The 69,245-nt window shown below is 51.7% G+C and overlaps 2 protein-coding genes and 2 non-coding genes across 5 annotated transcripts; all 4 read left to right on the top strand.

The window, feature by feature from the left end:
* The first annotated feature begins 18,177 nt into the window (after positions 1–18,177).
* On the top strand, positions 18,178–38,048 carry MYH7 (myosin heavy chain 7). The gene is made up of 38 exons (NM_001113711.1): positions 18,178–18,378; positions 18,675–18,818; positions 19,110–19,266; positions 19,447–19,474; positions 20,082–20,190; positions 20,274–20,366; positions 20,470–20,533; positions 20,870–20,968; positions 21,203–21,306; positions 21,958–22,096; positions 22,189–22,307; positions 22,412–22,561; positions 22,813–22,983; positions 23,590–23,899; positions 24,172–24,239; positions 24,605–24,692; positions 25,397–25,514; positions 25,662–25,785; positions 26,047–26,183; positions 26,424–26,679; positions 27,289–27,531; positions 27,681–27,857; positions 28,641–28,786; positions 29,885–29,975; positions 30,840–31,229; positions 31,455–31,581; positions 31,757–31,875; positions 32,620–32,816; positions 33,366–33,549; positions 33,739–33,904; positions 34,050–34,174; positions 34,752–35,060; positions 35,309–35,512; positions 35,632–35,757; positions 35,954–36,229; positions 37,105–37,200; positions 37,307–37,441; positions 38,031–38,048. Exons 1-38 carry the CDS (start codon positions 18,178–18,180, stop codon positions 38,046–38,048), a joined length of 5,808 nt encoding a protein of 1,935 aa, NP_001107183.1.
* MIR208B (microRNA mir-208b) lies at positions 32,967–33,040 on the top strand. Its single transcript, NR_049458.1, has one exon. It is a non-coding gene; the product is annotated as a microRNA mir-208b (primary transcript).
* Positions 38,049–42,217: 4,169 nt separating the features above from the next.
* On the top strand, positions 42,218–68,737 carry MYH6 (myosin heavy chain 6). Of its 2 annotated transcripts, XM_038544220.1 has the most exons (39): positions 42,218–42,299; positions 42,933–42,997; positions 43,322–43,540; positions 44,847–44,990; positions 45,224–45,380; positions 45,464–45,491; positions 45,767–45,878; positions 46,200–46,292; positions 47,014–47,077; positions 47,296–47,394; positions 47,857–47,960; positions 48,048–48,186; positions 49,601–49,869; positions 50,121–50,291; positions 51,467–51,776; positions 52,652–52,722; positions 53,005–53,092; positions 53,179–53,296; positions 53,444–53,567; positions 53,810–53,946; positions 55,734–55,989; positions 56,123–56,365; positions 56,515–56,691; positions 56,962–57,107; positions 57,353–57,443; positions 59,394–59,783; positions 60,100–60,226; positions 60,306–60,424; positions 60,815–61,011; positions 61,547–61,730; positions 61,920–62,085; positions 62,230–62,354; positions 63,272–63,580; positions 63,829–64,032; positions 65,174–65,299; positions 65,506–65,781; positions 67,393–67,488; positions 68,180–68,314; positions 68,661–68,684. In XM_038544220.1, the coding sequence occupies exons 3-39, from the start codon at positions 43,340–43,342 to the stop codon at positions 68,682–68,684; spliced, it is 5,820 nt and encodes a 1,939-aa protein (XP_038400148.1). In that variant the 5' UTR covers positions 42,218–42,299; positions 42,933–42,997; positions 43,322–43,339. The 2 variants fall into 2 exon arrangements, with proteins under 2 accessions (XP_038400148.1, XP_038400149.1); XM_038544221.1 differs by lacking the exons at positions 42,218–42,299; positions 42,933–42,997 and having other exon boundaries at positions 43,340–43,540; positions 68,661–68,737.
* MIR208A (microRNA mir-208a) lies at positions 61,209–61,277 on the top strand. Its single transcript, NR_049457.1, has one exon. It is a non-coding gene; the product is annotated as a microRNA mir-208a (primary transcript).
* Positions 68,738–69,245: the final 508 nt, after the last annotated feature.

The following is a 69,245-nucleotide window of genomic DNA, read 5'->3' as shown; positions in this document are numbered from 1 at the left end:
ACAACTCCAAGTACACTAAAAACTAGTGAATTGTACACTGTAAAAGGGTGCATTTTGTAGTATATGAATTATATCTCAATAAAGATGTTATAGGGCAGCCCCGGTGGTGCAGCGGTTTAGCACCGCCTGCAGCCCAGGGCGTGATCCTGGAGGCCCTGGATCGAGTCCCACGTCGGGCTCTCTGTATGATGACTGCTTCTCCCTCTGCCTGTGTCTCTGCCTCTCTCTCTCTCTGTCTCTATGAATAAATAAAAATAAAATCTTAAAAAAAAATAAAAATAAAGACGTTATAAAAAATATAAACAATCACGGAACGCCTGGGTGGCTCAGTGTTTTAGTGCCTGCCTTCGGCCTAGGGCATGATCCCGGAGTTCCGGGATTGAGTCCCACATTGGGCTCCCTGCATGGAGCCTGCTTCTCCCTCTGCCTGTGTCTCTGCCTCTCTCTCTCTCTGTGTCTCTCATGAATAAATAAATAAAATATTTTTAAAAATATATAAACAATCTAAATATTCAATAAGTAAATTTTCATATTCTCAGAAATTTAAAAAATAGCCCCATAGCTCCATTTATTGATATGTAGCTTCCTTTATATGCCAAGTACTATTCTGAACACTTACATGTATTAATTCAGTGGTTTTCAAAGTGTTATCCTCAAACCAGTAGCATCAGATATGCAAATTTGGGTACCCCACCTAACCTATGGAATTGGAATCTTTGAGGATCTCTGAGGCTGGGACCTAAGAAACTGTGTTTCAACAAGCCTTCCATGTGATTCTGCAGCATGGCCAAGTTTGAGGTATCACTGAACTTACTTAATCCTCACAGCAAACCCATAAGATTGGCAATAATGTTTTTGTCCTCATTTTACAGATATTAGTGGAATATCTACAGTCATAAATATGATAAAATCTAAGATTGTAGAAACACAGAATGCTCACTGATAGAACATAAGTTTGTATATAGTATGTACACACAGAGAAAAATATCTCTCACACACACACGTTCTCTACTTGGAAAGAAGTAGAGAAATAAAAATAGTTAACGTGATTGGATAGGAAACCTTGGGTGTCATTTTTTTTTTAAGATTTTATTTACTTATTCATGAGACAGAGAGAGAGGCAGAGACACAGGAAGAGGGAGAAGCAAGCTCCCTGCAAAGAGCCCAATGCGGGACTCAAGCCCAGGACCCCAGGATCACACCCTGAGCCGAAGGCAGACACTCAACCACTGAGCCACCCAGGCATCCTGAAGAGACCTTTATTTAATACAGAAGGCTTGTTTAATTCACTTCACAAAAGCATGAACAGATGATGCATCTCTTCTGTAACTTTTTAAAAAATATTTTTATTTTATTTATTTGATGCAGAGAGAGAACCAGAGAGCACAAGTGGGGGAAACAGCAGAGGGAGAGGGAGAAGCAGGCTCCCCATGGAGCAGGGAGCCCCATGCAGGGCTTGATCCTGGGACTCTGGAATCAAGGTCTGAGCCAAAGGCAGCTGTTTTACCAACCAAGCCACTCAGGCACCACTCTCCTGTAACTACTTAGAGACAAACTGAATTAACACTAACACCAACTACGATAGAGGAATACTTAACTGCAAGAGCTAAAAAAAAACCTCTGCTCAACAAAGTTGTGATGACAACCAACAAACCATTAAAGACATGGATTCCCAAACATGGCTAAGGATGGGTTACAGGGGTGACCGACTACATCTCACAGCACAGCATCATAGACAGGGTAGGGCCAAGGGGGCCTGGAAGGGTCGGTTGACATGTTAACTGTGATGCATAAAACTGAATCTTACAGCAGGGCAGAAGATATAGATCTTTACCTCTCAGAGAGCTTTATCTGTACTGGTAGTTCATGCTGTGGTCTATGCTATGTGATGACTAGGAGGAGTGAGGAGGGCCTGCGTTGTGCCTAGAGGGGCAGACAGAAAGAGTCCTGACCAAGTCAGGAAGATAGGAAAACCCAGCCTGGGATAAGGGAGCTATACATAGTCCAGTCCAACCTGTGAAGGGATAAGCTGTGACCAGGTTATGAAGTGTCTTTAAATGTCAGCCAGAGGACCCTAGGCTTTGTCTCAGAGACAACATGGAGCCCTAGAAGTTTCTACAAATGACAGATAAGTAAGAAATGGTACTTTAGAAAATGGAGTCTGCCAGCCATTTGGTGCAATGAACAGTTGGAAGACTAATCAAGGTGCTGTTGCAATTATGCAGGTATGAAAAGGGGCACAACTGAACAGGTAGACTGCAAGGAACTAAGAATTACTAGATGGGACCTACTGAAATGGGGTAGATCTTGGAGAATGTTGTCACTGTGGATGCTAGAAGGAAGTCCAGACTGGCTCGGCAGCTGATAAAACGAGTATGTCTGTTAAATAGTCAGGAAGATGTTCTAACAAGGGGGCACTAGAACAGGTTTGGAAAGCTAAGCAGACTAGTGGTAAGGATAGATATCACTCAGGGCACCTGAGTGACTCAGTCAATTAAGCATCTGCCTGTGGCTCAGGTCATAATCCCGGGATCCTGGGGTCCAGCCCCACATCAGCAGCTTGCTGCTGCTCCATAGGGAACCTACTTCTCCATCCTCTCTGTTGCTCCCCCTGCTTGTGCCCTTTCCCTCTCAAATAAATAAATAAAATCTAAAAAAAAAAAAAGAAAAAAGAAAAAAATAGATAACACTCACTGAACATTTGCTGTTTGTTGGCAGCTGTGCTTATAACTTGTTTTCTTTTCCCTTAGCTTTCTTGAGGTGTAGTTGACAAATAAAAATTGTGTGTATTTAAGATGTACTATACGATGTTTTGATACATATATACATTGTGAAATGATTACCACAATCAAGCTAATTAACAAATCTATCACCTAATATAATTACCTTTTTCTTTTGGAGGTGGTGTTAAGAACAATTAAGATGTACTCTCAGCAAATTTCAAGTACACAATACAGTATTGTTAACTATAGACACTGCGATATACATCAGATCACCCGAATATATACATTTTGCATGTCTGAAATTTTGTACCCTTTGAACACTTCCCTCAGAGGTTGGTAAGCACCATTCTACTCTGTTTCTGAGACTTCAACCTTTTAGATTCCACATACGAGTGAAATCATGCACTTATTTCCACATGTACTTATTCCACATATGAGTGAAATCCTGTGACTTATTTCACTTATCATAATGTCCTCCAGTTCCATCCATGTTGTCACAATAATAAGATTTCCTTCCTCTTAAAGACCGAATAATATTCCTTGTGTGTGGAGTCAGATTTTCTATATCCATTCATCCATTGACAGACACTTAGGCTGTTTCCATGATTGACAATTGTAAATAATGCTCCAATGAGCATGGGAGAGGAGGCAGATATCTCTTTGAGATGGTGATTTCATCCCCTTTGGATATATACTCAAAAGTAGGATAACTGGGTCATGTCATAGTTTTATTTTTAATTTTTTGAGAAACCTCAATTTTTTAAGTAACTCCACATACATGATTCTTAAGCCAAGCGTATGGAATAGATATTACCATCCACCTGTTACAGTAAAACTGAGGTTTAATGCTGAGGTTCCAAGCAAGATCTTCCTGGTTCCAAAGGCTGTGCCCTTTCCTCTGGATTAGTGGTTTCAAATATCAATGTGCATTAAATCACTTGGGGGGGAGTATCTTGTTAAAATACAGATTATGTTTCAATAGACCTGTGTTGGGCCTGAGATCTACAGTTCCAGCAAGCTCCCACTGATGCAGATGCATGAGTTCATGGATCACATTTTGAGTCACAAGACTTTGCAGGACACTCATTTTTTTTTCCTCAGAGCGGTTAAGTAATTCACCCAAGTCACACAGCTGGTCCATAGTAGAACCAGGGTTTTTGAACACAAGTCTATTTGATTACAAAACCTATGTTCTTAGATATTAAGATATGTTGTCTCCTTTTATTAGCAGGAGACAGGGCCCCCAGCTTCCCGTGTGGGGCTTAAGGGAAAAATCTAATCTCTAATCTCTGGGTAGATGGGAGCCAGAAAAACTAAGAGGGTTACCAAGACAGGGCCTCTGGCAGAGGGAACACAACCAGGGCTCAGTTACCAGACTGGGGCACAGGGTGGGGCCCAAGTCTTAGGAACAAGATAGAGGCTAAGTTTCTGGAACTATGCACAGGGGCAAGGATAACTAGATGCTGAAACTCCAAGTCCAGCTGGAGCTCACTTTATGCCTCCTGTGTGGGGCCTGATCAGGGACAGGACTGACCTGCAGGTGAGACAAAGTAGAGCAGAGGAGAAAATAGACACAGAGTTGTGAGCCAGGGCACCTTCCTACCTTCCTCCCCAGGATCCTTGGCACTCCCCAGAGAGGCTAGGCTTTCTTACAGCTCACCTGTATCCTGGGGGGGCTATCAACCCCATTCCCTGCACTCTCATTTCCCACCCTCCATTCTCTTGATTTCAAGCCTTCCTCTCATCTCAGTCCTCCATTGTGCACACTCCCTGTTTGTACAACAGGATAGTTCCATGTTTCAACACCTTAACCTATCAACCTTGCTCTATTAGGACTCATAAAAAAAAGTCTGCTTTTCTCCCCGCCCCCCCCATCCCTCACTCATTTTTCTTCCCTTTGATTGGCCAGGGCATAGGGTAGGTCTCTGGGAAGTCAGAAAGCAGTATTAGTATTACTATTAGCAGTACTAGTACTAGTACTAGTATTAGACTCAGTGCATCTGCAGTGGGGTATGAGAGGCCCATGGGAGCAGCATAGAGCAATGTGAGAGTTGAGAGTAGGGTATTTCAGATGCTTCTGGGCTTATACTTTTGCATCAGGAAAGCAGCCATCCATGCTACACCAGCTGTCGACTCAAGGGCTGCATCAGATCATCAACTATATTAGGATCTTGGACAGAACTTTTGATTGACTTTTGGCTAAAGGCCACCTCAGAACTTCCACAACAAAGGACAGATACAAATGTGAGTTAAAGAATAAGTTATAGAGCCTAAAACAGAAAAATGACCAGATAAATTTTTGAGCATGAAACATGAGACATTTCAGAATTGCCTTTGCCAAAGAAATGATCAGAGATTATCAAGTCTTGTATACAGATACAGATAATAGCTTCTGCTACATACTAGGATGATTTCCCATGACCTGAGAATCCACCATGTGCGTGCTATCACTTCTGCCCCCAAGAAGAGTCTCTGTCCAAGTTAGTCTCTCCTAAAAGGAGAATGTCCAAGGGGCAAAAAGAGCCAGGGCAGAAAGAGGATGTTTGTCGACATCTTCTTAGAAATCCTTTATCAGCCTCCTTGAGTCACCTTAAAATTCATTTTGGAAAAAAAAAAATTAATTTTGATTCATTTTTGAGAGCTGATTACTGGTTAGCCTCTGGAGACTCTGGTAACCATGCAAATGCAAAAAAAGAAAAAAATCATGCAAATGCAAGATGAGAAGAGACCTCTGGAATCAGAAGCCTCCAAAAACTACAAACATTTAATTTTTGTATATCCCAGTTAAATAAAAATCTCAATGTATATTTTATCCATACACATAAAAGGGCCTGTATGGATACCCTCTAACTACTAACCGTGGTCACCTTTGTGGAATGGGACTGTGAATAGGAAAGAGGTTTCGCTCCTTTTGCCCTATAGAAGATGCACTGTTTGAACATTCAAAGTCATGAGCATTTCTTTTATATTAAGGACAAAGGAGAGGAGGAAGGGAGGGAGGAAAGAAAAAGAGATTTGAAAGAGAAAAGAATATACAGAAAGGCAAAAAATACAAAGAGAGGGAGTGAGAGAAAGAAAGGGAATAAGAGAGAAAAGGAAGAAGAGGAGCTCCCTCTACCCTCGCCCTGAATAAGATCCAGGGAATCTCATCTATGTCCCTTATCCTGCAGGAGCAGTTGGAGCCCTCAGAGGAACACAGAACAGCAGCTGTCCACCTTCTTTGGTGTATTATTCATCACGTATTTATTTTATTTCAATTTGCCAGAGTTGAAAGAGCTCAAGATAAAAATACACATAGTTTTAGACATTTAAAATATTTTTTTAAAAAGATTTTATTTATTTATTCATGAAAGACACAGAAAGAGGCAGAGACACAGACAGAAGGAGGAGCAGGCTCTCTGCAGGGAGCCCGATGCAGGACTCCTCAGACCCCGGGTTCACGCCCAGGGCTGAAGGCAGAAGCTCAACAGCTGAGCCACTCAGGTGTCCCTGGCCATTTAAAATATTAAACAATGAACAACATTTAGGGAGACTTAGGAACAAGAGGCAGGGGAAGGGAACACATAAAAAGAACATGTTGAGCAAGAAAGAAATAGCAGGTTCAAGTAAACAGCAACACATACCAGTCTGTTTAAAAACCCCAGGAGGCCTCTACTCCTTGTCTAAGCTCTGAAACCTTGTTCCCTAGAGGCTGGGCCAGAAAGGTAAACCTAGAAGACTTAGTCTCCCTTTTTCCTTCAGAATGCCTGCAGCATTGGCCAGTTACCATGGATGTGGTTGCTCAAGACCCAACCCTCTGTTCAGGATCCATCTGGCACTTACCTTCCACAGAGGCCTCCCCTCATTGCCCTCTGCCCTGCTGCTCTGCCTTCAGGGACAGCACTTCTCCATTCCTGTACTTATGTCCTAAAGTTTTCTGTTATTTTGCATATGCTAACTATTGTCACTCTGGACCTGTGATCATGTTGGCCACGTGTTCATGGATCTGAAAACTTTGAGGACAAGGAGGCCTCTGACCTGGCCCTTCACCCCTTTCAGTGTCTAGGGGCTGCCTGGTCCACAGAAAATGTGCAGTGACCTTCCCTCCCCTTCTCATCATCTCTCCATGCTCTCCCCCAGTGACATTGCCAGAAGCCAAGAAGGGACCATGGTTAACAGATGACCACACAGGCACGGCTGTCTAATTCTAGCCAAGGGCATGAGGGAAAGGACAGAACCCAGGGACCTGTGGCCTCTTCTATGAGAGGACACAGGGCTAATAATAGGAGGGGAGATTAGGGAGGGATTTGAACTGCATTGTTATCTCACAGGAATGGCCTTTCAGAGTCTTTTTTTTTCCAAGCTCTTCCAAGACCGGCACCACCCCCTCCTTTGCCCTGTGTCCCTCTGAAGGAGTGCTCAGTGTCTTTCACCACTTCTTTCTCTCCTCTTTCCATCTGCTCTTCTCTGTTATCCCCTGTCCATTCTCTCCCCATCCTGTCCTCCCAGCCCCAGTCTTCTTCTGCCCCTCCCCAGTCCTCATCCCTTTTCTATCTCCTGCACCTATTTTCCCTACTTCTCTGCCTTGATCTGCTTCCTTCCACCACTCCCACAAATCTTTCATACATATCCTCCTTGCCCACTTCTGGGCACCACTCCCAGCCCCTCTCCTCCCAGGCACCTCACTGTCTTCAGCTTCAAACACCAGACCTGTTTTCTAAGCTGGTGGACTTTGTCTCCCCTTTCCTAACACATTTGAACCAGCTTCTCCTTCTGCCTCTGTCCCCTTGCTAAGCCCTCCCTCAAAGCTGAGCTGCACAGGTGCAAGTAAAAGAGAGATTGGGGTGGGCTGACAGACTCCACTCCCCTAACAACTAAAAATCACCACCACCAGATACCAGGCATTGGGATACCTCTGAGAACAAGACTCAGGGCACACAGGCCATAGGAGACACCTCCCTGAGCCGAGCCACAGCTATTCTTAGGAACCCAGTACCACAAAAGGGCCTTTTGCTGTATTTCACACCACGCCCACGGAGCTGCTCTTGGGAGCCAAACTGTAATCTCAGAAACAAGGGGCCCAAGTTCGGGGAGGTCAGGCTGGAAACTGTGCCCCCAGCCCAAACTTCTCAAACCTATGAGACTCTGCCCTTGGGGCAAGGTCACCTCCCCGCCATGACACACAGCCACAGCCACACAGCCACACAACTCTGCCACTCTCTCTGCATTCTTGGCCTATTCACTCTACAGCTGAACCTCAGCTCTGCTGGCCCCTACCCCTACCCCCCCACAGTACCTCCTGGTCTGCCCCTCTCACTCAGGCTCCCAAAGGACCCTTTTCTGGCTCTCCCCTACTCCCAACAAACCAACTGCCTCACCATCTTGCTTCCTCCCCATTCTTCCTGCTCAGAATGGTTCAGGCTGTTTTGATCTAGTAAATCCTCAGCCTGTTTGATAAAGGCCTTTCCTTCCTTGCTGTTGGTAGGGAAGCTAAGATCCCAGCTCTGGTGCTTTCAGGGTGGAAGAGACTGACCAGCTCTCAATCTTCAGTCTGGTCTGTGGTTCTGAGGTGTTCTGGCAGTCAGGCTGTCTGCTGCCCCTGAAAAACTCCCTTAGGAGAAAACAGCAGCCAGCTTCCCGGGCTCCTCCTTTGTTCCCAATCAGGTCCGGGGAAGTTGCTTGCGACCCGCCCTCAGGGCTGAAAGGACCCACTTAATGTGGTAATGTGGGTATCTCTTCGTGTTCTTAATCAGTTGCTAATAGTTGTATGGATTTTGCCACAAGTGCAGCAAAGGGCAGGAATTAAATAGAAGGGTCAGCCTTCCACCCTACCTCCCGCTGCAAGGAACCAGCAGCAATCCCCTGGCAGGGTTATGGGCTGGGGCAGGTGGAGGCACCTGCACAGTCAAAGCGGCAACATCATCATTCCAGGTAAAATAAAAATAGTGAGGCATTAGCAAGCAGAAGAAGCTGAATGACAGGCGCTACTTGTGCTTCTGGTTCACTCTCTAGGGTGAGATCCCTGCCCTCCAGCCCTACTTTGTCCTCATATAGTGGGCCACAGGAGGCCAGGACCTTTCTCAGGCAAGTGGGTAAGGATCACAGGATGACAGCATGGCTGCTCCAAGCTTTGCTCTGAGCTCCTGAGAAGTGTGTTTGGAGGTGAGGGGGAGTTGGCTGAGCCTTTCGCTTGCAAGCCTGCTTTATGGTGGTGCGTACCACAACTCTCCAGGTATCCCAAACCACCACTCAGGCTTCCAGAGAGAGAAAGGCAGGTAGGAAAACAACTGGAAAATGCAAAAGGGAATGGGAAACAAAATAAGGGTATTTCTTATCACCTCTCTTCATGAGTTCAGGATTGCCCGATCTTTTTTTTTTTAACGTTTTTAAGATTTTATTTATTTATTCATAAGAGACACACAGAGAGAGGCAGAGACACAGGCAAAGGGAGAAGCAGGCTCCATGCAGGGAGCCCGACGTGGGACTCAATCCCAGGATCTGGGATCATGACCTGAGCCGAAGGCAGATGCTCAACCGCTGAGCCACCCAGGCGTCCCAGGATTGCCCGATCTTAAAAGCACAACTAACTGTGTTACTTGACCCTCTTCCCTTTTAGTTTCTGTCTAATCTCTTTTATTTCACTGCCAAGCTCCTCAAATACACGGTGGCCACTCACTGCCTCCACTGCCTGGCCGCTCATCCTTTTCCTAATACCTTCCTGCAGCCTGGCTCTGCCCTGTGACTCTATGGAAGGTCCTTGCTCCAATGTCACCCAAGTTCCTTATCTCTGTCTCCCTGCCACTCAGCCTTTCTTTGGCATCTGACACTGTGGCCACCTGCTCCTCTTGAAACTTCTGGCTTCTAGGAAACTGCCCTTCTCCTGTACTCCTTGGTTCTTGAATGTCCTTCTCCCTTCTCTGTGAACTTCTCTTTCTTCTCCCATCTTTGCACCATGAGTATCTCCTGGAGATTTTCCTCTTGTCTCCATCCCATGGCTCCTTCTGTGTGCCCTCCCCACCAATGCAGTAGGTCTCAGGCACCAGCCCTGACCCCTAGTCCCATTATTCAAGCTTCCTACAGGAGAGCAAAACGTCCTCCATTAGCTGCCCCTCCAAACCCCTACACCAAACATTTTGTCCTTCCTCCTGTCTGTGGAAAAGCTTGTCCCCGTTGCTACTACCCCCATCCTTGCCAACATCTTGTGGTCATGAGTCTTCCTTCCTCCTTTCCTGTGTCCAGTCTCTCAGCAAGGCATTTCTTTCTTCCTTAGAAACCCTTTCATCGGGCAGCCCCGGTAGCGCAGCGGTTTGGCGCCGCCTGCAGCCCGGGGCGTGATCCTGGAGACCCAGGATCGAGTCCCATGTCTGGCTCCCTGCATGGAGCCTGCTTCTCCCTCTGCCTGTGTCTCTGCCTCTCTCTCTGTGTTGCTCATGAATATATAAATAAAATCTTAAAAAAAAAAAAAAGAAACCCTTCCATCCTTGCCCCTTTCTCTTCACATTTGCTGGCCCTGCCCTCCTCCCAACCTTGATTGCTACTCTCCCCTCCTCTGTGTCTCCCTGCCTCCAGCCTCTTCTCCCTCAAAGCACACAATAATACCCCTGCTTGGCCCCTCCGATTCTACTGTCATGATGTCATAGTGACTATCCCCGATTCAGAGCTCTGGTCATTTTTCATTATATATTGTCCACTTTACTGGTCCGGGAAACAGGGCAGCATTGGTAGAAAGCACCCTGTAGCAAGACAGACCTAGATTTGAATCCTAGTGCCACACTTGCTGCTTGACCTTCAGCAAACATCTTGGCCTCTCTCAACCCTGTTGCTCAACCATAAAATGCAATTTAATTGGCAAGCAAGTGTAAGATAATATGTATAAAACACCAGGTTGTGCCTGGCACATGTTGACTTTCCACACACAAACAACCATTTCCCCTCTTCTAGAGTATGATCCCACCTCAATCTCCAGATTCCCCATAGTCCAACCAGGCATACATCATCTGAGTCTTCTTGACTTCACCATGCCTTTTGCCTGCCATGCTTTTTGGTCATGCTATGATTCTTAATCACCTACACCACATCCCCATTCCTAGTGTATCTCAAAGCCCTCCCCTCCCTTGGAGCCTGTTTCAGGTCCCCTCCTAGAAACCTTTGACTGTTCCAACCCACACTGAACAAGAGCTTCTCTGCTCTTAGGTTGTTCTGGATCTGGGCCACATCGTGTAGCCCTGAACCATTCTCCCTTGGTTTCTAGTATGTTGCCTGGCTTCCCAAGCTGATGGCAATGCCTGTGGGTCAGATGTCATGTATCCTTCTGTAGTCTCCACAGAACTGGGCATGCAGCAGAGTCAACAAGGCATCTGATTAAGTGACTGACTGGGACCCAGCTGGGGGGAAGAAGGATAAGACAGGCTGGAGGCTGGAAGGGAGGCACTCCTGGCAAGTTCACAAACACCAGTGCTCTGTCTTCAGACTGGCTATAGAAGGTAGCTCAGACTCTGTATCATAGGTGCGTACAGAGATGTATGCATACACAGATATATATGTATATATGTACGTAGGCATGTGTGCTTGTGTGCACTCACCTGCGTTTATAATTGAGGGTAGAGGTGGAGAGATAGGTGATGGGCCAGGGAGGCCTGCTTAAGAAAGTGGTGCCTCTAGCAGAAATAATGAAGTAGAGAATCCCTTCTCCCCTTGGGAAGGAGGGCAGATGGTTACTCAGCTTCCCCACTGAGCAATTACTATCGGCTCCTTGTAAATTGCATGGTCTTTCCGTATCTTGGGCTGATCTAGGCATGGCAGCTACAGGATACTGCCCCAGGGGTGCCTGTGACCAGAGCAGAGGTCCTTGGGTGAAGGAGCAGGGCTTGTGCTGGGGCTCTAGGAGAGGCCCAGCATAGAGAGTGCAGTGTAAGGCTCCAGCTCTAGACACCAAAATGTCTGGCAGGCAACTCTGGGATTCTGTTTCTCAGTTTGCCCAATTGTTTCACATCACAATACCCTGGCCATTCTCCTTCCAGAAGTGTCTAGCCCCCTCAGTATCCTAAGTCTGGCTCTAATTCAGTGATGAGTAGGACTGCTGAAGGAACCCAGGTCAGCTCCATCTCTGAAGGCTTCAATTTAATCTGCCTCCCCTCTACAACCCAGCTCCTGAATCCTAGAGCCAGCCCACCTCCACCAGGCAGTTCCACCCAGGATCCCTAAGATCCTCAGCCAGGACACATACAAAACAATGTAGCTGACAGTTGGTTTGAATGGCCAAGCAGCCTCCAGCTTGGGACCTCTGTTCCCATCAGGTATCCTTGTCCGATACCATCACTGAGCCTGGGTGACTCCTGGTGGACTGCAGTTCAACATATTGACCTCCCTTGAGGGCAAGCCCTTGGGCAGTAGTCAGGCACTGCTGCCTCTCCTGGCTTCAAGGCTTGACTGTAGGCCTGGACTGAGCCCAGGACAGCTTGAACACGTGGCCTCTTGGTCATGATGTTCCCAAGGGCAGCCCTGATCTGGGTGGAAGAGGCCACAGGATTCCTAGATCTCTGATCCACCCTGGCCTTGCACCAAGTTGACTTAACGAGGCTGAGAGAGATGTAAAGATGTAGAGGACCTATGGCAAGGTAACCAGTCCTACCACTTGTAGTCAGGTCTGTATTCCTAATGGTAAAAGCTGCCACTTCATGAGGGGCCACCATGTGTCTGGGACTGTGCTGGGTCCTTTACCTGTGCAAACCCTAAGGGACTTAATAGTCCTGAAGGGAAATGTGACCATCCCCGGGTTACAGATGACAAAACTGACTCAGTGAGTTGTGACTGATGTTGAACACACAGCTGGAAATGGCAGGTACAGGTGGGTTTTTTTTTATTTTTTAAGATTTTATTTATTTATTCATGAGAGACAGAAAGAGAGGTAGAGACATAGGCAGAGGGAGAAGCAGGCTCCTTGCTGGAAGCCCAATACGGGACTCAATCCCTGGACCCCAGGATCACAACCTGAGCCCACGGCAGATGCTCAACCACTGAGCCACCCAGGTGCCCACAAGAACGGATTTCAAAGTGGATCTTTGTTACTGACCCCAAAGCTCCCCAGGCTGTTCCTTGCCTCCCTTCTGAGGCTTCCAGCCTTGGCCATGCCCCACAAAGCCTTCCTTTTCAGGAGTTGTACCCCTGGAAACACTCCCTGGAGGCCAGACCCAGCTTCCCAAAGACCCCAAACTAAACTGAGCCAGCCCCAGCCCTGGCCCATGTCCTCTTCCCAGCTGTCCACTGCCTATCAGAAACCAGAGACTCTGGAGTAGAATGGGGCAGGGTACAGAGGGGTACAAAAGATTTTGAAGCTAGCAGGAAGACAAAAGAATGACAAGAAGGAACAGCTGTTTGTAAAGGGAAACCTGACACAGGCACAAAGCTCAGGCCCTAATCCCAGGCTCGTGTGGAGCCAGGGTAGGGGTCCCCCCAAGGTCAGGATTTTAGGGGTAGGCATATAGGAGCACTGGACCCCACCGCAGGGTGGGCTCCTTCTCCCATGTGTTCAAATAACTGATGCCTCATTCCTCTCCCTGGGCCAAACCCCCTGTCTCTCCCTACTCCTCTTTTGCTCCTGTTTCTGGGGTTGGGGGTTTCTTTCTGGATTCCCTCTTTCCATACTGAGGTCCATTCTAACTTACCCTAGTGTACCCCCTCATTCTCCATTCCTGGTGGTAATTTTAGCAACTTTTTCTCTGAACTCCTGCTGGCATGTCACAGCAAATGGCCCCTGTTTGGGCCTGACATTTGATCAGGGTGGTGACAGAGCTCAGACAAAGCGGGCACCATGCCGGGGGAGGGGAGGGCAGAGCAGGGCAGGAGAGACAGATCACCTTCCTTTCTCTCCAGGCCTTATATGGTCTACCTTGGTGAAGCTGCCCTCCCTCCAGCCCCTCTTTATTTATAGCATTTTGCTCTGCCCTCCTTTGTCTTGTCGGCTCTCACTCTACAGTACACTCTGCACGATCCCCACCCGCCCCCACATGGTGGGGCCCCCTGGCCCCTTACTCTCCCCACTCAGGAATGTGCATGCAAGCAAAAGCACTGGCTAGAAGCTGAGGTCCATATTGCACTTCTACAGACAGTTGAATAGACCTGTCAGGAGGAAGGGTCTTTATTTTGGTCCCTGTTAGATCCTTATTGACTAGAACAATGCCATATCAGTAGGCGTCCAATAAATACTTGTTGAATGAAGGGATCAGCAAAGCTGCAGCTAGTTGAAGGAAGAGAATCCTGACAGAGTCAAGGGAAGGTGCCTCAGGGCTGGGGAATGAGTGGGGTCTTTAAGGATATCAGACCCTCCAACCTGTCTCCAGATCCTGGGGAAATGAGGCAGAGAGCTTAGCAGCAGAGGGGGTAAGTTCCAGTCTGTAGTGGAGCGGTTGGAGCACTGTAATGCTGGAACACCAATAAGTCAGTGCCCTCCAAGCCCAAAAGAAGGAAACAAAGTTCAACTGATCTCCTAAACGTAGAAAAGACTTCCCAACTCCACGGTCAAGGAGGCTGGCCCATGGTGAAGACACTGACTTGGAAAGGGCTCGGCATCCTCTGGGTATCTCAGTTGCCCGCACCTATACTTGAGCCCTGGGAAATCTCACAGGGGCAGTGGCTTTGGGCTTGGGAAGCTGGATGGAGAGAATAAAAAGAGATTTTGCCCTTTGTCACCAAACCCTGAGGTCTCTACCAGTGGGCCTAATTCCTCAGCCCCTGGGAGGGCTTAGTCCAGATCCAAAGTTTGTTCTGCCTGGTGTGTTAGCAGCAGAGTCCACATTGGCCCCCCTCAGCAGACCTACCATTCACTTGCCTGTGCCTTCTGCTGTTCAAGGCCCACAGATGGTGCCTGGGTTACCAAGCAGTACCCCCTGGGGCCCCACCTGGATTTGCCCTTCCCTGCCCTGCCTACCCCACCTTCAAAATGTACCTGTTCTGCACACCCCATCCCCCAGGCCTGGCGCCCTCCTTCCAAACTGACAGCTAATCGGCTGGATTAAACCGCATGCGCTGAAGAGCTGTGCTAGGGAAGGAGGGGGATTTCAAAGCAAACCACGCAGTGGTTGCCTGGACACGGAGCCAGTGAAGCTTGCACGCACCGCACTGTAGCTAGAAGAGGGTGGCGTTAGCTGTGTTCTGTGCTTGTATGTTGAGGTCCTTTTCTTTATCTCCTTTGTGCTGCTTTTAAGGCCTGCAGGAAAGGAGGATATTTTTCCTGTCCTTCTGTCCCATTTGCCAGAACACCAGTCTCACCAGGTCTGGAGAGAGACCGCGCCACAGAACACAAGAGGATAGGTGGGCCAGGCAGCAGCTGTCTTTGTGAGGGGTCTCCTAGCTCAGAGCATCTATGTTATCTATGCCTCCAAGAATGTCTGGCTCTGAGCTAGAGCGTTCAGTACCTGAAGGCTGAGCCAGGAAAATGAGTCAGGCAAGGGGCTCCTCTAGGACCACCAGGCAGCAGCTGGGTCGGCCCTCTGAGTACAGTGGGTCCTGACCTCTGCCCTATCTGCTTAGCTCCCCGCACTGCCTGGAATCTCGCCCTGCCTAGCTGCATGACCTTAAAGAGGGCACTTCCCTTGTCCATAAAATGAAGGACTAACGAATGGCCTGCCTGGCTCTGAGGTTCGGTGACCTCAACACATTGCCTGGCTGGTCCAAGGAAATCAGTGCCCAAGCCAGAGTCCTCATCTCTAAGCTCCCTGGTCTTGTTCTTGCCACTTGGCTGGGAAAGCTCTTTCCAGCTGCCCTAGTCTAGCCCCCACTGGGGGGCCGTGGCCCCAACTCTGCCCTACCCCTCTGCTGTTGACACTCACCCCCTCCCATCTCACTGGTGGACATAGGACCCAGGCCAGGAAGCAGAGAGACACTGTTAGTGGGGCTGGGCCACCAGCTCAGGGGGCCAGGGGCCAGAGGGGCAGCAGTGTCAGAGGCCAGGAGAGCCCTGTGGGGGAGGGGGATGGAACAGAGCCCTGCCTGCCTGAGGTCATTGGTGGTCTGACCAGTCCCCTCTCCTGCCAGCTATGGAATGTTGAAGCCTGGCCTGGGAGATATTTTGGCTGCACTTTGAGCCATCCCCGCCCCCTGGAACTCAGACCCTGCACACTCCATGCCATAACAATGACGACCACTTCCAATTGTTTCCTAGCTGGATGGGGGGTGGGGAGCACTTTGGGAAAAGGGGGGGAGCCTGGGGGAAATGCTTCTAGTGACAACAGCCCTTTCTAAATCCGGCTAGGGACTGGGTGCAGGTGGGGGTGGGGGCGCCTGCTGCCTGATATATACAGCCCCTGACCAGGCCAAGCTCCACAGCTCTCTCTCGTGCTCTGTCTTTCCTTGCTGCTCTCAGGTAGGAGCGCCGAGCAGGAGGCCTTCCTCTGGGATAAGGGGGCCCCAGCTTTAGGAAGGGCTCCTCTAGAAACAGCAAGCTGCATGCAGGGCTTCATGCAGAATACCAGGTCTGATCATTGAGCACACCTAGTGCAGGTGTAAACATGAGTCTAGGTGCCCTGGGAGTGGGGAGGTTCATGTATTGGGGGTGTGTGTATGAATATCTATATCTGAGCATATGGGACCAGAATGTGTTATGCATTAGAGGTGTATGTGTGTGTGTTTTGTGTACAAGTGTGCATGGTCTCAATGTATGGTGAGGGGAGGGTGTGTACCTCATTGCCTAATTAAGATACAGAAATATCAAGTGGGAGATGTGTTTACGATCATGCCTTAAGACAGCTGATCCATTTGAGTGGAGGGAGAAGAAGATGGGAGAGAGCAATTAGGAAATATATATGCTTAGAAGCTAGTTCTGTGGGGTCTGTAATGAGTAACTACCCATATCCATGCACATGGAGGTACTTGTATGCACAACCAGGAGTCAAGACTGCTACAGTGTGTGTACACTCTGCAGAAGGAGTTCAGAGGCACATGGTGTAATATTCCAGGGTTTTGTGGGGTTTTTTTTTTGAGATTTGTTTATATATTTTAGAGAGAGAGAGCACATAAGTGGGAGGGGCATACAGAGAAGGAGAGGGAATCTCAAGCAGACTCCACACTGACTACAGAGCCCAACTCAGGACTCGATCTCATGATCTCACCGAGATCATGACCTGAGCTGATACCAAGAGTCAGACGCTCAATCTACTGGGCCACCCAGGCGGCTCTGCTCCAGGTCTTTGTATACTTGAAAATACATAGTGATCTGGGTTTATTTATACCATATACATACTTAACAAGCATCTCTGTGGCCAAGGCATAACGGCACACTGGGAGGGATGTGTGTGCTGAGGTATAGGAAGGAAGCGTGTCTGTATGAGGCATGTGCATGAGCAGCAGAAATGCATGTTCATCAGAGGACATGTGGAGAGTGTTTGGCTGTGTGATGGGTATGTCTATGAGAGGATGCCCACAAGGGTATCCTCTCTGAGAATATCCACCAAGATTGACAAACGAGGACAGAATGAAAGAGAACTGGCTTTGGAGTCATGGGATATGGGTTCAAGGCCTGGCTTTGCCAGTTATTATTATAGGTTCTTGGACAAGTAAACCCCTTAAACTTAATTTCTTCATCTGTAGAATGGGGTGAGGCTTGGGTAAGAGAGGATGTGTAAAAGTGCTTTGGAGACTGTAAAGCACTGAACAAATGCAACCATTAGTTGTTTCTCAGGTGGCTCAGAGTATAGGCAATACTAGATGAGTATAGGCAAGGGTAGGACCATCTCCCAGATGGGAGAAGGAGGAATAGGCATCAGGAAATCATTAGAATTAGAGCTCAGGATAAAGAACAACAGTGTTCAGAAAGCCAGATAGAAGACAAGACCAGGGAAGCTGGCCACCACTCCCCACCTGTTCTCAGGCCTGGGGGAGGGGTGGATGCTGAAGGGCAGAGCCAGGGAGCAGCAGGGAGGTGGCCCTGACACAACCTTCCCTCTTTCCAGGTCCCCTGCAGGCTTGAGCCCCTTTCATCTAGTACGCACATTCGAGAAGCCAAGGTAAGAAAGGTGAAGATGAAGTGTGGGGGAATCCAGGAAGATTGGCCATGACAGCCCCAAAGCCAGGCTATGGGATTCTAGTTTCTGCCTTGCCTTGGGGAGTATGTCTTGGCAACCAAGAGCCCCTTGCCTGTGACTAGGGAGGAGCCAGGGAAGGACAAGGATTTGAGATGGACACAGTTAGCTTTCTGCTCCAGAGAAGCCCAGGATGCTCCTCACTCTTCCAGGAGACCCCCAGGCTGAACAAAAGTTAGCCTCCCCTTCTGCCCTGACAGGTTTGCTAGGCTATTTTCTTGAGTTGAGGGATCAGCTTGAGAAACTAGGGATGCAAGATGACCTGCCCCTGATTCATGAGTATGGTGCTAGATTCTGGGGCTCCCACTGAAAGAGAGAGAGCCTAGGGAAGGGGGTGGAGGGTGAGTGGGTGGAAGGACAGCCAGCATCCTCTCTCACTCCCACCCACTGCAGGTGCAGCCATGGTGGATGCAGAGATGGCCGCGTTTGGGGCCGCTGCCCCCTTCCTGCGCAAGTCAGAGAAGGAGCGGCTGGAAGCCCAGACCCGACCTTTTGACCTCAAGAAAGATGTTTTCGTGCCCGATGACAAGGAGGAGTTTGTCAAGGCCAAAATTGTGTCTCGAGAGGGTGGCAAAGTCACCGCTGAGACTGAGAATGGCAAGGTGGGTGACAGAGCTGGCATGCGAGGCCCTCTTGGACCACCCCCTACCCCCTCTGGGGTACGCAGAGGGGTTACCACCAGGCCCCATTACACACAGACCTGAGGACAGTCTGATTTCACTTTCTTTGGGGCAGCGATCCATACCTTCCCAACAGCCCTTCTCATTCCCACTATCGCATCCATCTTCTTTCTGATCCTGGGCCCTTCTCTCTTGAACACCACTGTCCTAGAACTGGTCTGACTCCTTTCTGGGCAGAGGGAGAGTTGACAATAGGCCCTGCGTGGGGGCTGTTGCAGACGGTGACCGTGAAGGAGGACCAGGTGATGCAGCAGAACCCACCCAAGTTCGACAAGATTGAGGACATGGCCATGCTGACCTTCCTGCACGAGCCCGCTGTACTCTACAACCTCAAGGAGCGCTACGCCTCTTGGATGATCTACGTGAGTGCGCCACCCAGGACATCCTCTGAGTCTAGTAGCTTCCTGATCCACATAGGCCCACCTCCTAGAGCCACAGGTTTCTGTTCTTTGTGTCCAGACATTACTGCACTCTATACTGGCCCCTGCAACAGGTTCAGTTCTAATAACCCCCGAGGCTGGGATAACTCAGATTTAGTGCTTTCATAGATTTTTCCTTTCCCTTCTTCCCTTCCTGGGATTGTTCTCTAACTCTGAAACCTGCCATTACTCCCCCTTCATCACTAGTAACTCAACCCTCCTTCTCTACACTAGACCTACTCGGGCCTCTTTTGTGTCACCGTCAATCCCTACAAGTGGCTGCCGGTGTACAATGCCGAGGTGGTGGCCGCCTACCGGGGCAAGAAGAGGAGTGAGGCACCGCCCCACATCTTCTCCATCTCTGACAATGCCTATCAGTACATGCTGACAGGTGACAGGCCTTGACTGCAGGGTTTTCTCAGGAGCCACATGGGAGGGAATGCACATGTTGATTTGGACAACTGAGAGATGCCTGGAGGGAAGCAGGGAGGTGGGGCAAGGGGGTAGGTGGATGCCAGGCAAGAGCATCCTCTGTGGCTCCTGACTTTTCTTCCCTGCTTGCTCCCAACAGACAGAGAAAACCAGTCCATCCTGATCACGTGAGTGTAGCTCCTAACTCATTCCCTCCAGACTTCCCTGATCCCAGTTGCCATTAGGGACCCCAGCCCTCATGCATGGACCCGGAGTTCTCATTTCCCTCCACCTTCATGCCAGCTCCTCCTTCTTCTGTGACTTTTACCCCTCCCTTTACTTCCTATTTCCTTTCTGCTTCCCACCCTTCTTAGAGTTTCCTTCTCCCATTCCCTGCACTCACTCTCCTCTAAATCATTGCTTACTTATCCATAAGCCCAGTATCACCATGTCTTCTTCCCCTCACTTTCTTTCATCTTTCCCTTCAGAAACCTTCCCCATTCTGCCACCACCACCCATTCTTTTCCAAAATGGCCCAGGCCCACTTCTTCACATTGACCTTGCCTAGCTAAGACCAGGTTCCTTCTGTTCAAACCCAGCAGCTCCTTGTGGTATCCTTCCCAGTGCTCCCCTTGATCCCATGTGTGTTCGGGATGCACATTACCCAGCAGCTTCCTGCTTCGGGGGTCCCACTCAAGTGGGACCAGACACTCTCTCCTGACTTGAGGCTTGTTTGTATCAAGCAGTGTCTGTTCACTGCTTGAGCCCCTGACGAGCCCCTGACTGTCCCAACAGTGGAGAATCTGGGGCTGGGAAGACAGTCAACACCAAGAGGGTCATCCAGTACTTTGCTGTTATTGCCGCCATTGGGGATCGCAGCAAGAAGGATCAGACCCCCGGAAAGGTAGGCCTGTTGTTCTACATGGGCCTGCACTGCAGGAAGAGAGAGGGAGGCCTCTCACCTGCCATCCTTCCTGACCTCTGCAGGGCACTCTGGAGGACCAGATCATCCAGGCCAACCCCGCCCTGGAGGCCTTCGGCAATGCCAAGACGGTCCGGAATGACAACTCCTCCCGCTTTGTAAGTGGTCTCTGACATTGGGTTGGGGATTCAGGGTGGTGGAGGGATGGCGTCAAATATGAGCCTTGCCTTAACCCATCACTGCTCTCCTCCTTCTCGCCAGGGGAAATTCATTCGAATCCATTTTGGGGCAACCGGAAAGTTGGCATCTGCAGACATAGAGACCTGTGAGTGCCATGAATCTGCTAGGACTCAGTTTGAGCTCACCCTCATTCTCTGTGATCTCCATCCCAACCTGTCTCTCTCTTCTCTCTATCTATGTTTCTCTTAAGGTCTCTGCCCTTCAGTCTCTCTCCCTCTCTTTCTGTCACTGACTCTGTATCTCTGTTTGTATATTCATCTCCCTCTGAGACTCTCTTTAGTTGTTCTCTGCTTCTGTCTCTTCGTGTCTGTACGTGAGTCTCTCTGTCTCTCCCTTTTACTTGCTACATTGACCATTCCTTTTCCTCTATTTCTTTGTACCTAAATCTCCACATTTCTCTCTCTTTCTTCTTCTCTTACAGACCTTCTGGAAAAATCCAGAGTTATTTTCCAGTTGAAAGCAGAGAGAGATTATCACATTTTCTACCAAATCCTGTCTAACAAAAAGCCTGAGCTGCTGGGTGAGTCAGAGCTACCCACCGAGACCAACTATCTCCATGGCAACCTGGTCCCCTCTGCTTGTGTCTGCTTGCTGGCATGCCCTGGGTTTATGGCACTGTTGGATTCAGTTCTGTGGGATGTGGGACCACATTAAGCCTTGTCACGTGCTTTCCTGCAAGCCCTGTGCTGTGGCAGGCAGCCCAAGTGAGAGCCAGAGGTTTGTGCCCCATCCTAATCACATCTTCTCCTCCCAGACATGCTGCTGATCACCAACAACCCCTATGATTATGCATTCATCTCCCAAGGAGAGACCACAGTGGCATCCATTGATGACTCTGAGGAGCTCATGGCCACTGATGTAAGTGTGTGAGAACCTGGTCAAGAGGTGAGGGGACTGTCAATGAGGAGTAAATGAGGCCAGTTCGCTGGCTCAAGAGGAGAGCTGAGATATTGTTTATCTATTATGCAAAGTGGTATGACCCTCCCAAGGGCCAGAACATGTCCTATGACCAGGATGTGTTAGGGAATGGGGATGTTGAGATAGGGTGGCTAATATTTGGTATTCGAGCAAACAGAGAATGTTGAACATCATGAGACAGAAAAGCAGACAAGCCAAGAAGCAAGGCATCATCAAGGGAAGGGGGTGGGTCATCTAGTCGCCATGGGGCTGGAGCAGACTATTAGGTGAAGACCAGATATAGACAGGTATGGAAGGTTCAAGTAGGGAAGCAAGTGTAGGGTCTAGAAGAGGGACAAAAGTAGAAAACATGAGTGGGTAACCAGAGCAGCTTCAGAGGACAGCTATGACCATTGATGCCAGATCTGGGGCAGTATGCACACCATCCTGCTCTTATACCTCCAGTCTTGGTTTTGGAATTCGTTGCTGGGTATGGGAGTCTTAGAAGCTACAGAGATTCAGGAGAGAAATTCTCTCTTCAACTGAAGAGGGATCTCATTTGCCTGCCATACTTCCTATTTTGGGGTCCACCAATATGGGATCTGCCTACAGAATGCCTTTGATGTGCTGGGCTTCACTTCAGAGGAGAAGAACTCCATGTACAAGCTGACAGGTGCCATCATGCACTTTGGAAACATGAAGTTCAAACAGAAGCAGCGAGAGGAGCAGGCTGAGCCAGATGGCACTGAAGGTGGGAGTCTGGAATGCTGGGGGACAGCTTTGGGCCACATCTGTAGAGGAGTCATCCCTTTACCAATTTGGCTGCCGGCTCTCTCTTTCCAGAGGCTGACAAGTCTGCCTACCTCATGGGGCTGAACTCAGCTGACCTGCTTAAGGGGCTGTGCCACCCTCGGGTGAAAGTGGGCAACGAGTACGTCACCAAGGGGCAGAATGTCCAACAGGTGGGTCATGTTCAGAACATAAGTGGGGAGGGAGCTGGCATGCTGCGGTGGAATTCACTCTCTGTACTAACTCTCCTCATCTGGGTCTCTCCCTTACCTTCCAGGTGGCATATGCCACCGGGGCACTGGCCAAGGCAGTGTATGAGAAGATGTTCAACTGGATGGTGACACGGATCAATGCCACCCTGGAGACCAAGCAGCCACGCCAGTACTTCATAGGAGTCTTGGACATCGCAGGCTTTGAGATCTTTGACGTGAGTGGGGGGAGCCTATGCATAACGGGCAGCGGGGGGACCGCGCGGGGAGAGTGACTCACTCATTCCCATCTATTACCATCATGGCCAGTCTCAGGAAAGGCAGTGGGGCTCAGGAGTGGCAGACGCCTCACCCTGTCTTCCACAGGAGCTCTCCTTCCCTGGGAGGAGCATGGGCACGGGCCTGGGCTGATCCCACTGGCCACTCAGACCCCTGCCTGCCTGACCCACTCCACCCCCACCCCCTGCAGTTCAACAGCTTTGAGCAGCTGTGCATCAACTTCACCAATGAGAAGCTGCAGCAGTTCTTCAACCACCACATGTTCGTGCTGGAGCAGGAGGAGTACAAGAAGGAAGGCATCGAGTGGGAGTTCATCGACTTTGGCATGGACCTGCAGGCCTGCATTGACCTCATTGAGAAGGTGCTGCCTCCACCTGCTGCCTGTGTCCCCCTCCCCTGTCATCCCAGACAGAGTGCCTGAACTGCTCACTCACATCCTACCCGAATGCCCCAGTCAAAATGGCAGCCCCTCTCCCTGTTGGAGAACATGATCTGGGTCCCAAGCTCTGTGTTGTCCTGACCACCTAGGACAGGGTGGCACAGGGAGAGCTGAGGTCCTGGGGGCTTGAGAATGGACACAGGGAGGATGGGCAGCTCCAGAAATCCTCCCATACCAGTGTGTTTATCAACCTTAGGTTTAACCTGGCTTGAATATGGGGCAGGGAGTCATAAGAATGTGCCTGTTTTCAACCACAACATCTCAGGGATCTGGGCAATAGAATGATGTCTAAAGCATCTAAAACATCCACATTCCCAGACTTTCACAAAGGTCCCTCTGAAATCGAACAAACTCTTCCACCTTGGGAAGCCATGAACAGGTGCAAGTTGGGAAATAACTGGACTCAAAGCTGAGGCTGATACTTTAATTCCCAAAGGGGAGTCACCATAAGCAAATATCGACCTTAAAGCAGGAACCTTCTGCATCTGCATGAAGCATGCTCAGTGATGCTTTCCCCCCTACCCTCAGCCCATGGGCATCATGTCCATCCTGGAGGAGGAGTGCATGTTCCCCAAGGCCACTGACATGACCTTCAAGGCCAAGCTGTATGACAACCACTTGGGCAAGTCCAACAACTTCCAGAAGCCACGCAACATCAAGGGGAAGCAGGAAGCCCACTTCTCCCTCATCCACTATGCTGGCACTGTGGATTACAACATCCTGGGCTGGCTACAGAAGAACAAAGACCCACTCAATGAGACGGTGGTGGCCTTGTACCAGAAGTCCTCCCTCAAGCTGCTCAGCAACCTGTTTGCCAACTATGCTGGGGCTGATGCACGTAAGTAGAGACTGGAGCCCTGGGACAAAGGAGCAGCATCCCTGCCATGGTTCTGAAGCAAGTCCGTTGCTATACTCCATCACTTTTCTGTCAGGTTGTGCCCTAAGGTTTACAGGTTCAGTGAGGTAGAATGGGGTGGAAAAACTGAGCGCCCCACAGTGAAGACCCTCTCCTGGAGACCAAATGCCAGTGAGGATGTAAAGAGTCTGTGATGGAGCCTCTGGCCTCTCACACGGCCCTTCAGCTCCCTTTCCTTGACTCTCCTCCCTCAGCTGTCGAGAAGGGCAAAGGCAAAGCCAAGAAGGGCTCATCCTTTCAGACTGTGTCAGCTCTGCACAGGGTAAGCATGTGCTCTCACCCCAGCCCAGCGTGGCTCCCCAGCAGCCACCAAGCCTGGTGGCTTCCCACCACTCCCCTTCTCTTACCTGACTCCTCTGTCTCCTCCTTCCCTTGTGGTTTCTTTCCCTCCTTGTCTTTCCTCATCTCCATTCTCTCCCGCTTTGTGGGTGGCCTCTTCTCTCCCTGTTTCCCATCTCACTCTGCTCTTCCACCTCTCCCCTCCTCCGTGTCCTCCCCACCATTCCTTCATTCTCTCTGTCTGTTTTTCCCTTCCTCTCCTCTCCCTCCCTACTTCTCTCTCCTCCCCCTCCCTACATCTCTCTCCTCCACTTGCATTACTTTTCCCACCTGTGCTTTGGACCACAGGAAAATCTGAACAAGCTGATGACCAACTTGCGCTCCACACATCCCCACTTCGTGCGTTGCATCATCCCCAATGAGACAAAGTCTCCAGGTAAGGCCCAGAACTCAGCCCAGCCATCTACTGGCCACATGCCCCATGCTCTGGGAACAAGGTCTCTTAAGCCATGGCTAATCCCCCACCATGGTGGTTTCCAAATGACACTCTCCTCCCATCCCCCATGAGGTAGCAGACTACTGTCCACTCATTTCCTTGTATTTGCAATGTGGCTGGGGGCGGGGGTTGTAAGGCACTTTCATGGGCATTGCTTCAGAGCATGCAACCCTCAATGAGACATATAGAGATTGTTTATCCTTTTTTTGACTGATTAGGAGTTGGAATCTCAGGGGCCTCGATTCAAAGCGTGACTCTGCTTTGGTCAGCTTAGTGACCTTGGTAAAGTGCCTTAACTTCTCTGGGCTTAACTCCTCTGGGCTTAGCTTCCTCTCTAGAAAGTGGGATATATCCACCCTGGCAATTGATAATAATCACAACATAATTATATGATAATAAACACAACATAAAATAAGGAATGTGAAAAGCTTTTGATTACTCTTAAGAGTACAGCTAGTAAAAAAAATAAATAAATAAAAAGAGTACAGCTAGTAAAAAAAATGGGAAGAAAAAAAAGGACCATTATTAAGTGACTTGCTAAGGTTGCTGGCTAGTGAATGGTAGAGCCAGAATCAGAGCCCAGAACTTTTGGCTTAGTCCAGTACTCTCCCCACACCTTCTTCCCTCACCCCCTACTGCTGCAGGGGTGATAGACAACCCACTGGTTATGCACCAGCTTCGCTGCAACGGTGTGCTGGAGGGCATCCGCATCTGCAGGAAGGGTTTCCCCAACCGCATCCTCTACGGGGACTTCAGGCAGAGGTGGGTACAGGAGTGCCCCCAGAGTTCAGGGAACAGGGGGAGCTTGGGCAGACCTGGTGGGAAGAGGAGTCCACAGGTGGCCCTGAATGCTGTGGGAAGAGCAGATTGGCGCAGAACATGGGTGACTCAGGGCACCTTCCTCTCCAGGTACCGCATCCTCAACCCAGCAGCCATCCCTGAGGGCCAGTTCATTGACAGCAGGAAAGGGGCAGAGAAACTGCTGAGCTCCCTGGACATCGACCACAACCAGTACAAGTTCGGCCACACCAAGGTGAGGGAAGGAAGGAGATGAACTGATTACAGAAAGACCTCTCTTGTCCTTTAGTTCCTCAACTCACGGCTCCTTCCCTTTTATCAGTTGGCTTAGGACCATCTCTGAACTGCATGTTTCCCTCCCATAAACCAGTACCACTCCCGGTCCGAGCTCCAGCTGCCATTGGCCTCTTCCCTTGAGTTCTTTCCTAGGGTGTTACCTTCCTTAAAAGAACTCTCTCCTCTTTCCTCTCCTGGCCCACCCACCCCTTGGCTATAGGTGTTCTTCAAGGCTGGGCTGCTGGGACTGCTGGAGGAGATGCGTGACGAGAGGCTTAGCCGCATCATCACCCGCATCCAGGCCCAGTCCCGGGGTGTGCTCTCCAGAATGGAGTACAAGAAGCTGCTGGAACGCAGGTGAGAGCTTCAAAGGAGGCTCCTGGTTATCTAAGTAAGGCTCAGGATGGTTCAGGGGCAGTATCAGGAGAAAGTTCAACAAGACTTCAAACAAGACCACTGGAGGGGCTCCTATGGACCTAGGGTGGGCCTATGGCCAGAGAGACATGGAGGAAGCAAGGGCCATTACTGAGGAGTCCTGACTCAGGACAGGAAGGAAAGATGGGATTCTCTTACAACCCTCTCGCTGTGCCCCTGCAGAGACTCCTTGCTGATAATCCAGTGGAACATTCGGGCCTTCATGGGGGTCAAGAACTGGCCCTGGATGAAGCTTTACTTCAAGATCAAGCCACTGCTCAAGAGTGCCGAGACAGAAAAGGAGATGGCCACCATGAAGGAAGAGTTTGCGCGCATCAAAGAGGCGCTGGAGAAGTCAGAGGCTCGCCGCAAGGAGCTGGAGGAGAAGATGGTGTCCCTGCTGCAGGAGAAGAATGACCTCCAGCTTCAAGTGCAAGCGGTGAGGCTCCTGGGCCTCTGTTGGCTCACCCACCCAGCTCAGCCAACATCTCCTACACATCCTGCACCTCCCCACCCAGGGCTCACCTTGTCCTCTCACAGACACAGGATTTTGGAATCCACACTCCAACGGCCTCCAAGGGGGTCCCCACAGAGAATGAAAGAGAAGGGGAAAAGAACTAACTTTTAAAAACACAGGCTTTCCACTTGGGTTCAACCTGGATTCACAGCTCAATAATTTTGTGAACCTAGGCAAACCATGCATTATCTTTGAGTCTCAATGTCCTCATCTCTGGATAGGGGATAAAGCTGGCCATCTTACCAGGTAGTAAATATGTTAAGTAAATGCAGTTCCTTCCCTTCAGTGAAATAGAACAGAGGAAAGGGCCAAGTAAAGAGACTTCTGAGTTCCCTTCCTCTGCTTCCATCCTCCAATATTCCCATCACATCGTCCTGAAATTCTTCCCTTCCTCATCCTTCTGAGGTTCTTCTTAGCTGGGTTGTCCTGGAGCTCCCCTCCTACAGTGAGGGCTTAGCTGCTCCCTCCTTGAGCCTGCCAGGGTGAGAACCCCACCTACTGAAAAGCCTCCCCTCTATGCTTTGTCCTCAGGAACAAGACAACCTGGCTGATGCAGAGGAGCGCTGTGACCAGCTAATCAAGAACAAGATCCAGCTGGAGGCCAAGGTGAAGGAGATGACTGAAAGGCTGGAGGATGAGGAGGAGATGAATGCTGAGCTCACTGCCAAGAAGCGCAAGCTGGAAGATGAGTGTTCTGAGCTCAAAAGGGACATTGATGACCTGGAGCTGACGCTGGCCAAGGTGGAGAAGGAGAAGCATGCAACAGAGAACAAGGTGAGGGCAACTCCTTCTGGCTCCAGCTCAGGTCTCCTCAGGATTCCCAGACCACAGTGTGGTCCTGGTCCTTGGCATTGGACATCCCGATAGATGTCTCCAGGCTGATGACCTCAGACCCTAAAGGGAGTGGGGTTCTTGTTCGGCAGGTGAAGAACCTGACAGAGGAGATGGCTGGGCTAGATGAGATCATTGCCAAGCTGACCAAAGAGAAGAAGGCTCTGCAAGAGGCCCACCAGCAGGCCCTAGATGACCTTCAGGCTGAGGAGGACAAGGTCAACACTTTGACCAAGGCCAAGGTCAAGTTGGAGCAGCAGGTGGATGATGTAAGTAGATTGTCCAGGGCCTAGATATACCATGTCCATATCCGTGTGTGTGTGTCTGTGTGTCTGTGTGTCTGTGTGTGTTTGGAGGGATGAGATTGGAGAGTGGTCCCTCCCCTGAAACCTTTCTAAAAGGGAGCTGGGGAATAGAAAAGGAGAAGGGTAATCATTATCAGTTATGTATCTCATCCCATGATAGGATCAACAATAGAGATGGGCTTCCTTATTTCAATTTAAGTTCAAGCCTTTGAACCAAAGATATCTCTATCTTTGACCACAGGGTCTAGAGAGTTATCACATAAGGATATAATACATTTCTTTGGGAATTTTGTGAGGCTCTGAGGATCTTTGGACCTCTAATATTTTACGCAGGATCTGGTCCTCAGTGATCATTGTTCCAGATATTTCTCTCTGCATATCTCCATTGGATCATCTATCACCCATATTATCATTATCGAAGTATCTATCTCAGCCATAAGACTGTAAGCTGCCTTTAGGTGAGAACTTGGATTGATTGATTCAGTTTTGTATCTGAAGTGCCTAGGACAGGCCTACAAGAGCCTGCTGAATGAACAAATGGTACTTTGGGGTTTAATAACATGGTCATTCATGGAATCATTTATCAAATAGTTAGGTGCTCTTACAGCTCCCTGATCCACTCTGGGGAAGCTTTCCCAAGTCCTGGATATCTCTTAGGATTCCCTAAACCTGGAGTGACTGAGCTTCCAAATCACCAAATCAGGGTGATTGGTCTTACAAGGCACACTGGTCCTTCTCCCCCACCAGCTGGAGGGATCCCTGGAGCAGGAGAAGAAGGTGCGCATGGACCTGGAGCGAGCAAAGCGGAAGCTGGAGGGTGACCTGAAGCTGACCCAGGAGAGCATCATGGACCTGGAGAATGACAAGCAGCAGCTAGATGAGCGGCTTAAAAAGTAGAGTGTTTCCCTCCCCGGCACCTTTCCTTCTCCCCAGCTCAGCAGTCTATTGTGCCTATGACAGTACCGGCTGTTCCGAGATGTCCATCCTGAGGCCACAGCCTCATGCAGCCTCCATCAGTGGGTGCAAAACTGTGGACAGAGGCCCCCAGGAAAATGGCTCCCTTCCCCCAGCCACATGCAGCAGGGCCTTGCAATCTTCCTCAGCAGAAAATCTAACCTGGATCCCTCAAGCCTTTTCTTCCTGTTGGGCAGCAAAGAGGGATGGAAACTAATAGCTTACTTCCTTCTACACACAAATTCCTTTGGAAACCAGTTGCTTAATACTGAGGAAGGCTCCACACAAAACCCTCTCAGGAAAGACCTTTTGGGTCCTTTGCAGAGAGCCCAGAGGATCACAGAGAAATAGGGTAGCCACCACGCTTGAGCAGTACAGGGGTCTGATGAATCCAATTCTTATTGGATCCAATTCTTATTACAAGTCTTACCAAGATATACAAATCCACTTCCCACACTTGATAAACTGAGCCTACAGGATAGGTTTGGATAATCAAGGACCTTAGGGAGCTTTAGGGTCAGGACTTTGAAAGGCTCTGAGAATCATGATTACATCATCATGGGGCTTGCATCTGCCCAGGAGTCTTCACACTTCCCTGGGCACAGCATGTGTTGAATTAAAGAAGGAATATATGATCCCAAGGATCCTCAAACCACCTTCTAAGGATGGTATCTTGAGCCCACTTTACTGAAGAGGCAATGAAGTCTCAGGAAGGTTAACCAAAGTGCCCAAAGTAATGGTGATAGAATTAAAGGCCACCTGAGCCAGAAGGGGCCTTTGAAGCCATCTAATGTAGTGCCCTTGATCCACAGGATCAGAGAGTCCAGGTCTTGTCACTCCACCTGTGGTGCTCTGCCCATTAGGTTTCTTATTCCTTCAACACATTTCACATTTTCAGGGACCCTATGTCATCCCCAGATGCTATTTTTCTGATGAAATCTTGCTCTTCGTCTTTTGTATTACCATTTCCAATCACTGGTGGGCCCTCCTGGTGCTCAACCAACCTTCCTCATCTTTCCCTCCCTCCTTCTCCACAGGAAGGACTTTGAGCTGAATGCCCTCAATGCGAGGATTGAGGATGAGCAGGCGCTGGGCAGCCAGTTGCAGAAGAAGCTCAAAGAGCTTCAGGTGAGGTGTGGGATGCCTAGGCTGGAGCCCATGGGCTGGCTGCCAGCTTCCTTGACCCCCTCCTCCAGGATGTCCTCCCCCCAGCATTACAGGAACTTGCTATATGTCCAGAGATGCTGAGCTACCACAGTACACACACAGAGCAACACCCCAAGGAGGGGCTGGGTGATCCAAAGATGACATAGGAAGAGACCTTGAAAAGGTTACAGGTGTAGGGGCAGAAATCCTGGCTTCCTGTCTCAGCTCTGGTTTAGCTGGTAACTATGAGGAGCCCACTCCAGATATCTGGGTCTCTGTGTCCTCCCTTATTACCAGTGGCTTTAAGATCTCTTTAGCCTTGACAGTCTGTGACTTTGATTCTTACCCCTAAAGCAGAGATTAAACTGCTTATAATATCCCTAAAACACAGGTCTTTTTGTCCCTCTTAAAGAGTAAGCTTCAGGCAGCCCGGGGGGCTCAGCGGTTTAGCGCCGCCTTCAGCCCAGGGCCTGATCCTAGAGACCCTGGATCGAGTCCCACATCAGGCTCCTCGCATGGAGCCTGCTTCTCCCTCTGCCTGTGTCTCTGCCTCTCTCTCTCTGTGTGTGTGTCTCTCATGAATAAATAAAATCTTAAAAAAAAAAAAAAAAAAAGCAAGCTTCAACCACTTTCCTTTCAACAGAGAATGTATAATGTTCTGGCCTAAAGGAAGGCTAGTTCAGCTGTCCAAAACATCTTCTCCAAATCCTTTTATTTCCATTTCTCTGCTGATAGAATGGAATAGGCTTGCTGTTCCAGACAGGCCAGGAATGTTGTAGAGCTCTGGGGTGGGGGCTCCGATGGAAGGCTCCAGGTGGTGGGTCTGAACTCTGCATCCCGGCCCAGGCTCGGATCGAGGAGCTGGAGGAGGAGCTGGAGGCTGAGCGCACCGCCAGGGCCAAGGTGGAGAAGCTGCGCTCAGACCTGTCCCGGGAGCTGGAGGAGATCAGCGAGCGGCTGGAAGAGGCCGGCGGCGCCACGTCCGTGCAGATCGAGATGAACAAGAAGCGGGAGGCCGAGTTCCAGAAGATGAGGCGGGACCTGGAGGAGGCCACGCTGCAGCACGAGGCCACGGCGGCAGCCCTGCGCAAGAAGCACGCCGACAGCGTGGCCGAGCTGGGCGAGCAGATCGACAACCTGCAGCGCGTGAAGCAGAAGCTGGAGAAGGAGAAGAGCGAGTTCAAGCTGGAGCTGGACGATGTCACCTCCAACATGGAGCAGATCATCAAGGCCAAGGTAGGCTGCCTGTTCGGGGCCCTTGTGCCCAGTTTCCTGCACCCACTTCTACTTTCTGTCCATGTCTCCTCTCTTCTCTGATGGTTTGGTTTCCTGCTTTCCTTTTTCCACCCTATTCTCCCATCCTCTCCCTTCAGTGCCTCTCTCCTTCGCTTCTATAATTACAACTCTGACTACCCATCAGTGCCCCCTACATCCATCATATGACTCCCCTTCCTCCCTCAGGCTAACCTGGAGAAGATGTGCCGGACCCTGGAAGACCAGATGAATGAACACCGAAGCAAGGCTGAGGAGACCCAGCGTTCTGTCAATGACCTCACCAGCCAGCGGGCCAAGCTACAGACTGAGAATGGTGAGCCCCACCCCATCTTCCCTGACTTCTTGAGCCACCCAGCCTTAGGGAGACACACACACACACACACACACACACACACCCCTCTCCAGAGAATGGGGCCTAAAGGTAAGGGGAGGGGAGGGAGGAGTGGGGCTGACCTTCCAGAGCTGAGTATGCCTTTGTGCCCCTCCAGGTGAGCTGTCCCGGCAGCTGGATGAGAAGGAGGCACTGATCTCCCAGCTGACCCGAGGCAAGCTCACCTATACCCAGCAGCTGGAGGACCTCAAGAGGCAGCTGGAGGAGGAGGTTAAGGTGAGGCCTAGACTAGGGCCACTTGGCCCAGGCAAGGAGCAAGTAGGGCCCAAGGATGAGGCTTGCTGTCTTTCTATTGTTCTCCCATTTTCCAAACAGAATCCCAGCCCAGAACCTACCATATGTCTCCTGAATCTGTTGCCCTCTGCTTTTCTGTTGCCATTTCTGGAGAGAGAGGGCCCTGGGTCAGGGGGGAAGTGAGGTGGAAGAGAGAAACAAACTAGGGAGGGAATGGCGGCCTTGGCTGGCCACAGGTGTGGGATGCAGAAACTGCACAAATGGGTCAGGACAATCTGAAAGCTAGAGAAAGAAACTAAACTGGAGCCTATTGTGCTGGCACTTTGCTGGCCTCATGAACAAAAGGGGGAAAGAACACAACCTTTTGAAAAGGCCAGTGCTCCAATCCTGACCTTCCCCTTAGAGCTTTGTAATCTTGAAGAAACCACCTGGCCTCTCTGAGCCCCTGCCTCCTCCCCTGTAAATGGGGATGAGATTGACAATGCCTGAGATAGTGAGGAGCAGGAGTGGTGGGCATGACACGAGTAAACAGTGCTATATGCTCTGCGGACATTCTTTGTCATTGGTCCTCCATAGACTGTTCCAGGTCCCCTGGGGATTTAGAGCTAGGTGAGGTCTGGAGAAATTAGGGTGAGGACTGGAGAAATTAGGGTGAGGACATGGGCACTGACTGGGGTGTACTCTAGAGAAAGCTGAGCTCTCTTCTGGGCGGTTGCCCCTCCACAGGCGAAGAATGCCCTGGCCCATGCACTACAGTCGGCACGCCATGACTGTGACCTGCTGCGGGAACAGTACGAGGAGGAGACCGAGGCCAAGGCCGAGCTGCAGCGCGTCCTGTCCAAGGCCAACTCGGAGGTGGCCCAGTGGAGGACCAAGTACGAGACGGATGCCATCCAGAGGACTGAGGAACTCGAGGAGGCCAAGTGAGTCCCAGGCGGCCCACCTCTAGCTGAGGCCCATCTGCAGGCAAGACACAGCCCAGCCCAAGGCTGGGAAGACTCCTCACTGGGTATGGATGCTTGGCCAGGTTTGGACAACACAGGAGAACCCTGTCCAGGGCCCCAGCTCCTTCTCCTCTCAGGGAAGCTTTTTGCTCGCGTTATGTTTCTCATCCGAATATAAGACGAACAAAAGGTTTGTCTGAGGGTAGAGTGCTCCCACCAGGGGCAGGATGCTCTGGCAGAGGAAGTGGGGTGGGCTGCCAAAGCCCATGCCTCCTCCATGTCTGCAGCCTAGAGGCTGGCCCGGGGTCAGACCACCTGGAAGGCCCTCCTGGGTCCTGTTGGATCTTCATAGTGTGCCATCAAGACCCTCTTTGCCTACCTGGTTCTTAACCCCATGGGGCCTCTCCTCAGCTTCTCCAACAACGCTTCTGAATTTTCAAGGATTGTTTTCTAGAACACTCACATTATTTCTCCTTGTCCAAACCTACACCCTCTATCCTCCCCACCTTCTCCCATCCTCCTGGGCAGGAAGAAGCTGGCCCAGAGGCTGCAGGACGCAGAGGAAGCCGTGGAGGCCGTCAATGCCAAGTGCTCTTCACTGGAGAAGACCAAACACCGGCTGCAGAATGAGATCGAGGACCTCATGGTGGATGTGGAGCGTTCCAATGCAGCCGCCGCAGCCCTGGACAAGAAACAGAGGAACTTTGACAAGGTGGGCCTGGGCTGGGGGTCTCAGCCAGGGGCAGAGCTGGAAGGCCAGCGTCACCATAAAGCCAGGGGCCTCCTCCTTGGGGGCAAGAGGGGAGGAGGCTGAGCCCTGCTGAGGGGCTAGGGCAGCCCTGGAGAGGGTGAAGTGCTGGGGCTGGGAGAGGGGGCTGTGCAGTGAGCCGGGTCCCCACAGATCCTGGCCGAGTGGAAGCAGAAATATGAGGAGTCGCAGTCAGAGCTGGAGTCGTCACAGAAGGAGGCGCGCTCCCTCAGCACAGAGCTCTTCAAGCTCAAGAACGCCTATGAGGAGTCCCTGGAGCATCTGGAGACCTTCAAGCGGGAGAACAAGAACCTTCAGGGTGCGCTGGGGCCTGGGAGGCTGGTGGGGTGGATGAGGTGGCTGGGGGTGGTGTTCTCATGTGGCACCACCTAGGGGCTCCAAGAGGGGTGCCTCCCCATTGGACCATGGCAGCCCCCAACTGAATGGCCCGACCCCTCCCCCAGAGGAGATCTCCGACCTGACTGAGCAGCTGGGTTCCAGTGGAAAAACCATCCACGAGCTGGAGAAGGTCCGCAAGCAGCTGGAGGCCGAGAAGCTGGAGCTGCAGTCGGCCCTGGAGGAGGCTGAGGTGTGTGTGCAGGGTGTGGCCCAGTGGGTGTGTGCAGGGGAGGGAGCTGAGCGCTAGTCTATGGTCCCTGTTCTCATCTCCCTTCCGTCTGTTTTATTCACTGTCCCATCCTTAGAGCCTAGAACAGTGCCTGGTACATAGCAGCCACTCAGCAAACATTGTGGAATGGATGAATGAATGAATGAATGAATGAACAGCTCACTCTATTTCCTTCACACATTTTACCCATTACATCTTAGACAAGATTTCCTGTTTCCACTCCCCTCTCCTTTCTGCCTCTGCCTCCCTCTTCAGGATTTTTTACATTCTATGCCTGATTGCCTCCGTTTCCTTGGCAACACCTTTCTCTTCATTTTCTTCTTTGTCTTCATAGCTCACTCTCCTCTGTGAGGGTCTGAACCACCTCTCCTGAGCCTTCTTTTTTCCTTTTAAATTTTCTTTTCTTCTTCCTCCTGCTTCTTTGACTGAACCACTTAATACCACTCTTGAATTCACTTTGTATCCATGATTCATGGACAGACTCCTGCCCCTGGCCCTATGCTCTCATCCCCGACCCTCTCTCCCCACCTCCTCCCAGGCCTCTCTGGAGCATGAGGAGGGCAAGATCCTCCGGGCCCAGCTGGAGTTCAACCAGATCAAGGCAGAGATCGAGCGGAAGCTGGCGGAGAAGGATGAGGAGATGGAGCAGGCCAAGCGCAACCACCTGCGGGTGGTGGACTCGCTGCAGACCTCCCTGGATGCGGAGACGCGCAGCCGCAATGAGGCTCTGCGGGTGAAGAAGAAGATGGAGGGCGACCTCAATGAGATGGAGATCCAGCTCAGCCATGCCAACCGCATGGCTGCTGAGGCCCAGAAGCAAGTTAAGGGTCTCCAGAGCTTGCTGAAGGTACATGGAGACTCCCAAAGCAGGAAGTCCCCTTACTCGGAGATGGACTAGCCTCCATGTGGCCGGGTTGGATGGTGGTACCCCATTACAACAGCAGGTGCCTCCTGGCCTCGGCTACTGCAGAGATATCCCACAGGCCCTCCTGACCCAGCACACTGGGCTCCCCACTGGCATCCAGCCTAGCCTAACAGCCTTCTGATGGACCCAGAGGCCAACCTGTCTCTCATACCCACCCTCCTGATCTACAGGACACCCAGATCCAGCTGGACGATGCAGTGCGTGCCAATGACGACCTGAAGGAGAACATCGCCATCGTGGAGCGGCGTAACAACCTGCTGCAGGCCGAGCTGGAGGAGCTGCGGGCCGTGGTGGAGCAGACAGAGCGGTCCCGGAAACTGGCGGAGCAGGAGTTGATCGAGACCAGTGAGCGGGTGCAGCTGCTGCACTCCCAGGTGAGTGACTCCACCACATTCCTAGACAGAAACACGGCTAGCAGAACTCAGCAGGTGAGGTTTGGGAGCCACCCGTGAATGCTCAGTGCTTTTCATGCTCTATTCACCTTGATCCTCAGAATACCAGCCTTATCAACCAGAAGAAGAAGATGGATGCAGACCTGTCACAGCTTCAGACTGAAGTGGAAGAGGCGGTACAGGAGTGCAGGAATGCCGAGGAGAAGGCCAAGAAGGCCATCACAGATGTGAGTGACTGCTACCTTTCTCGCCCCCACTAGTGACATGAACAAGGGCCCTGGTCCCAGCCAGGCCACTGTGCCCTGACAAGTGGACTCTCCAGCTGCATGGGTTGGGAAACAAGCGCCAGGATGGGGCAAAGGTGATCCTGGAGGGAGAAGGGGCCACAGGTCCTGTTCTCTTACATGTCGCTCCCGTCCCCAGGCTGCCATGATGGCAGAGGAGTTGAAGAAGGAGCAGGACACCAGCGCCCACCTGGAGCGCATGAAGAAGAACATGGAGCAGACCATCAAGGACCTGCAGCATCGGCTGGATGAGGCTGAGCAGATCGCCCTCAAGGGTGGCAAGAAGCAGCTGCAGAAGCTGGAGGCCCGGGTGCGGGAGCTGGAGAATGAGCTGGAGGCGGAGCAGAAGCGCAATGCAGAGTCAGTCAAGGGCATGAGGAAGAGTGAGCGTCGCATCAAGGAGCTGACTTACCAGGTGCGGGCATGGTGGCTGCTCTGGGGCTGGACCCCTTGTACCACAGCCTGAAGCCAGGGCAATAACACCTAGAGGAATGAAGTGTTCTCTCTTAGCCTCCTCCAGGGAAAAGAGTGGGAGTGCAGCTCCCCACTGCCCTATTTCCACTCTGCAAGCCGTCTTCTACCCTGGCGGTCCCCTGGGCTAGACATGAACCTCTGAGCCTTGTGGCCTAGGAGCTCCACCTCCAACATCCCCCTCCACCTGTCCCCTGGGGACAACATCCAGAGCTCCAGACAGAGCTTACCCAGCACAAATTCCCAGAAAGCAAATATGTTACCAAGCCCTTGTTGGGTGCCATGACCACAAAAATACATCAAAAACAATACCAAAGTCTTTCAACAAATCTCAGAACTTTCTCGTTTGTTTTCTAGAATCAGACTCCTAATTAGATTTTGCTTCTGTGCCAATCCAGAAAGTTATCATCTCGACACACATGTGTTCTTAACTTAGATCAAATCTATGTCATTTCCTTGCAGCCCAGGAAATCTTATTCTGCTGCAGTCCCAGAGTTACTCCCAGGCATGCTGGCTTCTAGAACAAGAGAATTTGTTCTCTGCGGGTCCCCAGAATTTCTAAGGGCCTGCTCCCCAGGATAGTGCATACAAATGATTTTGTGCAGAATTGCAGGATTCCATCTACTCTGGTACAAGGCATTAAAAAATATTAGTAGTTTTTTACGGAAAAAAAATTATAAGGAGAGTGCAGGTGTTTGTTGAGGATCAGAAAGGAGAAGTGAGTGAAGATATTACATTCCGGGTAAAGACAACAAGCAGGGGGAGGGGGCATGCTGCCTCTGAGGACCAGGCCATCCTCATCCCTAACCCCACCCCCAGACGGAAGAGGACAGAAAGAACCTGCTACGGCTGCAGGACCTGGTGGACAAGCTGCAGCTGAAGGTCAAGGCTTACAAGCGCCAGGCGGAGGAGGCAGTGAGTGGCCCTGCTAGGGACTGGGTCTGGGGGAGGGACATTGGGGAGTTGGTGGCCTCCTCTGGCCTCCTCTCACCTCATGGTCCCTGTCCCCAAACCCCCACAGGAAGAGCAGGCCAACACCAACCTGTCCAAGTTCCGCAAGGTGCAGCACGAACTGGATGAGGCGGAGGAGCGTGCGGACATCGCCGAGTCCCAGGTCAACAAGCTGCGAGCCAAGAGCCGCGACATTGGCGCCAAGGTGGGTCCCTCTACTGGGCCTCACTAGTCGCCCCGGGTCAGCACACCCACCAACACCAGTGCCCCTCAGACAGAGCCCACTCATACCAGGGATGCCTCCTCTTCATTCATCCCCCACAACTGAACCATGAAGCCCCAGAGGGCCATGTAATGCAGTCCTCTGTGATTTCTAAGATTCTTCAAGCTCTAACTTTCAATGACTTTGTGAATCCCAGCTCTAGGGTGGTCAGCAACCCTAGAAGACCCCAATTTGTATACACCCACCGTGTCCCAATTCCCCCCAACTGCTGATCTCCTCTCGTCTTTCACCTAGTTTTGTCCTATAGCCTAGCGACCCTACTGACCCTAAGATGGACAGCCCAGATTACTCCTAGGTCCTCACCCAGGCAGTTTCCCTCTGGCTGACCTCAGAGCCCTGACCCTTCCACACCGACCCCTAGAAAACATCTCTTATTACCATGGGGGTGTGCCTCAGGCCTAGAGCAGTCCTCCACCCCATCAGGTGCCCCGTCTCCCCTCTGTTTTCTATGCCCATCCCTGCCCAACACCCACCTCCCCAGAACTAATTTGGATTTTATTTCTTTCAAAAGGGCTTGAATGAAGAATAGCTTTGCCATATCTTCTTGATCTGCCCGGTCCTGAGGGTACAGATGAAACCCCCAGTTCCAGAGCCTATATAGCAGCCCCTTTGGACAAAGCAGAATAAAGTTATTTTCCTTAAAGCCAAAATCCTACCTCCAGACTCTTCTTCCTTGCCTGCCAGCCACAAGGACATGAAAATTGGGGTGGGCCATGGGGCTTGGGGGCTGGGGCTCCAGGGAAGGAGGGGCAGCTTCACAGACAGCCCAAGGAGGCCTTCCTAGAGAGCTCTGGAGGCTCTGAGCATCCTTGGTACAGCACTGGCTCAGACGTTCCCCTTCGTCTCCTCCTCAGCAGACAGGTGACAACTCTCCTCCCAACCTTCTCCCTGGCCCAGAGACCCTTGGGGTTAAAGGAGATTTAGAAAAATCCTTAGGGCTTGCTTAAAGCATGCAGAGCATATCTGCAATGGACCTACACTGACCAACACTACCCCCCACCACCATGGACAGCACCAGGGCTGGGCCGCCAAGGAGAGGTTTAGCACATAGGGATGCCCTCAGAGGCATGGGGTAATGACCCCCAAGCTCCAGCCTATGGCACGTCTCTGAGAGGGTACAAGGACTTCTGGCTGCAGCCCATTAGCCTTGCAGACACCACCACTATCTCCAGCTGGAGATGGCCCAAGGTCAGGGCCCCCACCCCATCACCGCCAGAACTGTACCCTCAGCCCACCCTCTCCTATCTCTCTCACATCCCTCTCTGTCCACAGCACTCCTATCTTGTCCTTCACTTCCTGCTGAAACTTCCTTTTCCAGGACCCTCCTCATCTGGGCTCACTGGAGATGGGGCATCTTTGGCCGGTTTATGACTGGCCATCTGGAGGGGAGACAGGCAGACAAGGGATTGTGGAGAAGAGAGTCCCATGTGAACAGGACTCTGGGAGGGGGCAGTGGTGGTGACCAGAGGCTTGGGAAGTGGAGAAAGAAGCAAGCCTTCTCCTAACTACATAAGACCAGGCTCCAGAGCCCCCACCACACCTGGGCTTCGAGGGAAGGCCCCACACTTCCAGAAGTGTGCAAGATACGGGGCTGTTGGCTACCAGCCCCAGGGAGCCCTGGAAGGCCTAGCTCAGCCCTGGACCTATCTCTTGCACCGGACCACACAGCTGCGCCAGCCAGGCTCCTCCTCAGCCCCGACTCTGAGCAGCCAGGAAGAGTCAGGAAGAGTCAGAATCGGAGGAGGAGGAAGCGGGGAGAGCAGGGATAACCAAGGAGAGTGGTAGTGTGGGGCAGGGCGAGGAGAAAGGGGGGGGCAGGGACACTAGGGGAACCAGCAGAGAGAAAAGATTTGAGCAGTGAGGAGGCCTCAGATCCTCAGATCCATGAGTTCCCACCCTTGTCCTTGTGGCCCCCTCTTCTGCCCACTCCATCCACCCACCTCAGGACCACTCGTCTTCCTAGGAAGGACTCAGGGAGCCATGAGGAAGTGGGCAGAGGAAAGGAAGGCACAGGGGACACCCTGAGAAGGCAAGCCGCAGGAGCAGAGGAGAGATGTGGGAGTGCTGCTGCAGACCCTGTGGCAGCTGGCAGCAGAGCCAGGCACCAGGCAGCGGGTGCAAGAGCAGAAAGGCAGGGTGAACTTTAGACAGAACTGCTGCAGGAGTTCAGGGGGCTGCCACTGAGCAAGGGAAGAAATCCTGGATCACCTTCAGATGTGAGGAAAATTGGCAAGGCCAGAAATAGTGACATCGGAGAGAGGAGGACCCAGGCCCCGAAGCAAGACGTGGAGGCAGAGAGGAGGCTGCCAGAGGGGGAGCAGAGACACGTGGAACCGGAGGCCTGTCAGACCCCAAGACAGGCAGAAAGCTAGCACCAGGGAGAATGGGAGGACAGACCCAACCTGGACACAGGGAACTGGGCAGAGGGAAAGGAAGGCCAGGCCTAGACAGAGATCCAGGGAGCCGGGGACAGGGTTTCAACCTGGTGTCCTCTGTGGCAGGAGTCTCCATCCCATACCCTCCCTCTCCAGGACTGCCAGCACCACGAGATGCTGCCTGTGGGAGGCAGCTGAGGCAGGATAGAGAGCAGCAATGGATAGGAGAGGAGGGGGAGAGGAGGGAACCTGGGGGAAGAAGAGGAGGGGGAGTGGCCCAGACAGAGGTGCAGAGCCCTGGAATCAGCTGAACCTCTTCCCTCTTCCTCCTTCCACTGGAGACAGGAGGAACTGCCTGCCTACCCCTCACCCATCACTCCGCCTGTACTGGGGGTCTGGCCTGCTCAGAACACAGGGTTCCCTGAGGACAAAGCCTGGTCTTTGTTGCCTGGACCTGACCCAGCCTGACCTGGTGTTCTTAGCCCCTTATCGCCTCCCCAGGGCATTGGGAACCCAGCACTGACATACTGGGTTAACCGTCCAATATGCACACCAAGGGCCTCAAGTGACCTAGACTGGGGACGGTCGGTCTGCATCCTTTGGGGTCACATTTTAGTGTACATACCTGCAGGAGATGTGGATGTGGGGTTGCCTCAGTCCCCGCCCCCCCACCAAGGATACTGGGTATAGGGTACAAGTCTCCTGGAACAGATGTGTGTTCCTGAGTCTAGTAATGGGACAGCAGAGGGTCCCTAGGGAGTTGGGGACCTTGGAGGAGGAGCCACATATTTAATGGAAACCTTTCCTACCCAGAGAAACTGACCCTTGTCTGTCCCACCCACCTCCATGCTCTAGAGCTATATTGAGAGGTGACAGTGGATGGAGTGGGAGGGGGGAGCTGGGAGAGTGTTTCTGCGTGTGAGGGTGTGGGAGAAAGCCAGAGCAGGGGAGTCTGGCTTTGTTTCCTGAACACAATGTCCACTTAGTCATACCAGGCGCGGCCTGCTGAAGACCCGACACCTACTGCCTCTGAGAGGTGGCATCGCTGGAGACCAAGGAGGGGGGCCCTGAGGTCCTGGGGCACTTAGGGACACCCACAGAGAAAGGCATGTGAGTATGAGCCTCAGAAAGATTGAGAGAGGACAGTGGAGTTCTACCTGAGGAGGGGGAAACAGACTGCAGAGCACCCCCTGCCCCCACTCCATGGAATGCAGAACCCGGGGCCCAACTGGTGTAAATCCCTGGGCCTGCCAGGCGCCCCAGCCAGCCTCAGCAGCACCTGCACCCTCTGGCAGCCCCAAGAGGCGGAAGGGAGCAGCCCCCCCACCCCCACCCCTCCTCCCTCAGGCCCCGGGATTAACACCTCCAGCTTCTCCTCACCCCCTCCCTGCCCACACCAGGAGCAGTGGAGGGTAAAATTGTGTGTGAATGCTGGTGTGCAAATGTGCATATCAGTGTGTCTAACAGCAAGTGGGAAAATCTGCAGTCATAAGCAGGGACGTGTGAAAAATCTGCATGTGTGTGGCTAAGAGTGCACATGGATGTTGGGTGGTCAAGTCGATATGCGTCGGTGGTGAGTGTAAATCTGCTACGGTGGGGTGGGCGGTGGTGTGGGTGAATTCCTTCTCCTTTGAGAGGACAGACAGTGGCCACTGTATCAGGAGCATCAGGGAGGGGCTGGGGGCTCCAGATGTGTCCCCAAAGGAACACACCTTCTTGGAAATCTGGGGAACAAAAGGAAACCAGGCACTGCATTTGTACAGAGAGGGCAACACAGACACTTGTTTCCTTACAAGGGGAAACTGAGTCATGGAGCTGGGCTGTAGATGCCCGGTCCTGGGCATTCCAGCTCCAGTTCCCAGCCCTTAGCACTGTGGGGCTTCAGGTCAGAGAGGGTGGGCAGATGCTCTCAGCCCAGGGCTGTGCGAGGACAGGCCAGGGTAGAAACGGGAGGGGAATCCATGGTTGGAGGGCAGGGGACCAGCATCTGGCCTGCTGGAGAAGGTGACTCTTGCTCAGTGTGCTCAGCTCACTCTTCAGGTTAAAAATAACCAAGGTAAGGGCCTGGCGGGCAGGGGCAGGGGCAGGAGCGTTCGTGGAGAAGGTCCTGTCTTCCTGCTATCTGTCCATCAGTTCTTTGGAGGGGAGGAATGTACCCAAGGACTAAAAAAAGGCCCTGGAGCCCGAGGGGCTAGGGTGACAGACCTTTCATGGGCAAATCTAGAGGCCCTGCTGTCCTCTTGTCACCTCCAGAGCCAAGGGATCAAGGGAGGAGGAGCTGGGAGGGAAGAGAGGTAGGGGGGAGGGTCCCTCCGGAAGGACTCCAAATTTAGGCAGGGGGTGGAGGCAGTGGGGTATAAAGGAGATGGCTCCTGAAGACAGACAGACACGCTCCTCTGAACCAGGTAAGAGGGGGCTTGGGGGACTCTGCAGCCAGCCCCCGAAGGCCCCACCTTGAGGGGCTTTGCCTTCTTGGAGAGCAGGGTGCAGGTTGGTCTGTGGCCCAAAGGTTATACTAGAACTGCCTTGCTCCAAAGCCTCTGAGAAGTTCCCACGGACCGAGGAGAGGTTCCCAGGGAAAAACCAGAAACCCCCTTTCTCCTCTGATGTGCAGTTCTTTCTCTGCCTCTGCCCTCTCCCACTTTCTCTACGCTCCATGCTCTGTCTCCATCCTCCTCCCTCCTTGGATGGCTTTCTATTTGTCGAGTGGTTTTGTTTTGTCTCCTGTCACAAGAGGTCTCTGTGGCCTGGTCTCTGTCATTGCTTGTCATTGTGGTACTTCCTTGTCCCCCTCACCCTGCCTTCCTGGCTGTGTGTTCTAATCTCACCTCTCTTTGTTACAACTCTGATGCCACCTCCACCACTGACACTTTCACGAACTCTACCTCCTTTCTCTCCTGCTTCTCTGCCTCCTCTCTCTTCCGCATTCCCCATTTCTGACTGTCCTGCTGTCTGGCTCTTTGGGTCCATCCTCCCGGCTCACTTCTCCCTGGTGACCTGCCTCCACTCTTCTTTCTCTTTGGTCTTCCCTCTGCCAGTCTGTGTCTCTGTGGCTCTACCCACAGTCCAGAGTCTTCAAGATTCTCTGTGAAGAGATAATCAGGTGAGAACCACCCTAATTTTCTCGTGGGAACCAGCTTGCTGGAGCAGGGTCCCCTGTCTCTCCTCCAAGCAGCTCAGCACCTCCCCTTAACAAGCTTCAGCCAATTTCAACCCCATACAGATCCTCAGATATTCTCCTTCCACATCATATCAGAGGACAAAGGAAGCAGAACCTGCAGCACGGGGAGGGTGGGACCCAGGGTGGGACCCTACCCCTCTCCGTGGTAGGGGAAGAACATAAGACGCAGGTGGGTAGGAGTTGTGGCAGGGAGTGGGGGTGCTGAGGGCAGTGCCACCTACTGAAGCTTGGGCCCTCCTGCCTCAGGCGCAGAGAAGCACCAGGATGACCGATGCTCAGATGGCCGATTTTGGGGCAGCCGCCCAGTACCTCCGCAAGTCCGAGAAGGAGCGTCTGGAGGCCCAGACCCGGCCCTTCGACATCCGCACTGAATGCTTTGTGCCCGACGACAAGGAAGAGTTTGTGAAGGCCAAGATCTTGTCCCGAGAAGGGGGCAAGGTCACTGCTGAGACAGAGAATGGCAAGGTGTGTGGGGCATAGTACCAAGGAAAGGGAGAAGAGGTTTGGTGGGGAATCGCAGGGGTGGGGCCACTTGCAGGAGGAGCTGAGGGCTCTGGGGAAGAGCCAAAGCCACTGGGAGTGCAGAACATGTTCCCTTGAGGAACCCAACATTTCGGTGAGAACTCTGACCTTTCTCAGATGGACCTGAGCAGGTGAGGCAGGGCACCACACCACGGAGGAATGCCTTCACCAGAGAGGATGCTGGGGCAGGGACGGGGCGGGGGGGGGGGGGGGGGGGGGGGGGGGGCGGGGTGCTCCACCAGTTTCTATCTCAGCGGGGTCTCTTAGATAAAGAAGACACAGACACAGCATCAAGTAAAGTTCCCTCTTGAATGTGTATCCATCCTTTCTGTGCCTCAGTCTCCTCCACAAACCAAATCTACCTCACCCAAACCAAGAGCAAACTCGTAGACTCAGATAAACACAAAAAAAGCAGGAACTCTTGTGCTGAACGCTCTAGTCTCAGGGTTGGTGACTAGCGCTCAGAAGTCCACAGTACCCTGGTTCCTCATGAGAGCCTTGAGATTTGCCCCTGGTCACTGGTAGCAGCTCTGAACCTTTTGCCTTCAGACATGCTTATTGAATGCTGTGCCCCAACGAAGTGTGCAGTGACAGGCCACAACCTGCTGGGGGCTTTGACTCTGATCCCAGCTCTGCCACTGGCTATATACCAAGCCCGTAAACAATTTAATTATTCTATCTATAGTTTCTTCCACTGTAAAAAAAAAAAAAAAAAAGTACTAGAATACCTACCTGCAGGATCTGATGACATTAGGACATGGCAAGCTGACTGGTACCAATCAAACCACACTGACAGTGACCAATAGGGAGTGTAGGGTTGGTGGATGAGATGTTTTCCAATAGGGCAAGGTTTGCCCTGAGCAGCTGATGCCCACAAGCAATGCCCCCAGGAGTCAGGGTGAGGTGTGTGATTGGAGAGCTGCTGGCCCCGCCAAGTTTGTCTCTAGATGCTTGAAGTAGGGGCAGTAAGGTGTTGCTCAAGGGCACAACCCCTGGGGTACTGGCAGGACACAGAGACTCTAGGAGAGTCCCTAGGGTGGGAGGGACAGTGAGCAGTAAGTTGTCTGGGGAAAGCCTTGTAGGGGAGCTATGAGGTAGGGCTTGGCCACTGATCAGAGAAGAGTTGGGGGATCGAGGCCAGGTTGTGGCTGGTGTTCTGGGGAGACCTAAGTGGGTGAGGCAGGCAAGCGCAGACTGGCAAGGGTCCCGGTGGGAGTGCAGTCATCCCTGTCCACACACCCTTCCCCAGACAGTGACCGTGAAGGAGGACCAGGTGTTGCAGCAGAACCCACCCAAGTTCGACAAGATTGAGGACATGGCCATGCTGACCTTCCTGCACGAGCCCGCCGTACTCTTCAACCTCAAGGAGCGCTACGCAGCCTGGATGATCTACGTGAGTACACGTGGCAGGAAGCCATTCCTGGATGGAGGCTAAAGTAGGCCACGGAAACTCACTTAAGGGGAGGGGTCAGAACTCTCCCAAGCTCCCCTCTGCCCTCTTCCTACTCCTGGTCAGCCATAAGAAGAGAGGAGCCACCTAGGGTGGCCAGGGACTCCCTTGCCTGTTACCACCTGCCCCAGGCGTCCCCCTCTAGCCCCTCATGCCTGCCCTCTCTCCTGCTCCAGACCTACTCGGGCCTCTTCTGTGTCACCGTCAATCCCTACAAGTGGCTGCCGGTGTACAATGCCGAGGTGGTGGCCGCCTACCGGGGCAAGAAGAGGAGTGAGGCGCCGCCCCACATCTTCTCCATCTCTGACAACGCCTATCAGTACATGCTGACAGGTGAGTCTGGCCGTCCTGACCCGTGCCCCCTTGGCCCCATACCCATGGACCTGACCTTATTGCCCCCCTTTTTTCTCTTTCAGATCGAGAGAACCAGTCCATCCTCATCACGTGAGTGAATGCCAATCACCCACCTAGGGACTTGGCAGGGACCCTGGAGTGCAGAGGGGAGGAAAGGTTTAAGGTTGTTATTGCAAAGGAGTGCAGGGAGCTGGGCTCTCAGAGGGGTGTTGGAGTGACCTATAATGATATGCAAATTCTGCAGGGCCCTGGGCTCTGGTGGAGGTTAGAAGGCTGGGATTCTAAGGGAGGAGGGGGTGGCGCTGAACTTGATCCGAATGAAGCATGGGAAATCTTGGGTTCTAATGGGTCCCTGGTCTCTCCAGTGGAGAATCTGGCGCAGGGAAGACTGTGAACACAAAACGTGTCATCCAGTACTTTGCCAGCATCGCGGCTATAGGTGACCGTGGCAAAAAGGACAATGCTAATGCAAACAAGGTACTGGATGAGCCATATGCTCAGCAGAGGGCTGGGGGGGGCGGGGGGGGGGGGCGGGGGGGTGCGCGGTGGGCAGGCTGACCCAGATAACCCCTAGCCTTACCCTGGGGAATTGTGGGGACAGCACCACTGAGCCCAGTGCTTGAGACTTTCCGGGCAGGAGACACACTCTGATGTTCGAATATGGCCCTTTGGAGCCACAGACCCACCTGTAGTCCATCCAGCCCCACTCCCATCCCCCAGGACCAGAGCAGTCCCCTGCCCTCCCCACTCCTGGAAGCAGACAGAAGATAAACCCTTGGGGTTCTGCTGCCTTCGCAGGGCACCCTAGAGGACCAGATCATCCAGGCCAATCCCGCCCTGGAGGCCTTTGGCAACGCCAAGACGGTCCGGAATGACAACTCTTCCCGCTTTGTGAGTACCTTTGACAGCTGCCAACTGGCCTCACCTGGCCTTGACAAGAAAAGGGGGGGTTTTGTTTGATCTACAGTCATTACACTACACCCAGTCGATCATCCTGTGTTTGGCTTTGCAGTATCAACAAGTGTGTGCGTGTGCATGAGTGTGGGTGCATGCACACACACATTCAAACCCTCCTGACAGCCTGGCTCCCTGAGCTCTGAGAACTCAAGAGACCCAGAGTCACCACAGCTATTCCCTAGCCAAGTAACGAAGCTGATTTTTGTCACATTCTAGATTTTTCCGAATGACTTTTTCCAAAGCTCTTCCACATTGGAAGGTGAGAAGAAAGCATAGGTGCTAGAGCCCATTCCCCAGCTTTCCACCTATCCAGCAAGTCCTCACACCTCTCTAAGTCCCAGTTCCTTTATCTATGAAACAGAGGTAGCAATATTTACCTTGCGGGTTATTGAAAGCATTCACGAGATCATATCAGAGGTACAAGCAGGAGGCATTGTACCCGTGTTCATTCCCATGTTGTTGGTTCTGCTCAGAGATACTTAGTAATATGGAGATAGGCATCCTTTTCCCTGTTTTACTGATACTAAACTGGAACACCAAGTCAGTCATTAACATTTCCAGAACAATCCAGGGATTTCTGGGTTGTGTTGAGGTCCAAGATCTCCATCTGTCCCTTCTGGCCAGTTCCCTCTCTCTTTGTCCCATCCATCCACAGGGAAAATTCATCAGGATCCACTTTGGAGCCACTGGAAAGCTGGCTTCTGCAGACATAGAGACCTGTGAGTATGGCAGGGAGCCCTGCACACCCCTCTGGTTCTTCCGCCCCTGCCTTCTTTCCCAGCTGGGTGACCCTGTCTCAACATTCCCTCTCCATCTTCTTCCTCTTCTCCTGGCTTTCTCCATTTTGCTCTAAGAGCCTTTCTCCCCTAATCTCCATCCTTCTGCTGGATCGACTCTCTCCGTCCTCACATGCCTTCCTCCCTCCTCCTCACTTCAGATCTCCTAGAGAAGTCTCGGGTGATCTTCCAGCTGAAGGCCGAGAGGAACTACCACATCTTCTATCAGATCCTGTCCAACAAGAAGCCAGAGCTGCTGGGTGAGCCTGCCCAATGCCAATGCCCCCATTGCCCTCCCCAGGAAGGGGTGGGTGTCCTCCTCCTCCTCACCTACCCCTGCTCACCTCCCTCATCCTTCAGTCTGCTCAGGTCTTCTCTTCCCTCCCCGTCTCAGATCTGCCTTTGTCTCCTCTTGCCTCCCTTCCCACTCTTTCTTTGTCATATTTCTTCTCCTCCTGGTTGGTTTTCCCCTTCTCCTCCTTGTGCGCCACCTTCTCCCAGGGCCATTCTCCCACTGTCTTCCCTCCCCAGTCCTCTGCCTGCTTTTTCATGTCTTTGGGATTCTCTGCATGGTCTGCTGACTCTCCTCCTCTCTCCCTGCTTCTGGCCCTCTCCTCCTTTGCCCCTGCCCAAGCCCACGATGCCCTTCTCTCAACCTCTCTCTGCCCATCCTCTGCCCTCTCCTGTCTCCCTGTCCCCTGCCCTGCTCCTTGCCTGGACAGACATGCTGCTGGTTACCAACAACCCCTACGACTACGCCTTCGTGTCTCAGGGAGAGGTGTCCGTGGCCTCCATTGATGACTCCGAGGAGCTCATGGCCACGGATGTAAGTGAGGAGGCACCATGAGAGCTCCTGAGGGTTCCTGCACCACCCAATCCAACCACCCTCTTTGGCTCTCTTGCTCTGTCCCAGAGCGCCTTCGACGTGTTGGGCTTCACTTCTGAGGAGAAAGCTGGCGTCTACAAGCTGACAGGTGCCATCATGCACTATGGGAACATGAAGTTCAAGCAGAAGCAGCGGGAGGAGCAGGCCGAGCCGGATGGCACCGAAGGTGGGGGCAGGTGCCTAAAAGGCCTGAGGTGCTGGGTGTTCGTTCGCCTGTCAAGTGGAGACAGTGCACTGGGAACAGGGTCTCCCATGCTGTATCCAAAAGTTATGCTTTTCAACGATTCTTGAAGAGCTAGGCTAACAATTTAGTTTATTAGGATTATTAGGATCATGATAGAGAAAGTGGGAGGAAACCAGAAGTATGAAAAGCACATGGTCAGAGGGCAGTACCTTTTCCCAGGGGCAGGGCCCTCACGCCATCCAGCCTACCTCCAGGCTTCTCCTCGTGAGGGCCTAGTCACAGGTCATCTACTGTCCCCAGACAGGCTCATTCCTGGGGGCCTGAGGCCTGTGGGGTAGATGGTTGGGGCCAGAGCCAGGGAGGGGCAGGGATATGCGAGAGGCAGGCAGACAGGGAAGCCCCCCACAATCCTGCCAACTCTTCTCCCCAGCTGCACTGACCAGAAGTGAGTTGGGGATGTCTCCTCCTAGGCCCAAGACTCACCCAAGCTCAAGAAAGCACAGATTCTGAACTCTGCACATCCCAGTCAGTAATGCAATGTGTATGTAGAGGGTGCCCAGCCCTTGACTGAGCTCCGTTTGGGCTCTCTTGGCATTGACATGTCACATACCTCGTTGGGCCTCAGTTTCCTTCTCAGTGAAATGGAACAACAGTACTTCTCAGTCACTCTGGGGCTGTCGTAAGAATTCTTTGAGAAGGAGATGTCAAGATGTGAATAGGGCCAGACAAATGCCCAAGAACATTCCTCTTAGCCTACCTTCAAGGACCTCTTCTCTGTGTCTATCCATATCAAAATGCCAAGCCTGGGTTTCATCGTAACACATCATGATCAGCTATCATAAAACTCTCGAAATTGAATCAAACAAATTTCCTCTAAATAGAAATCGTATGTTGGATGGCACAGGTGGAGAGCTGGGGTGGGGGTGGGGGGCTTAACATGCTGTTAGGAATCTTGATTTCAAGTTGGTCAACACATGAATTAAGAGTGGAACAGGCCCAGTCCTGGATTGGATCCTGGGATGGGAACTAAGGAAGCAGAGAGCAGCGCATATCTCCTCTGTCAGCCACAGTCCTTGCCCTGGAGACACAAGGGGTGCAGTGAAGGCAAGAATGTGCTCACAGCAATGCTGGTACAGGGCCTGGACCAGGGACACCCAGTAGATGTTAAAGAGAGGCGAGAGGCACTGCTAAGTAGTGGGAGTTTCTGGACAGACAGGAAGCCTGGGCTCCAGCCTGACTCTGCACATGGGCTAGGTGCCCCCTGGCAAGCCTGTTCCCTTCCAGGCCTGGATTTGCAATTCTTTAGAGAAGGGCCTGACTGGACCCAATGCTTCAGAAAGGTTCTGGCCCTGGAGCAGGAAAAAGGAGCTTGCTTACTTCTTTCCTTCTCCTCCAGATGCCGACAAGTCTGCCTACCTCATGGGGCTGAACTCAGCTGACCTGCTCAAGGGGCTGTGCCACCCTCGGGTGAAAGTGGGCAATGAGTATGTCACTAAAGGGCAGAGCGTCCAACAGGTGTACTACTCCATTGGGGCACTGGCCAAGGCAGTGTATGAGAAGATGTTCAACTGGATGGTGACACGGATCAATGCCACCCTGGAGACCAAGCAGCCACGCCAGTACTTCATAGGAGTCTTGGACATCGCAGGCTTTGAGATCTTTGACGTGAGTGGGGGGAGCCTATGCATAACGGGCAGCGGGGGGACCGCGCGGGGAGAGTGACTCACTCATTCCCATCTATTACCATCATGGCCAGTCTCAGGAAAGGCAGTGGGGCTCAGGAGTGGCAGACGCCTCACCCTGTCTTCCACAGGAGCTCTCCTTCCCTGGGAGGAGCATGGGCACGGGCCTGGGCTGATCCCACTGGCCACTCAGACCCCTGCCTGCCTGACCCACTCCACCCCCACCCCCTGCAGTTCAACAGCTTTGAGCAGCTGTGCATCAACTTCACCAATGAGAAGCTGCAGCAGTTCTTCAACCACCACATGTTCGTGCTGGAGCAGGAGGAGTACAAGAAGGAAGGCATCGAGTGGGAGTTCATCGACTTTGGCATGGACCTGCAGGCCTGCATTGACCTCATTGAGAAGGTGCTGCCTCCACCTGCTGCCTGTGTCCCCCTCCCCTGTCATCCCAGACAGAGTGACAAGGCTGTCCCTTCTCCAGCCAAGAAGCTAGAGTCCCCAGAATCTTAAGCCTCTCTCAGGCCCAACTTCTACTCACTGTGAAGCCACAGTCATACACGAGATGAGCCCCCTTCTCCTCTCTCCAGGATCTAAGACCTTGTCCTGTATGGTGGTCACCTCCCAGAATCTTAAGAAGGAGATGTAGTGAGGTGATAACTCCTGGCCCCTCTGACAGCCCATGAGAAGCAGCATCTATGGGAAATCCTAGGCTGAAACTAGAGACATTTGGCTTCCCATCCTCTTCCTGAGAGCTGAGAATAAGCCTGTCTTCAGCCCCTATTGACTATAGACTTAGAGGAGACAGGAACAGAGCTGATGTGAGGTTCCCAGTGCTGGCTTGTTCAGAGTATGCCTTTGCATTTTGCTGGTATAGACCAGAGCCCAGAATAACTACCCTCACCCAGCCAGTGGCCCATCAGAAAACAGGAGCTTCCCAGAAGTTCTGGGTGGTTATCCAGGGTGCTGCTCTTCCAGAGGTCTCAGAATCACCTGAAATTACATGGGAAAGACTGTGTATGTGTATGTGTGTGCATGCACACACACACGTGTTTACATGCATTTTTACAGGGAGGCATCTTTAGTTTAATCAAATTCTCATTAGGATTCCTGCCCCAAGAAAAGTCAAGAACCACCATACTTTCAGAAAGCAGGATGTTGTGCAGAACATGGATCCCTCTAACCATCTCTTAAAGGACTATTACCCATTATATAGGAAGAGGTCTGGCCTGCCCCTTAGTCGGACACCACTGACACACACCTGTCCCTGGAGCAAGGAGCTTGCCCTTCCGAGAACGGACTTGCTGCAAGGCCTTAGGGACCTGACAGGGTAGCTAGGAGCACTGGGCTGTTCACTAGGCCCACTGAAGCAGAAAGAGGTTATAGGCCAGGTCTGAATAGAATTAGAGTTAGGTTAATTCCAAGAATATTAGTGTCCTGTATTGGGACAAGAGGTGGTAGCATAGATACTCTGAAGCCTGCCAAGCCCTATGGGCTATAGTTTTTCCTCTGGCATGGTGTGGGACTCTGGAAACCTGGGAGTGCATGCAGTGATGCTCTCTCCATCTACCCTCTGCTCTCAGCCCATGGGCATCATGTCCATCCTGGAGGAGGAGTGCATGTTCCCCAAGGCTACTGACATGACCTTCAAGGCCAAGCTGTATGACAACCACTTGGGCAAGTCCAACAACTTCCAGAAGCCACGCAACATCAAGGGGAAGCAGGAAGCCCACTTCTCCCTCATCCACTATGCTGGCACTGTGGATTACAACATCCTGGGCTGGCTGGAGAAGAACAAAGACCCACTCAATGAGACGGTGGTGGCCTTGTACCAGAAGTCCTCCCTCAAGCTCATGGCCACACTCTTCTCCTCCTATGCTTCTGCTGATGTCGGTAAGAGGGCAGCTGCTGCACTGGGCCAGAGCAACTCTGAAGTTGCCAGGGGCCAGGGTCCTGCTGCTTCAAAGCACAGAACCCTAGAGGCAGAAGGGATGGGGTCAGGGGATCTCACAGCAGTCCATGTGCACCTGATGTGTAAAAGGGCCACTTTGTGTTATGGATATTGTTGTACATGTTGAGTGTCTCCTCAAGATTGTGAGCAACTGGAGGTGAATGAGGGTGGCACATGAATTACTGTGCCAGGCCCATTGTAGAGCTGTGCCTGAAGGAGGTCTCGGTAAATGTTGAGAAGATCACTGAATATATGGTAGAACAAGTGAGTGTCCCGTTCAGAGAAGGAAGAGAAAGGGTGTGGAGTGGACAGAGGAGGAAGAACTACAAGAAGGAAGATAGCCACGGGAAGATGTAAGCATGAAAAGTAGGGTCAGAAGGTGGGAGAAGAGCACTCATACTATTTCAGCACCTACTAGGTGACAAGCAAGCTTCTCTAATCTCCATCCCAGCTATTAGAGGCAGTTATTGTTCTCCTTCTGGAAAAACTGAAACATGGAGAATCACTTTTTTTTTAAGAGATGGCATTTTTTTAAAAATTATATTTATTTATTCATGACCCCTGACACAGAGAGAGAGAGGCAGAGTCACAGGCAGAGGGAGAACCAGGCTCCATGCAGGGAGCCTGATGTTGGACTTGATCCTGGGGCCTCAGGATCACGCCCTGGGCTGAAGGCAGGTGCTAAACCGGTAGGCCACGGGGGCTGCCCAAGAATCACTTTGTGAAGTCACATGCTAGTGAGCGGCAGAGCCCTGCCCCTGCCTGAGGATTCCTTTGCTTTCAGACTCTGGCTCCTCATCCCTTCTCTTATTATTAGGGGACAGCAGTAAAGGCAAAGGAGGCAAGAAAAAGGGCTCATCCTTTCAGACAGTGTCAGCCCTCCACCGGGTAAGAAGGGCCCAGAGAGGCCGGAGGGCGGGTGGTGTGTGGTGGGCGCCTAGCCCTTTGGCTGTATCACCCTAATCTGATTTTCTGAGTCTGGGGAGGAAAGAAGCTATATGGTCATTTGGTGCATGTTAATTCTATACAAGCCTGAACTCACATCATAAATTATGTGTAAACACTTGGTCCCTTGGAGAATTCTGGAGACAGGCTGTCGGGGGCCCAGGGCTTAGGGACCAAAAAGATGATCCCTCTGGCTCCTGACTCCCCACTCTCATCCACCCCCAGGAGAATCTGAATAAGCTTATGACCAACCTGAGGACCACCCATCCTCACTTTGTTCGCTGCATCATCCCCAATGAACGGAAGGCTCCCGGTGAGTGATGTATAAGGGTCTAGTCTGGGGAGGGCATTTGGCATCAACTTACCCTGAGGCCGACACCTTCTTCTCTTCTGCTGCAGGGGTGATGGACAACCCCCTGGTCATGCACCAGCTTCGCTGCAACGGTGTGCTGGAGGGCATCCGCATCTGCAGGAAGGGTTTCCCCAACCGCATCCTCTACGGGGACTTCAGGCAGAGGTGGGTACAGGGGTGCCCCCAGAGTTCAGGGAATAGGGGGAGCTTGGGCAGACCTGGTGGGAAGAGTAGTCCACAGGTGGCCCCAAATGCTGTGGGAAGAGCAGATTGGCGCAAAACGTGGGTGACTCAGGGAACCTCCCTCTCCAGGTACCGCATCCTCAACCCAACAGCCATCCCTGAGGGCCAGTTCATTGACAGCAGGAAAGGGGCAGAGAAACTGCTGGGCTCCCTGGACATCGACCACAACCAGTACAAGTTCGGCCACACCAAGGTGGGTCTAGAGCCCCACAGGGATGTGTACCCACCTTGAGCAGAGCAACTGAGAGTTTGGAAAGCAAACCTCTGATTCTGGCTTCCTGTATTAACTCAAGAGCTGGAACCCAGGCTTCCTTTCTGTCTTGTTTTTCATGTTTCACTCCTGAGGTCTAGAATATATGCATGATGGGTCCCCTGGGAGCTTAGCACCTCCAACTCTCTTCCTCCACCCTTCTCTGAGGGCCCTCTTGCCCACAGGTGTTCTTCAAGGCAGGACTGCTGGGGCTGCTGGAGGAGATGCGGGATGAGAGGCTGAGTCGCATCATCACCCGCATCCAGGCACAAGCCCGGGGCCAGCTCATGCGCATTGAGTTCAAGAAGATCGTGGAGCGCAGGTGAGGCAAGAGAAAAGGTGAGGCTCACCCAGAGATGAAAAAGACAGACAAGCAGTGCTAACTGGTGTGACTCAGAAGACCTGAGTTCAAATCCTGACTTCACTACTTATTAAGCTGGCTTAAACAAGTGACTTTACCATGCTAGGTCTCATTTTGAATTCTTTAAGAAAAGACAATTCACCGGGATCCCTGGGTGGCGCAGCGGTTTAGCGCCTGCCTTTGGCCCAGGGCGCGATCCTGGAGACCCGGGATCGAATCCCACATCGGGCTCCCGGTGCATGGAGCCTGCTTCTCCCTCTGCCTGTGTCTCTGCCTCTCTCTCTCTCTCTGTGACTATCATAAAAAAATAAAAATTAAAAAAAAAAAGATTTAAGAAAAGACAATTCACCATAAGGAATGCAAATTAAGTTTCAATGAGATACCATTTCACAACACTAACTTGACAAAAATTGAGAAGTCTGACCCACTGCTTACAGGTATGTAAATTAATGCAACCTCCCTGAAAAACAATTTATCATTATCTTTTAAAGATGGACAATTGCAGGGGCACCTGGCTGGCTCAATCCATAGAGCATACAACTCTTGATCTCGAGGATATGAGTTTGAGCCCCATGTTGGGTATACAGATCATCCCTCCCCAAAAAAAGATAGTCAATTGCATACGTTCCAATTCCACTCCTTTTTTTTTTAACTTTTTTTAAAAGATTTTATTTTATTTACTCATGAGAGATACAGAGAGAGAAAGAGAGAGAGAGGCAGAGACACAGGCAGAAGGAAAAGCAGGCTCCATGCAGGGAGCTCAAAGTGGGACTTGATCCCGGGTCTCCAGGATCATGCCCTGGGCCACAGGCGGTGCTAAACCGCTGCGCCACCGGGGCTGCCCCGCCAATTCCACTCCTAAGAGCATTCCCACAGAAACTCCTGCATATGTACAACATGGGACAAAAAAAGAATCTTCATAGCAGCTTTGGCCAAAATAACAAAGATCTGGAAACAACGCTAATATCCATCTCCAAAGGAATGGGTAGAGTGATATAGTTGTTCACTGGAATATTATAAAGCAATGAAAGGAGGGACTTACAACCACATGGTACAATGTGTTTGAACCTCAAAAGCAGATCCTTGAGTGAACAAAAGCAAGTTACAGAAGGATATATACAGTGTAATATAATTTTATTTCCAGTGTAATACAATTTTTAGAAAACTCAGAGATAATAAAAATAGTGACACATACATATATGGTTAAAGTATGTTTTTAAAAAGTAAGGAAATGAAAAAGATAAGATTCAGGGTAGTGGCTGATTCTGGTTGGGGGACCAGGAAAAGGGATGAGGAGGAGCCAACACTGGCAATGCTCTAGCTGTTGTTTGAAGGATCAATAGGTTTATGTGTAGTCATTTTGTTTCATTCTTCATAACTTACAGATATACTATATTCTTACATGTAAAATACAATTTTTAACATATTTGTGGTTCTTATGGGATTAGAAACATTGAACTTAGTAGGCAGTCTATGAGTAGTATAGCTTTCATTGCTGCTAACACCCCAGTAGGGAAAATATAAACTGCCCTTTTGTTGAATTCCTCAATTAATAAATATTTATTGAGCAAGTCCACATTCAGTGTGGTAATGTTAGACTGGGGGTACATATCAAGGCAACAACAGGGCTCTTGCCCTCAGATGCCTCTGAGCATGTTTAGATGTGCTGGGAGCCAAGTACAGTTCGTCCCATGCTTGGGAAGTGCTCTTTCAGAGTGCCCCTTCCTGTTTCCATGTTTCCTTGCCAGGGATGCCTTGCTGGTAATCCAGTGGAACATTCGGGCATTCATGGGGGTCAAGAACTGGCCCTGGATGAAGCTCTACTTCAAGATCAAACCACTACTTAAGAGTGCAGAGACAGAGAAGGAGATGGCCACCATGAAGGAGGAGTTTGCACGCATCAAAGAGGCGCTGGAGAAGTCAGAGGCTCGCCGCAAGGAGCTGGAAGAGAAGATGGTATCCCTGCTGCAGGAGAAGAATGACCTCCAGCTCCAAGTGCAGGCGGTGAGGCCACGCAATTATCTCTTCATCCCTCCCCTTTCATCCCCTGGATTATAGCCCATCTCATCCCCAGGAACTAAGACCCTGGATCTCTCCTCTATAATCACCAGCTCTCCTCTCTGTCCTCTTCTCCCAGGAACAAGATAACCTCAACGATGCAGAGGAGCGCTGTGACCAACTGATCAAGAATAAGATCCAGCTGGAGGCCAAGGTGAAGGAGATGACTGAAAGGTTGGAGGATGAGGAGGAGATGAATGCTGAGCTCACTGCCAAGAAGCGCAAGCTGGAAGATGAGTGCTCTGAGCTCAAGAAGGACATTGATGACCTGGAGCTGACGCTGGCCAAGGTGGAGAAGGAGAAGCATGCAACAGAGAACAAGGTGAGGGCAACTCCTTCTGGCTCCAGCTCAGGTCTCCTCAGGATTCCCAGACCACAGTGTGGTCCTGGTCCTTGGCATTGGACATCCCGATAGATGTCTCCAGGCTGATGACCTCAGACCCTAAAGGGAGTGGGGTTCTTGTTCGGCAGGTGAAGAACCTGACAGAGGAGATGGCTGGGCTAGATGAGATCATTGCCAAGCTGACCAAAGAGAAGAAGGCTCTGCAAGAGGCCCACCAGCAGGCCCTAGATGACCTTCAGGCTGAGGAGGACAAAGTCAACACACTGACTAAGTCTAAGGTCAAGCTGGAGCAGCAGGTGGATGATGTGAGTAATAAGAACCATGCTCTGGCTCTCTCAGATCAATATTTCACAGGCAATATCCTGATACCTAGAACTAACTTCTCTGACTCCTGGGGCCTCTTTGCTCTTTGAGGTTCATCACTAGGCTGGGGCTTGGGATATTTTGTGCTTGCAGGGATTTCTCTGCTGGTTTGCCCTCCAATCCTACTGGACTTTGAGTTTAGATGGGGCAGAAGAGCATGCACTGTGGATCTCAGGTTTCCAACACCTTGTTTATTATCTTCTCCCCACCAGCTGGAGGGATCCCTGGAGCAGGAGAAGAAGGTGCGCATGGACCTGGAGCGAGCAAAGCGGAAGCTGGAGGGTGACCTGAAGCTGACTCAGGAGAGCATCATGGACCTGGAGAATGACAAGCTGCAGCTGGAAGAAAAGCTCAAGAAGTAGGAACCTGAGGTGGCTGGGAAGGGCTAGTGGAGATATCTGGCCTGAGGGTTAGAGCACAGGGTGCTGCATCCCCACTAGCTAGCACTGTTCTGGTCATAGTGTGAATGAGGAGGTGAAACAGCCCTCTTGCATTCACCCTCTGGGCCAGGGAGGAGGGGATTGGTCCTGGAATCCCATGGCAAGAGAAGAGAATGGGTACAAAGGAAGGAAGACCATCTGTTACCCTCTACTTCTTCTCCAGGAAAGAGTTTGACATTAATCAGCAGAACAGTAAGATTGAGGATGAGCAGGCACTGGCCCTTCAGCTGCAGAAGAAACTGAAGGAGAATCAGGTGAAATTTTTCCTGGTGCAGCCAATGGGGAGCTCAGTGGTGAGGCAGCTGAGGTTACCGGAGCTACCTAGGGCTCTAGACAGTATATAGAACTCCAGGCAGCCTTGGAGACCCCACCAGCCTTCCCCCATTTGAGCAATGATGTCTTATTTCAGCAGAGCTATTTGGGGAGGCAAACAAGCCTACCAAAAGGTTCTGTTGCTAAGCTATACCCTACCTCATGGGCGTTTGCTACAGCACAAATAACAGCGTTCAATTCTCCTCTCACCCTTCCCCTAGTACTTCTCCCCTCTGCATGGGCATGAGAAGCGCCTTCATGGACCCCCTTCCTTTGGGATGCTCTGCTTATACTCTTCACAAGTACTGATCTCATGATTCGCAGTAAACTCCCTGAGCAAGTCACTTCCCCTTGCCGAGCCTCAGATTCTCTTCTCATCCATGAAATGAGATAATAACACCTGCCTTACAGAGGACTAGAGGAGATAATGTTTTAAAACCATTTTGTCAGCGAGCAGTTAGCCAACCACCAGCAAGAAGGTGTTCTTTTGTTTTCTCCATGGCCTTCTTGTCCCTCTGCAGAAGAGAGCAAATAAACAGCCACAATCTCCCTTACTTTTAGTGCACCCTGAATTTTAATGAACTTTAGTCCTGTATTTGTCAGAAGAGCTCTGCAAGCAAGGAAGGCAGGTCCTATCATCCCCATCTTATAGCTGTGGAAGCTGTATGATCAGGTCTGGACATAGTGGCCCCAAGGACAACAGGTACTCAGCCATTAGGGGCAGGGCCTTATCCTCTGATTTTCTGGTAGACTCTGGCTACTGGAGAGAGCTGATCTCCCCTCAGCATTTAGGGCCCATGGTTCAGGCTACAAGTGATGCACGAACACAGTTCTCCTTGTTTGAGGAACTGCTCAGGAACTGGCCTGACCTTCAGTGACAATTTGCCCTCCCATTTTCTTGGGTTTTAGCCAGAATATCAGGATATTCTCCAGGTTCTTCTGTTTGGGTCTAGGCAAACTCTTCAGCTGTTAGACCAAGAATAACAGTGCTGTTATCCTCATCAGGTCTTGGCAATGGGCTGTGGCTCCTCCTTCTTCCTGCCCAAGCTCTCACACCCAGTACCACCTTCTTCATCTTGGGAGCAGAGGCATGGTGGTCCTCTCTCTCCTGCTCCCAGGACCCACCCATGCACATTCTGATAACATTCTGATAACACAGCCACAAATGCAGGGACCCCACTGATTGATATTCACCTTTGCTCCTGACTGGTCAGGGAACAGATCAAAATGACAGATGGGACAGTTTCCCAACTTAGTCAAGCCCAAGGCTAAGGCCAGAAAAATGAGGTAGGGGCATGGTAATGATAAGGGCAACCTGCTTATACTTTCCTGGGCTGGAAGGGAATAGTCAAGGTGGAACCCACCCTAGGCATAAATAAATAAAGCAAGCCCTGGAGGGTGAAGACTATGGTTGACATGACTTCCTGGTTAACTTGGAGGGTTACAAAAGTTTTGATTGTTTCAAGGCATATTGTTGCAAATATTTGTAAGATACAAGCACCGGCTGTCCTGCCTTAGGTTTAGCTGAGCAGAGCCTAGTGAGTCTGTGGAATCATTGAGATTCAGATCTCACAAGATCTCTGAATCCCCATCTGAACACAGATTTTCAGACTAAGTCTAAATGCCTTGAGGGTTCAGCTTCGACCAAATTGCTATTAATGGCCTATGCATTACAGAATGTCTAGCAGCACCATTGGCCTCTACCCACTTAGATGGCAAGTCATGGCAAGTGACTATGTCTACAGACATTGCCAACTATTCCCTGTGGCACAAAACTTTCCCTAGTTAAGCACCATTGCTCTAGAGGGACTTGAATGTTGTAGAGCTCTGGGGTGGGGGCTCCGATGGAAGGCTCCAGGTGGTGGGTCTGAGCTCTCTGCATCCCGGCCCAGGCTCGGATCGAGGAGCTGGAGGAGGAGCTGGAGGCTGAGCGCACCGCCAGGGCCAAGGTGGAGAAGCTGCGCTCAGACCTGTCCCGGGAGCTGGAGGAGATCAGTGAGCGGCTGGAAGAGGCCGGCGGCGCCACGTCCGTGCAGATCGAGATGAACAAGAAGCGGGAGGCCGAGTTCCAGAAGATGAGGCGGGACCTGGAGGAGGCCACGCTGCAGCACGAGGCCACGGCGGCAGCCCTGCGCAAGAAGCACGCCGACAGCGTGGCCGAGCTGGGCGAGCAGATCGACAACCTGCAGCGCGTGAAGCAGAAGCTGGAGAAGGAGAAGAGCGAGTTCAAGCTGGAGCTGGACGATGTCACCTCCAACATGGAGCAGATCATCAAGGCCAAGGTAGGCTGCCTGTTCGGGGTCCACACTGCCTTCTCCCTCACAGTGGCCTTCCTTCCACACTCTCTGCCCTGTCTTCTCATTGTTGCTCCTTCATCACCCCTTGGTCTCTGTCTCGCTTCCTTCCTTGCCCTCCCTCCCTCCACCCACAGCTCCTCACTGTCCCTCCTTTAATTCATGTACCTCCTTCAGACCATGCCATCTAGCACCTCTCTGTTTCACCCCTCTGCACCCTGTGCTCTCCCCACCTTGGCCCTCCCTTCCTTTCTTTGGTCCACCCAGCCCCTCTCAATGACAAGTTGTCCCTTACTGCCTGAAGGCAAACCTAGAGAAGATGTCCCGGACACTGGAGGACCAAGCTAATGAGTACCGCGCAAAGCTGGAAGAGACCCAACGGTCCCTCAATGACCTTGCCACCCAGCGAGCCAAGCTGCAGACCGAGAATGGTGGGTGCCCCTAGCCAGCCCTGCATCACCAGTTGCACCCTTCCATAGCCCACGAACTCTCTCTTGTTCCCCCCTCCAGGTGAGCTGTCCCGGCAGCTGGATGAGAAGGAGGCACTGATCTCCCAGCTGACCCGAGGCAAGCTCACCTACACCCAGCAGCTGGAGGACCTCAAGAGGCAGCTGGAGGAGGAGGTTAAGGTGAGGCCCAGCTAGGGTACAGTGGGACAGGCTCAATGACAGCCCAGGGTAGTCAAATTATATCAACACCAAGCATGGAGTGTAGAGGCTGGAGAGAAGCCTCTGTCAATGGTGGAAAGGCCCCCAATCTCAGTTCCTCTACACTCCAGCTAAGCCACACCTGAACATCATGGAATGCCTCTTTCCTTATTTCTAAGGGGTGCAGTGGTTAAGCTGGAAAGCTACTCCAAGATGCTAAAATCCACACCAGCCTTCATCCTGAATGAGGCCAGGCTTGTTTGAAGTTCATGGATATGAAAAGGATCTAGAGAATCATGGCGGGGGGTGGGGACATTCCCTCCCACCTTCCTGGGAGATAAGCCCTCCTCCCGGCGGCCACCCCCTCCACAGGCAAAGAACGCCCTGGCCCATGCACTACAGTCGGCACGCCACGACTGTGACCTGCTGCGGGAGCAGTATGAGGAGGAGACCGAGGCCAAGGCCGACCTGCAGCGCGTCCTGTCCAAGGCCAACTCGGAGGTGGCCCAGTGGAGGACCAAGTACGAGACGGATGCCATCCAGAGGACTGAGGAACTCGAGGAGGCCAAGTGAGTCCCAGGCAGCCTACCACCCTGATTCTAAGGGAAGAAGGAGTAAGAGGATCTGGGGTGGGGACAGGCAGAGTGGGCATGGGAAGGACATCTGCAAAGGATGGGAGAGGTCAGGGGGGTAATAGAGGTGCTTGAAAAGGAGCCTGGACCCTGGCCTCTGAGTGAACCTGGCTGGCCCCGACTCACTTCCTGTGACGCATGAGCTTTTGGCTCGGGTTATACCTGATGCTCACGTATAAGACGAGCAAAAAGCTTGTTGGTCAGAGGAGCTTCCATCGATCAGCCTGATGTGGGGAGCGGTGGGGGCTGCCACCCAGATGCTGCTACACATAGGGAGGACATCCTGTTCTAGGCACGTGCAGGCTTGGATTGCTTGAGGCTGGGTACCCAGGGCCTTAAGGGCTGCTCTGGTTCCCAAGGAGCTATTGGGGGGCAGGGGGAGGGTTGGGTCACCCTGATCTGGGGAGGAGGTGGTTCCAGGGCCTGTTGTTTCCGGATAGAGACACACCCACACACTAACCACCTTGGGCAGGAAGAAGCTGGCCCAGAGGCTGCAGGACGCAGAGGAGGCCGTGGAGGCCGTCAATGCCAAGTGCTCTTCACTGGAGAAGACCAAACACCGGCTGCAGAATGAGATCGAGGACCTCATGGTGGATGTGGAGCGTTCCAATGCAGCCGCCGCAGCCCTGGACAAGAAACAGAGGAACTTTGACAAGGTGGGCCTGGGCTGGGGGTCTCAGCCAGGGGCAGAGCTGGAAGGCCAGCGTCACCATAAAGCCAGGGGCCTCCTCCTTGGGGGCAAGAGGGGAGGAGGCTGAGCCCTGCTGAGGGGCTAGGGCAGCCCTGGAGAGGGTGAAGTGCTGGGGCTGGGAGAGGGGGCTGTGCAGTGAGCCGGGTCCCCACAGATCCTGGCCGAGTGGAAGCAGAAATATGAGGAGTCGCAGTCAGAGCTGGAGTCGTCACAGAAGGAGGCGCGCTCCCTCAGCACAGAGCTCTTCAAGCTCAAGAACGCCTATGAGGAGTCCCTGGAGCATCTGGAGACCTTCAAGCGGGAGAACAAGAACCTTCAGGGTGCGCTGGGGCCTGGGAGGCTGGGGGGTGAGTGAGGTGGCTGGGGGTGGTGTTCTCATGTGGCACCACCTAGGGGCTCCAAGAGGGGTGCCTCCCCATTGGACCATGGCAGCCCCCAACTGAATGGCCCGGCCCCTCCCCCAGAGGAGATCTCCGACCTGACTGAGCAGCTGGGAGAAGGAGGGAAGAATGCACACGAGCTGGAGAAGGTCCGCAAACAGCTGGAGGCCGAGAAGCTGGAGCTGCAGTCGGCCCTGGAGGAGGCAGAGGTGAGCCTGGCTCTGCCCACACCCCTACCTAGTACCCTCTCCTACCCATGCCCTCTTGTCTCTGACTCTCCACTCTCCTTCACCCCAGGAGCGACATGACCCCCGGCTAAGAGAAAATGTATTAGCTCCTTTTTTTCAGTCTATCCACTAATCTGATACCCATGACTGCCTGCAAAGCCAAGGTTTGCACCAAGGAAAATATCACAGTCCAATCATAGGAGAAAAGGTTATGTTTCCTACCATGTTTATAAAGTTGAAATATGGTCATCATAATAACCCCTCTGATCATGGGAGTGTAGGCTTCAGGGTCAAACAGATCTGAGTCTGAAACTTGGCTTCAAGACCTCCACTGTGTCACTGGGCAAGTTTCTTTTCTTTTCTTTTCTTTTTTTTTTTTACTGGACAAGTTTCTTAATATCTCTGTACCTTAGTTTCCTTATGCCTAATGGAATTAATTGAACATACCTAATAAGATTTTGTGCATGATTGTTACTAAGATTAAATGAGGTAACAAACGTAAGCACTTCATCGTATTTGCTATTGTCACTGCTCATCTTTATAGAACCTACAGATAGCCATGAGTTTGGGGTCTTCTTTTTTCACTGAAGGGTAAGTGACCTAGGAAACAAAGAGGAAGTTTGGAATGTGTGCTCATAAAAATCTCTCCCTTTTCTACGATATTTAGAAGGTCAGGATTATGCAGTTTTAGTGCTAACAGGTCTTGACACTTGAGGCTGAAGCGATTTCCTTGATAGAGGAATCTCAGGGCATCCTGTACTTCTTCTGCCAGGGCATCCCAGACCTTCCTCTCCAAGCCATAGCCCTCGCTGATACTCTACATCTTCTTGGCACCCCTCCCCACCTTGCCCTGTGCTCTTACTCTCTGCCCCTGACCCTCTCTCCCCACCTTCTCCCAGGCCTCTCTGGAGCATGAGGAGGGCAAGATCCTCCGGGCCCAGCTGGAGTTCAACCAGATCAAGGCAGAGATCGAGCGGAAGCTGGCGGAGAAGGATGAGGAGATGGAGCAGGCCAAGCGCAACCACCTGCGGGTGGTGGACTCGCTGCAGACCTCCCTGGATGCGGAGACGCGCAGCCGCAATGAGGCTCTGCGGGTGAAGAAGAAGATGGAGGGCGACCTCAATGAGATGGAGATCCAGCTCAGCCATGCCAACCGCATGGCTGCTGAGGCCCAGAAGCAAGTTAAGGGTCTCCAGAGCTTGCTGAAGGTACATGGAGACTCCCAAAGCAGGAAGTCCCCTTACTCGGAGATGGACTAGCCTCCATGTGGCCGGGTTGGGTGGTGGTACCCCATTACAACAGCAGGTGCCTCCTGGCCTCGGCTACTGCAGAGATATCCCACAGGCCCTCCTGACCCAGCACACTGGGCTCCCCACTGGCATCCAGCCTAGCCTAACAGCCTTCTGATGGACCCAGAGGCCAACCTGTCTCTCATACCCACCCTCCTGATCTACAGGACACCCAGATCCAGCTGGACGATGCAGTGCGTGCCAATGACGACCTGAAGGAGAACATCGCCATCGTGGAGCGGCGTAACAACCTGCTGCAGGCCGAGCTGGAGGAGCTGCGGGCCATGGTGGAGCAGACAGAGCGGTCCCGGAAACTGGCGGAGCAGGAGTTGATCGAGACCAGTGAGCGGGTGCAGCTGCTGCACTCCCAGGTGAGGCAGTCAGGGGCCACATGGAGAAACCTGCTGAGAGGCAGAGCCCAGGACTCCTATAGGAGTTCTGAACCAGATGTTCTGACTGAGCACATCCAACCGGGATGGCCACTTACTTCATCTCTTGGGCCGTCTCTCATCTGTCAGTCGTGGCTGTCGGAAACACTGCCTTGAGAAGGTGTCATGACTGGTTGGTGCTGTCCACCAAAGTCACAAATCTGGGAGTAGTGGAATGCCTGCTGTTATGTGACAGTGCTGACCTAGAGGACAGCCTCCAGCTTGCTCTGTAAAGATGACATCTGGGGAGTTTAAATGCATCTACACGCAAACCAAATTCTCGACGGAACACCATTTTTTTGTAATCCCAGACACCCTGTCATCAGATGTTCTCTGCAATGAATTTTTGTGCCCGTCTTGCAGCAGGTCTGTGGAGCTTTTTCTGTAATCTAATATGTGTGGGAATGACATCATGCACTGACCCCGTCCCCTCTTCCTTACTCTCTGACATTCTTTCTATAACTATAATCATTTCCAGGATATTGTCCTGGTAAAAACGTTGTTCCCATTTTCCTTGGAATATTTTCATGCCTCTAAGTAGACATGTTACTAAAGATGTCAGAAGTAGAATTGACGACCTTTCACTGCTTGAAGTCTATCTTCAGAGCTGAGCAATTTTAGCTATAACATCTAGAATGTATCTGTGTTCATAGGAAAAGGAAAAGTAGATACAAAACATAAAACACACAATAACAAAGGATACAAGGAATAAACAAAAGCAAGACTTTTTTTAAAAAAATGACTAGTTTTGGGGGGCACCTGGGTGGCACAGTCCGTTAAGCCCCAACTCTTGGTTTTTGTGGGTCATGATCTTGGGGTCATAGGATAGAGCGCCATGTCAGGCTCTGTGCTCAGCATGAAATCAGTTTGGGATTCTCTCTCCATCTCCGTCTGCCCCTCCTGTTCATGCATTCTCAATCTCTCTCTCAAACAAATAAATAAACCTTTATAAATAAATAAATAAATAAATTTTTAAATAAATTTTTAAATAAAATTTTAAATGACAGTTTTAATTTCCTGTGAATAAAGATATAGAATCAAATAACAAAGTATATATTTGATAGTTTTCTCTACCTACATCTAGAACACCAGCCTCATCAACCAAAAGAAAAAGATGGAGTCAGATCTGACCCAGCTCCAATCGGAAGTGGAAGAGGCGGTACAGGAGTGCAGGAATGCCGAGGAGAAGGCCAAGAAGGCCATCACAGATGTGAGTGACTGCTCCCTTTCCCGCCCCCACTAGTGACATGAACAAGGGCCCTGGTCCCGGCCAGGCCACTGTGCCCTGACAAGTGGACTCTCCAGCTGCATGGGTTGGTGGGCCTTGGGAAACAAGCGCCAGGATGGGGCAAAGGTGATCCTGGAGGGAGAAGGGGCCACAGGTCCTGTTCTCTTACATGTCGCTCCCGTCCCCAGGCTGCCATGATGGCAGAGGAGTTGAAGAAGGAGCAGGACACCAGCGCCCACCTGGAGCGCATGAAGAAGAACATGGAGCAGACCATCAAGGACCTGCAGCATCGGCTGGATGAGGCTGAGCAGATCGCCCTCAAGGGTGGCAAGAAGCAGCTGCAGAAGCTGGAGGCCCGGGTGCGGGAGCTGGAGAATGAGCTGGAGGCGGAGCAGAAGCGCAATGCAGAGTCAGTCAAGGGCATGAGGAAGAGTGAGCGTCGCATCAAGGAGCTGACTTACCAGGTGCGGGCATGGTGGCTGCTCCGGGGGGCAGTCAAGAGTGGATGTAAAAGCGCTTCCTCAGCCCCACTTCCTGGCCCCCATGCACAGCCACTTACCAGGAACGCCACCCAAACCTCTGGCACCTATTACTTGAGAAGCTGTTTTTAGATTAATTTTCTTTCACATTCCCTGGAGTCCACTAGGCTTGAGTCCATGATTTCTTCTAGCAAATACAGAACCTACCTCTACTTCCTGAAAGCTGTTTTTTTTTTAAAGATTTTTATTAAAAAAAAATTTTATTTATTTATTCATGATAGACATAGAGAGAGAGAGGCAGAGACACAGGAGGAGGGAGAAGCAGGCCCCATGCAGGGAGCCCGACGCAGGTCTCGATCCCAGGACTCCAGGACCGCGCCCTGGGCCAAAGGCAGGCACTAAACCACCAAGCCACCCAGGGATCCCCCTGAAAGCTGTTTTAACCAGCATTTCCTCTGTTTTTTGTTTTTGTTTTGTTTTTTAATAACCCAAGTGCTACCTTGATGTCTTTAGTACAGTCCACGGAATCATTCTATCAGCCCAAGAGGGAAGGACACAGTATGGCACTTTAGGGATAAAGGTCGGGGAGGGGAAAAGATTCCAATCTTCCATGGAACTTGTGGGACATCAGATAGATGGCTTTTGATACATGTTGATGATCCCAAAATGTTCTAAGACCTGCACCTGCATAGCTCAGAGCTTTTGACCTTGACCTATTATTTTCACAGTATGCCTGAGAAAGAAGGACAAAGAAAGAGGGTATTGGTTCCTTTGATAGCTGGATATGAGAGGTGTGAGAAAGAGCTACAGCTATAGAATGGCAAATCTGTTGTGTACATAAGAGGAAGTGGCATTCTAGCACATACAACGATGTGGAAAAAAAAAAAAAAAACAACGATATGGAGATAAAAATGATCAGGTGACCTTAGGGCCAGTGATCCTGATGCCCAAATCTGCCCAGTGCAATATACGTCTGATAGGTTAGAATGGTGTGACTATGACAGCATCCGCTTCATTCTGTATTCTTCATTCGGCCGCTCAGCTCACTCTAAAACCACTGACTGGGACGCCTGGGTGCTCAGCGGTTGAGCATCTGCCTTTGACCCAGGGTGTGATCCTGGGGTCCTGGGATCAAGTCCCACTTCCTGCATGGTGCCTGCTTCTCCCTCTGCCTGTGTCTCTCCCTCTCTCTCTGTGTATCTCTCATGAATAAATAAATAAAATCTTTAAAAAATTAAAAATAAAATAAAACCACTGGCCAAGAGCATCTATGGTGCTCCAGGCTGGAGCTGGAACAGCCTCAATGTCTCCATATTATCAGATGAAGGAATTCCATTTTTTTCTAGACCCCTTCCCTCACTTCCAGCTTTAGGGCCACAGCCCTCTTGGCTTTTCAGGTCCAGATTGAGGACCTTGCTGTGGCCCTCTGACCTACAAGTCGAGGCAGAGATGGAATTGCCCAGCCCTGTCTTTGACCTGGCCCATTGGAGGGAGGGCCAGCTAAGGCCTGGGGAGAAGAGTGGTGTATTGAGGGAGGGAACAATGATTGTACTTGCTCCTCCCCCAAATTGGCTTCTCCCATCCATCCACCCCCAGACAGAAGAGGACAAGAAGAACCTGCTACGGCTGCAGGACTTGGTGGACAAGCTGCAGCTCAAGGTCAAGGCCTACAAGCGCCAGGCAGAGGAGGCAGTAAGTTCATGGTTCTCTCCATTCTCTGTCAACACACCTCCCATGTGTGAGAATGGACAGGTGGCAGCCTCAGCACAGGGACTGGACGTTTCACATGTCTCATGTACTCAGAGCTGTGTCAGGCCCTCTAAGCAAGCAAAAGCAATTCCTACAAATTGCTTGTAATCCACACACCAGTAGAGCCAAGAGAAGGCACTATAGCTGTGAAGCAGGCCAGGGGGCCAGAGGGTGCTGACGGCTGGAAGGTGGCCATGGAATTGGCCCCAGGAGAGGACCTGACCAGAGGGCAGCAGGAAAGACTCTGGGTGGGCAGAAAAGTGTGAAAGGAAAGTGTTGATGAGCACACATGTAAGGGAAACCTCAGGGTTGGGAGCATGTATCAGAGCCACGGTTGGCCATGTGCCATGAGGCTAGAATCTGAATGGGACTGGACCAGGCAGCATGTGATTCACCTTGGGCAGTGGGTGGCCATGAAGGATCCTGGATGCTGGGCAAGTTGAGGAGGGTGCCAAGCCAGGAGCAGGATACCCTTGGCAAGGCTGTTGTTGTAGGAACATACTTGAGGGGTGAGAGCCCTGAACCCCTGGCTCAGGGACAGGGAATCCCTCAGACTGGGAGGCTGGAAATGCCCACTTCCCCCGCTTCCCCTTCTGCCTCTCACCTCATGGTCCCTGTCCCCAAACCCCCACAGGAAGAGCAGGCCAACACCAACCTGTCCAAGTTCCGCAAGGTGCAGCACGAGCTGGATGAGGCAGAGGAGCGCGCGGACATCGCCGAGTCCCAGGTCAACAAGCTGCGAGCCAAGAGCCGCGACATTGGCACCAAGGTGGGTCCCTCCACTGGGCCTCACTAGTTGCCCCGGGTCAGCACACCCACCAACACGGGCACTCCTACCTATGTTGTGACGGGCCTGGGAGGCGTCCCACAACACCTGGACCTGAGAATCCCCTTCCTGGTCACTGCAGCCCATACAGACCGACCGGAACTCTCAAGAAAGCCCAGCCCCACTCCCTAAATGAAAAGGGCTCCTAAGTGAGACCCACGATCCCTGAGGCCAGAACCTCTCCCTCTAAAGGCATCCCATTTAGGCCCCTGAGAGCCCTAGAGATTCCTCCTCACACTCTTCCTCCTTCTTGCCAGCTGCCCCCTCACACTTTTTATTCTTTTCTCAGCAAAAACTGCATGATGAGGAGTGACACTGCCTCAGGAACCCCACTCTTGCCAACCTGTAATAAACATGAATGCCAGACCTGCCTGTGCCCTGTCCTTCCCGCCGCCAGCCAGGAGCTGTCTTAAGGCTCCCAAGAGGAAGGAGGCCCTGCCCCTGTGTCAGAGCTGTGGGAGCTAAGGCATTCCACATGTACAGAGGAGGAGGCCAAGGCCCAGAGCAGTGAACTGTCCTCCCTGAACCCTGGTCAGTAGGAGAGAAAATAAAGGTACCAGAAGGGTGAGCCAATTCTATGTGCTAAGAGAGCTTTAGTGTCAAAGCTGAAGCTCCCATCCACCTACCCCAGTTCTGTGCTGCAGGGCTTAAAGGTGTCCTGGGACACCTGTTCCCCCCACCAGATGAATTTCCCACTGATGCCAGGAGAGGCTCAGGACTCACTGGGGGTGGAGGTTCATAAAGGGCTTAGCATAGGTCCCATTCTGGCCAGCCCATTCTGAGTAACCCATAAGGAGCCCCAGGCACAGTCGGCTGGGGCCCAGGTCTGACCTCAGCCTCTGTGATCAGCACCTCACCATGAGGGGATCCTGAG

Source organism: Canis lupus, chromosome 8 (genome assembly GCF_011100685.1).
Source record: "Canis lupus familiaris isolate Mischka breed German Shepherd chromosome 8, alternate assembly UU_Cfam_GSD_1.0, whole genome shotgun sequence".
In the NCBI taxonomy this organism is placed as follows: domain Eukaryota; kingdom Metazoa; phylum Chordata; class Mammalia; order Carnivora; family Canidae; genus Canis; species Canis lupus.
This window is presented reverse-complemented; position numbering and strand designations above follow the sequence as displayed.

Bases quoted from the DNA above. Each gene is read 5' to 3' on its own strand.
- MYH7 (NM_001113711.1), top strand. From the start codon at position 18,178: ATGGTGGATGCAGAGATGGCCGCGTTTGGGGCCGCTGCCCCCTTCCTG. The intron at 25,786-26,046 runs GTGAGGGAAGGA...CCTTGGCTATAG, and splicing joins ACAAGTTCGGCCACACCAAG to GTGTTCTTCAAGGCTGGGCT. The intron at 31,876-32,619 runs GTGAGGCCTAGA...GCCCCTCCACAG, and splicing joins AGCTGGAGGAGGAGGTTAAG to GCGAAGAATGCCCTGGCCCA.
- MYH6 (XM_038544221.1), top strand. From the start codon at position 43,340: ATGACCGATGCTCAGATGGCCGATTTTGGGGCAGCCGCCCAGTACCTC. The intron at 55,990-56,122 runs GTGAGGCCACGC...CTCTTCTCCCAG, and splicing joins TCCAGCTCCAAGTGCAGGCG to GAACAAGATAACCTCAACGA. The intron at 56,692-56,961 runs GTGAGTAATAAG...TCTCCCCACCAG, and splicing joins TGGAGCAGCAGGTGGATGAT to CTGGAGGGATCCCTGGAGCA.